Source organism: Marmota flaviventris, chromosome 4 (genome assembly GCF_047511675.1).
Source record: "Marmota flaviventris isolate mMarFla1 chromosome 4, mMarFla1.hap1, whole genome shotgun sequence".
NCBI classification, from domain to species: domain Eukaryota; kingdom Metazoa; phylum Chordata; class Mammalia; order Rodentia; family Sciuridae; genus Marmota; species Marmota flaviventris.
In genome coordinates this window covers 755,116-821,953 of record NC_092501.1, presented here as the reverse complement: position 1 = coordinate 821,953, position 66,838 = coordinate 755,116, and the positions used below count along the sequence as shown (strand labels likewise).

Here is a 66,838-nt window from a genome sequence, read left to right as displayed (position 1 = left end):
TTTTTGTTAGTTGGCCACACTGATGAGTTCCAGTGAAATCCGCTTTACTGACGTTTCCGCTTGCGTGCTTTGTGTTTGGATGCTGGGGATGGAGCCCAGGGCCTCACTCATGCCAAGCAAGAGCTCCCCTGCCAAGCCACACCCCCAGCCCCAGTCTTACTGACATCTGATGAGAAAAATCAAGGCCCGTTCTTTCAAAATACCATAAAGGTGTCGGGAAGCAGCGAAATCTGCACCCAGCACCACGACACACCCCTGGCTGGCACTTCGTCTCCTCCAGTGTCAGACCCACAGTCATCCACCTGTGTGCAAAGAAAGGTCACTCCTTGTGCTTTCCCACCTGTAGAGAAGTTACCAGAGAATGAGTCCTGGGTGCCCACCCCGCCCTAGGTCCCGAGCCAGATGGCCTTGCCCCACCAGGCAGCCGGGAACCCAGGCCAGCAGGGTGCAGGGCACACAGGAAAGCCCACCCTTGCTGCCCTTGCCCTGGCAGGCCTGCCCGCCTCTCCCCAGGAGGAAGGCAGCAAAGCCGGCTGGATCCGGCAGAAAGGAGGTCGGGGCTGGCAGGATGCAGGTGTCCGGTGCCAGCTGGTGAGGACTCGCCGCCCCATTTTCCCATGCCCTATACCTCTTTAGGCCAGATCCTCAAAGAAGTATATGCATAGGAAAAAGGAACTGCGAGAGCTTCCGGCTTCTGCCCAGGTGGCTCTTCACCCTGGGAGGGCCATCCTCCGGGAGGGTTCCTGCGAAGCCAGCAGCGAGGAGCTGCTGACCAAGGCCTGCCACCCTGTGCTGTGAGGAGTGCCCCGTCCGCCGACTGCGTCCTCAGAGGCAGCCCGAGCCTTACCTGGTCCAGACTCCCGGTGGCTGGATCCTTGGTGGCCAGGGAGAAGGGCGGAGGACTCCTCTGCTGTGCGGTGGCGCCCTGCTGCTGCACGGTCCCAGAGCCCCATTTATGCGCAGCGAAGACCTTGGCCAGCAGCTGTCCCATGTGGTCAGAGAGCTGCTCTGTGCCAAGGACCCCGTCCCACCCCCGCACCTGCAAGGCTGGGGCACAAAGACCTGCTCTGAGCAGGCGGGTGGGCGGGTGGGCTGCTAGGCCCCGGAGCTGGGGCTGCTGGCTCAGGATCTGGGATGAGGCCAGCCCTGGCAGGCTGCCCCTCAACACTTATCTCACGATGTTGCTTCTGCTTGCGTCAGGGGCCCAGAACATGCACACGGGGGAGAATCGCTCATCCAGGAAGGGGGGTATCTCCCCCTCGAGGGCTGCCCAGCTCGGGGACAGCAGCACCTCAGCCGGCTCTGCTGGACACTGGGCTGTGAGGACCTCAGACTCAACCAGCATGCCATGGCTGCCTTCACTCTTCCGGGCACTGAGCCCCAGACCTCTGCCCCTGGGAAGGCCACCCCATCTGGGCCTCTGGTGGCCTCTGTTCTCAGGGTCAGGTGAGGCACAGACCTCTGTCCCAAGTGTGAGGCACAAAGAGCCTTCCTGGGGCCACAGGCTGTCCTCCCAGAGCTCCTGGGGGTTGCAAGACAGCGCTCTGCAGCGCTGGGGGCAAGAACACAGGGCCAGCATGGGGAAGGCACCACAGAGACAGTGGACAAAAGACCCCAGGCTGCCCAGCAGGACCCTCACAGACAGGTGCTGCTCCCCAGACAAAGGGCCCTCAGGCAGGGCAAGCTCCCCTCTGCCAGGAGAACCCCAGAAAGTCCCTGCCCTTGGGGGGCGTGTGAGCCGTCCAGTGTCGTCTTCCCAGGACCTGGGGCAGGGAGAGGCAGCTGGGGAGCAAGGCCCAGGCTCCTCAGTGGGTTCCTGGGCCTGTCTGTGTGGGCCTCTGATCCCAGACCCTCTCAGCCTGACCTGTAGAGCCAGAGTGTGTGTGACACAGACAAAGAGGTACACGTAGACACACAGCACCCCTGCCCAGGCCGAGTAGCTCAGCTCCTGCAGGTGAGGAATTAGGTGCTTGGTCAGTGCTGGCCAGAGCTAGGGGACAGTTGGGTTCACATGACAAATGTCCACAGGCAGTCCATGCGCTCACCTCAAGCCCAACTGTGTCTGAGTCTGTGTGAGTGACCCGCTACTGTGTGTCTGGGTCAGCCTGGTCACTCACCCTCACCTCTGGCAGGAATTCATGGACAGGGAGGGTGCACTGCCCACAGGAGGACCTTGTGTGCATGTTGGGCGCACAGCAGGTCAGAGCCAGGCAGGAGGCCCACAGGACAGGCAGGGCAGGCCAGTGACAGCCTGGGCGTGTCCTGAGGCTTGGGTGGGAGGAGTCCCTGGACCAGGGCATGACAGCTGGCCCCTCAGTATACACCACTACCCCACCTGGTGCACAATGCAGGCCTGGACTTTCGGCCAGTAGGGCCCTGGGGGTGCAGGGGTGCCGTACAGGAGGGGAAGCCTTGCCCTGATGGGCTGAGCTCCCCGAGGCCTGGCCTGGGACCAAGGCGCCTTCTGGGGAGGAGGGGCTCACAGTCCCTTCTGGGGCTCAGGATCAGGGGGCAGGGGCCCCACTTTCCCAACACCCTGCACTACAGAGAGAGCCCCAAATGCCTCAAAGGAGGCCCGTCCTCCTGAGGGTCCATCCTGCATTGGACCTCCCCCGGGAAGACCACCTCTAGGCTGCCCTGTCCTCCCTGACCTTGGGCTCTTCAGCAAGGGCAGGGGTGAGAAGAGGAAAACCAGAGACAGAGAAGTAGAGATAGAGACAGAGACAAAGAGACACAGAGAGACAGAGACAAAGAGAGACACACAGAGAGACAAAGAGAGACACAGAGATAGACATAGAGACTCAGAGACAGACAGACACAGAGAGCCAGTCAGAGAGACAGAGACAGAGACAGAGAGGGCAACAGCTGAACAGGGCCCTGGACTGTTCTAAAACACCTCTCATCAAATCCTTCACTTTGAAACTGACACCTGCTGTTTCCAAAGTGTTAAGACCAGAGAGGTCTAAAGAGAAAGTGGTGGTTCCCAGGTTGAGTGTGAGGATGCTGTCCCTCTGGAGGGGAAGCGAGGCTGGTACTCCTGCCAGCCTGGCCTGGCCCCAGTTGGAGCCTTAGGAACAGACCCACTGTCTGTTTTCTCCCGAGGCCACAGGGAGCCACTGAAGGTGGCCACTGAAGGAACCAGCCTCCCTCTGGCTGCCCTGTGGTAACTGGTCAGTGGAAGGTGGTAACTGAGGGACCAGGAGGCTAAGTGGGGGGGGTTCCAGTCCCAGCCTGGCCTTCCTGGCCACGATCCCTGCAGAGTCCGGTGACCCTCGGGGTCTCAGCCCTCTTGAGTACTGCTTTGTGGATTCAGTGAGATGAAGAAGAGGGCTTAGGAGCTCTCAGACCCTGAGAGCTGAGGTCAGGATGGCCACCAGCAGGTTGACCTGGGCTTCCCTGACAGCTCACCACAGCCACCCCTCTCTGTGGCTCCCCTGTGGCTCCCCAGTGCTTTGAATGAGACATAGACCTGTGCGCAGGGGTGTTGGCACCCTAAGGCTGGCCCCTGACCTGCAGGCCAGAGGGCCATACAGCCCAGTTCCCATGTGTCCAGTGAACTCCCAGGCAAAGCATGGCAGGAGCAGGGGTGACAGGGCCTAAATGCAGGTGGGCAGTCCAGGTGTGGACCCCACCCCACCCTGACCCTAAGTGGTAAGGCCTCCACAGGTGTCCTTCCTACCATTTCGTCAGTCTGGGGCCTCCAGACTGACGGCCCACCCCAGGAAGACCCCAGGGTTTTGGCAAGCACAGCCAGGTGGCGAGTGCTGGTCCCCATTGCATCAGCTGGGCTCAGGAGGTCCCCAAGGGACAGGGCCATGTTGCCAAGTCCTGGGCTCCATGTTCCCTAAAGGCAGCCCCCACATCTCCAAACACTCTGGGCCAGCCTCCCTCTGCTTAGAGGACAGAGAGTATCCTTGTGGCCCTGGAAGGACGTGCCTGGCGCAGAGCTGGTGAGCGATAAGGGTGGCCTTCGGGCCAGCCTGGTCCCTCCTTCGTGCTTCCTCTGGAGCCGGTGGGGGTGGGTGCAGGCTGCAGCTGTCTTCAAGCAGGCCAGGCTGCAGCCCTCCAAAGGTACCCCCTGTTAACCTTTGGTGGGTTTCCCCTGCTGTACTCCCCAGAGAGGGAGATCCAGGCCCTGCACCAACACCCCTGTGTTTTCACTGCAGAGTGTGGGTGAGGCCCTTGCACCCCAGACTGCCCCGCACCCCTCCCTGGGTCCAGCACCCTGGGAGTCACAGCAGTTTACCTGAATTAAGACCCTCCGCCTTTTCCACCCCCAGGGGCAGCCCTTGTGGATTGGGTGGCCACTCCACACAGAAGCAGCTCACAACTGGGCTGGGCAGGCTGCTACTCCTGGCCGTAGTTTCTCCACCTCTGGGAGGAAGTGGCACAACCCCCTCAGAGTCTTATAAACTAAATCTGCATCACCCTGGGGCCTGGCAATACCTTCCCAGATGTGTGCCTAAAAGGAAGGAAGTCACTGGTCCCCAGAAAGACTGTCCTCAAGCTGGGTTGCCCCAAGAGTCCCTGGAAACTTGGGGGGTTTCGGGGAGGAACAGCCTGGGTCCAGAGTGGCCATCATGGGTGCCAGGTGGCTGTTGGGGCACTGTGTCTCACAGGGGCAGACCACAGACTGCATTTGGGAAGCCCCTGAGACTAGACACTGGAGACCGTTCACCCCACAGCCTGCAGACCCCATCTCAATAAAACAAAGTAGAAATAAAAATAAAGCTTGCACAGAGAGACTGCCGGCCTCGTGTGGCCTTTGCCAGCAGAACCCAGGACATAGTCAGACACGCACCTCAAATTGACGTGGGTCACTTCTCAGCACAGTGAAATACAATAGGGCAAACTGACACTAAAAATTATCATCCTGCATCTGAAATTCAAATTCCACAGGCATTTGGATTTTTACTTGCTAAATCTGATGGCCCTGCACCCACTGTACAGAGAGGACCTGGATTTGGTGCGAGGACCCAGGTGGGGAAGGGAATGGGGTGCCCGTGGGAAGGTCTCCATGGGCAGTGGTGCCCAGGGTCCTGTGGAGGGGGTGACCCAGTTGGCACTGGCCCCTGCCCTGGCACCAGGGCTGCGCTTCAAGGCTGGGCCTGAGACTCCCCCGGGAGAGATAATCTCAGCTTCTCGGTATTTCCTTCTCCTCTCCCACACCCACCCCACTGTATCCGGACACTCGCGGGCCATGGGAACACTCCTTCCAAGGCCGCGGGGTGCATGGCCTCCAAGACCTGCCCTGGAAGGACTATGGCTGCACTGTCCAGACTGCTGACCTGGCTGCCCGTTCCAGGGGAGCCCTGGGCGCATGTGGTAGGAGCCTGGCCCTGGGCTGTCTGGGGAGCACATGCACACTATGACATATGTCCACGTGAACACCACACACCCTCCTAACCTCTATTCCTTCGTTTCCGTGGATCCTTGGCCAGCTGGACAAGGTGCAGCGGGGGCCGCATCCTAGGTTGGCCACAGAGGTTCATCCTTCCCAGGGTTCCAGCTGAGGCCTGCCTCTGACAGGGCTGGCTGCCTGTGAGTCCTGGTCCAGGTGTCCCATCTACGGAGGGGCAGGCAAGCAGGATGAGCCGCAGGGCCCACTGCTGCTCCAGTTGGGGTTCTCCAGGAGACTCTCCCCACCCTCCTGGCCAGTGGAGAGGCTGCCCAGCCTGACTAGGCTGGGGATCTTGTGAGAGCCCCTTGAGGAGCTGAGGGTGTTATCACCCCAGGCCCCCCCAGGCCATGCAGCTTCCGGAGACCCCACCACTGAGCCCCAGCAGGGGTGGCAAAGGCTGAATAGACCCTGGTCCTGAGGTGGGGTCGGAGATGACCTCGCCCTGGCTGCTAGTGGACTTAGGAGTGCTGCCCCCAAAGGGCCAGGGCAGCAAGAACTTCAAGAAAGGGACACCTGACCTTCTCCAAGTTGGCTCCAGCAGCTCAAAGGGCCACAGAGAAGAGAGCAGGGGCCTCACACACCTTCTAGAAGTTCAGGGCTGTGCAGGGCTATGAGGTCTGTGCTGTGTCCTGTGTGTGGGCCCATCGGGGAACAGCATGTGCCTGTGTGTGCGTGGGGGCTCAGGCTTGGGTGTGGGCCTGAGGCATGACATGAGCACTTGGTAGTGGACCTCAGGCTGGGTCAGCGCAGGTAGTAAAGGGTGTGCCCCACCCCTCTCCCCTGCAGTATGTGTCCAAACATGTCAACCAGGAGACGGTGGAGGGGTAGCTGAGGGACACAAAGGCAGCTGCCCAGGGCACCTGGGGCAAGGAGTGAAGGGAATCAGAAAGTCTGGAGCAGAGCAGGGAGGGTCAGGCCCTCCTGACAAGCTGGCCAAGTTGGCCCTGGGCACAGGAGGCAGGCACAGCTGGACCAGCTGCTGACTGGCCTGCAGTCCATTCTCGGGTGACCCCTGGGAGCCCAGAGTTGTATGTGGGGTACAGGGGAAAACTTGCTCAGTGTGCAGCACCAGGGACCTCAGCGCACCCACCACTGGCCTCCCTCTCCTGCAGCCTCAGCGGGAGGGATGGAGTGGGAGCAGGGAGCAGGGTGGGGAAAAGACCAGAGGGTGGGGATCACCCTGCCAGGGTCTGGGATCTCCCTGCCACTGGGCTCTATCTTTGTGGGTGAGGTCATTGTTACACCAGGGGCTGAGACTGAGAGGTCATTGTTCATGCGACCTGGCCCCAGGGATGGCTCTTGAGGGAATTTTTATATTTTCTTTTTAAGCATGTATGTATGTCCCTTTCCAAGTTATGAAAATGGACTTCAGATACGTGAAACAGCAACAGCAGGACACTCGCAGACCTGTTTAGGAACCACTACTTCCCTTGCTTCCTAATTATAAGACAGTACCTTGTTACCACGGAGACTCGCAGTTGAGAACCAAGTAGGGGTTTGGCCACAAGGTCAGTGCTAGCTGTTGGCCTTGTGTAGGTTCAGGACTCAACGATGGGTTTTCTGAAGGTCACCCACCTCCCGCTTCATGGCAACACCAGTGTTCTCTGGGGCACCTAGCAGGTCCCACTGACTTGGGCTGGGGTCTGCAGGCAGCTGCTGTGACTTTAACCCACAGATGCCACCTCAGGCAGGCCTGGAGGCAGCTGAGACACAGGACAAGCCGGGAACAGCTCCATGGGCCGAGCATGCAGTCTTCCAGACGCATCTGAGCAGGGGTCCTCACCCAGGGTGTCTGAGAGTAGGGTCCCCCAAGGCCTCCTGAGGCACACTTGCAGTCACTTTCACTCTGAAGACCCCTTTCCACCACACACTGGACTTCTGTGATGTCCCTGTCCTCCTTCTCTTGTCACCTTTGGGCAGTTACTGGTATGCTGAGTCACTGCCCCAGGCTGGACCTGAGTGGACACTGCAGTGTTTCATGACAGCACCTGCTCAGCATAAGTCTCTGGTCACCAGAGACATCACCTCTACCACCTCCATGCAGCCTAGAGAGTCAGCAAATTTCCCCTGACATTCATTCTTAAATGACTAGAGAATCTTAACCCGTGCAGAAGGCTATGTGCAGTGGGTACAGAGAGCCTCCCAGCTGAGGAAGTTCATGGCATGGACCCCAGCACCTCCTGACCACACCCCGTGACAGCCCTGACCCTGGGTCCCCCCCCCACCTGCTTCTCTAAAGTGCAAGAATGGGCTCCAGCAGTGGCACCTAGTGTGTGTGTCCAGTGTCTTCAATCCAGCCACCTGCCTGCATTCCCCACTCCAGCACCTCAGCCCCAGCCTGGCCCCAGGGCCTTTGCAGCCACTGCTCCCTGGCCAGAGCTGCCAGCCCCTTCAGCATCTCCTCTTTACTTAGCAGTCATTCTGCGGTTCCTACGTCCTGGCAGAACACCCTGTTATCCTCCTCACTCTCTCCATGAGGGCGTGAGCCAGGCAGGGGTGCAGCATCCAAGGTTGCTGGCTAGAGCTGTCAGATGTGGTGTTTCCGGTTGGGCTCTGAAATGTCTTCCCATCTTCAGAAGCACTGGAGCCTGCGCGGGCCCTGGCCATCCAGGCACCGGCCTCAGTGGGGTATACTGGGAGCAGGCCCCAGGCTGTCAAGGGGCCAATTGGATGCCAATATTGTGTTCTCCCTACCTACATAGAGGAGTTCCGTGACCCAGGCGCCCTCCCCAGCAGTCCTGGCTAATTTCTGACTGATATGGCTCATGCAAGAGCCTTCTCAAGTCCTTTTTGGATCAGAAGAGGAAGACATAAAAGGAAGGAAAATGAAGAAATTCAGGCCCTCTCGTTAAAGTCCAGGGCTGCCATGTTGCTGACCAGTGTTGCCACGGAAGGAACAAGAAAACTGGATTGGCCCTAGGGCCATCCTGGCCAAGGGCTGAGGGCCAGGGGCAGTGAGCTGGCCACCTCTAGGGGGTGGAGCAGAGCCACTGGTGGGCTCCAACACTTCCCAATTTTGCAAATGAGGAAGTGGTGGGGAGCCCTCACCCAGGCCTCTGCAGACAGCATGGTAGCAGCTCAGTTCACACCTCGAGTACCCTGAAGTTCCCCTTGAAACCTATCATTCTTTTGCAGTACTGGGGGCTGAGCCCAGGGATGCACTACCCCTGAGCTATATACCCAGCCCCTTTTTTTTTCTGAGAAAGGGTCTCGCTAAGTTGCCCAGGCTGGCCTCGAGCGTGTCACTCTCCTGCTTCAACTTCCTGAGTCGCTGTGATTACAGGTTTGTGTCACTTTTGCTCAGCTGTGGAATACCTAGCACACTGGAAAGTCTGCCTGAGAGGCTGGGGCACCCTCCTCCTTTCTAGCTGATCCTGCTGGCCTGGCCCTGGGGCAGGAGCATCCAGCGCATTCCCGTTTCCACCTTTTCCCCGTGTGGGAAGTGACCTGCATGGTCTGGGCGGATGATGCTCCGCTGCTTGCTCCCTAGTGTCGCCGCATCTCTGCACTGTGGCCAGGACCAGTGCTTCTGTGAGCAAGCACAGTGCACCGCAGTGAAGCATGCACTTCAGTGCTGGTTGGAGGTCAGGTGCCAGCGACCCCCTGCATGCTGCCTCCCATCCTGCTGTCCCTGGAGAATCTTTAACCTTTAACCCCAACAGCAAACATTCCTGGGGACCCTGAAGCACTTGACCCAAGAGCCCTGGGTCAGGCCGTCTTGGTGTCAGAAGGCTTGGGTCCCAGGTGGGGGCAGACCCTACCTCCCAGGGTGCGGGGCACAGTGCATGGGTGGAAGGGGACCAGCAGGAACAAGAGGGGTTGTGCTGGGGCCGCCCTCCCCAGACAGGGTCCAGAAGCCTTTACTTGGTGAGCCTGTGCCAGGCATACCTCCCCCAGCCCCAGAGACCAGGTGTCCCTCAGCCAGGGCAGCAGCTTCGGGGCGGCTCATGGTGTGAGTGGCCTACTTTCCTGATGCTTAAGCCCCAGGCTGAGGTCCCACGGGAAGCCCCCTTGGCACACGGGCAGCAGAGCTGGGCCTCCCGAGAGCAACAGGGTAGGGCTGGGAAGGGGCATCATGGTTGCCCAAGACACAAAGGCCTGGAGCTGTGAGTACAGGGGGTCCCAGAGCCAGGTTCTCAGTTTGCTGGTCCAGGGCAAGACTCTCTGCCCAGCACACAACCAGAGTCTGGGGGGGGCGCTCCAGGCAGAGTGGCCCAGGATTCAGCACCTCATTAGAGTAGACACTGTGCAGATGCCACTGTGGGATGGCTGAGTGGCCCCGCCCAGGTGACTGTTGGGGGCGGGCACCCTCCAGGCTCCACCCCCCAGTAGCCGCCAGCATTAGGGTTAAACTCTGACAGTGGGATGCAGTCCCACCCTGGCTGCAGGGCCCTGCACAGAGGTTCTGCCTGGACCCTGTAGGGAACCTCCTGGGGGCCTGGATTGGGGTGGGCGAGCTTCAGTTGAACAGGGTGTTCCGGGTGAATGGAGCACAACTGCCAGCCTCCAGGCTTCCAAGACACACCTACTTGGCTCTTCTTGTCCTTGGCATGGCACCTGATCCAGTGGGAAGTGGGTCCCTCCCAGAGTGGCACTGTCACCCTGGGCCTTGTTTTCCATTTCCTGAGCTACATCCTGTGTTCAACCCAAGGCCCAGCCCCACAGGGCCCAGCAGGCAGATGTGGACCACGGAGACAGCCCAGGGCACCCTCGCACAACCTCACAGCATCAGAAAACACAGCCCCTTGGTCCACCTGGCCCTGCCCCTGCCATGGCCACCTGCGCCAGCAACATAGTTGTGTGCCTGTGTGTGTACGTGCACACAGCACCACACATGCAGAATCAAATCACACACCTCTGGTCACAGACAGCACCACACATGGTGTCAGTCACACACACGCACATCCATGGAGTGTCATGCACAGTGTCATGTATGTGAACCCACAGTGCTACCTGCAAACACACACACACGCACACACACATACAAAGCCTCTGCCTTCCTTCAGGCCAACACTCAGCCTCAACAAGAAGTCAACCAGCCTCATGTGTGAGCATTCGTGTTTGTGTGTGACGCCCATGTGTCTGGCCATGCACACGCATGTGTGCACTCAGGCCAAGGGCAACTGGAGCAGAGCAGCTGGCCCTGTACTGTCACTGCCCCAGGGGGCAGCGAGGGGCCCTAGAGGGGCCAGGGAAGGAGTGAGAAGGTGCTGGGGCCCCTGGAATTCCCAGGCTCAGCCTAGAGTAGCATCCAGGCCAGCTGGAGGGGGTCTGAAGCTGCAGGGCCTGTGCTGACTTGGATGCCTGGCCCCGGTCCACGTACTTCCTGCCCTGCCCCCAGGTGCAATGCAGCTATGCCACTGGGACCTGGGAGCTCCCGTCTCTTAGGGATTTAGGAAAAGACTTCCCTACTCCTGACGTCAGGAATCCGCGGGGCCACCCACAGCTGTCCCCCTCCTTATCCCCCTCCCTGGTCACCTGGGCTGGGGATGCTCTCCTAGGGGCAGTGCTCTGGGCACCAGGCTGCTGACGAGGATGATGGTGACAGAGCCAGTCATCAGGAAGCTGCCTTCCTGGCTGTAAAGTGACTCAGGGTCAGGTGGGCAGGGGCAGCAGGATGTGCCTCTGACTCAGGGAGGAAATGGGTTCTGAAACCCTAACCCGAGTCGGCACTTCTCCCAGGAGGACAGGGAACTGGCCCTGAGGGAGGGCAGCTGTGATGAGGCAGTGGGGCTCCAGTCAGCCCAGCCCTGCCTGCACTGTGAATGCTCCAGCGAGGGGGCAGACCCAGAGGCCAGCCAGTCGCAGCCCTGCGCCTCTAGCTGACCAGGGTCAGGTGCACCTCGGTCACACAGTGTCCCTGACCTGAGATACAAGCTACCCCAGAAGTGAGGAGGCAGCAGGTCAAGGATCAATGAAGCCTGCAGAGGCCAGTGGGCCCAGGTTCCACACCCCACCCTGGCTCCCAAAGCCTCCCTAGGCAGAGGAGGTGAGGTGGGCAGCTCACTTTCTCAGGGCCTCTCATGGGCCCTCATGCCCTCCCTCCACAGGACAGTCCAGCACAGATGGAGGTGACTTCCTGGGGCCCTGTCTGTGGAATCTCTCAGACTCTGGTGTGGCTCACTCCATGATTCCCACCCCCTGGGCAACAACCCCAAGGCCCAGACAGAGCACACAGCACAACCTCGTGTGTTCACAGATGCAGTGATGAAACGTGGGGCTGGAGAGAACCCCACTGGCTGTGTCCCAAACCCATCTGTGGGGCAGTATGGCCCCAGGTGACCCCCAGCAGGAACCCAACCCCCACTCTAGCTTCTAAACCTGTGCCTTATACAGACGTCCCTCCCGGAGCCTGCTGGACAGTGCAGGGACGCGCAGAAGAACCACTGGTGGGAGCAAGGCTCTGCATGCTCAAGGTCAGGGTCTGGCTGGCTCAGGATGGGGCTCCCGGGGGCACACGGCACTCCTCGGTCCCCAGTCGCGTCAGCTCTGCGATCCGCAGGTCCTTCAGCTGCACCAGGTGCTCCAGCTGTATCACCTTCATCTGCAAAATCTTCAAGAAGCCAGGCAGGTCTGAGGGACATCAGGTGCATCCAAACAGCCAGGCCACATGTGTGCTTTCTGCCTCTGGGGAGGAGTGCCACACAGCAGAGGCAGGAGCAAAGGACCTCTCGTGGGGACACCGGGAAGGAACGGACGTGGGCCCCATGGGAAATGAGTCTGAGGAACCTGGGGTGGGGGTTCTGGGAAGGGATGACTTTCCTCTTCCCATCCCTATGCTTACTCCTGGAGCTCCCCTGGCCCCCCAGCCTGCCCCTGGCTCCAGGTGGAAGGGCGTGGGCAGGGGTAGGGCCCAGGGCCTGGCAGGTGCTCGGGGCATCTTTGCTGAGTTAACAGTTAACCGAATGAACACACAGCAGTTAGATGGTTTATTTGGTGTTTACTTCTAAAAGCTGGAAACCCAAGAAAACCTTGAATTAATTGAATGAAGGTGCAGAAAGGCCCTCTGGAGACATCTGCCTCAGACATGGTGGCCACAGCAAGGCTCAGGCTGGGGTGCCTGTGGCCCTCCACACCTGCTTCAAGAATGACCATATCCCAAACCTTCCCCATCTAGCAGCATGGGCCTTGTCATGTGCCCCAGGTGAGAAATGGGGAAATCTGGATTAGAAAAGGCTGGTCTGCTCCAAACCATGTGTCCAGGTGAAGGTCAGGAGTGTGAAAAGGCTGCATGAGGTGGGGAGGTGGGCAAGGGTGGCCTCCTGTCACTCAAAACAAGACACGGACCTTCCTTGAGCCTGCAGGTGGTGTGGCTGCTCCACATGGCCCACACCCTGGCCACCCTGCCAGTGCCCCTGGCTCAGTGACAAGCTGCGAGGGGCAGAGTGACCAGGGCGACACTCCAGCTGCCACCCACCACCACATAAACTGCCCCACGATGACTCCTGGGGTCTCTCTGACTCCAAGGTTTGTATCTCACTTTGTAACATGCAAATGGCCCTCGATGTGTCAACCCTTAGATGGCAGGTTGAGCTGTTTCCTCTCTGGGTTCTCTAAAATGAAGTACTTATGATTCACGGGGTCAGCCCACAAGCCAGAGCCAGAGTGGGGACAGCAAGGGTTGCGAGCTGCCCTTCATTCCTCCCCACAGCTTCCTCTCTGCTGGCCCTCTGATGACAAGAGGGCGTTCAGCACATCCAAAGCCACACAATGATATCACTTTCCTGTTTTCTCAAGAAGACTACTCATCAAGATTTGGGTCTCAGGAACTGAGATGCTGTTGCGATTTCTGATGCCTTGCAACAGTGAGGCCCATCCAGCAGGCCTGCCCCACCCCTACACTGTCATGGGTCCTGGGCTGCCACCTGTGCTGCCAAGGTTGGGGAGAGGTAAGAGTAGCAGGAGCCCTTCTGAGCACAGGAACCCTGGAGGCCCCTGTGAGACAGCAGAGGGGCAGGTGTGTTCCTGAAGAGTCAGGTGAGCACCACAGAGCCAGCTAAGCACAATATAAACAGGTGAGCAACACATACCTATGTGCTCACAGAGCTCCAGGCTGAAGATGCTTGCCAGACCCTGGCCCCCTGGGAGATGGGGAGAAGGAAGAGGTCCCACCCAGGCTGGAATGGAGCAAGCAGGAGACTCTAATCAGCACCCCACCCCATTCACTTCCCAGAAAGGGAGCATCTTCTGCTCCCTGACCTGGGCCCAGCACTTCTGTTGGGGCCTGGCCTGTGGCCCCCGCACATGGGCTCATGACTGATAAGGTGGTAAGGCTGGCAGTAGATACCTGGTGGTGGGAAGGACTTATACTCTTTTCTCTGCTTCTGGGTATGACTGGAATATTCCATACACTGTTTTCTAAATAATCAAACTAAATGTGGACTCTTCCTGCCAAGGTTCTGTCTGCTCCACCCACTACGAAACCCTGCTCTGGGACAGAGCCAGCATGGCAAGAACTCAGCTGGGGATTGGACTGAAGCTGCTAACAGTGCAGGCAGCAGGTCCCTCTGATTGCCCATCCTGCAGCTCGGGATGTCTGGGAAGGAGTGCCCAGCTGGGCCATACCTGGACTGTCTCTTGCAGAATGTCCAGTGCCTGCTCCTTGTCCTCCAGCAACTGCTGAATCTTGGCCAGGTGCTCCCAGGCCCCTTCAGCTGGGTCCTGACTGAAAGGCAGATACCACACTTTAATCCAGTTGGTGAAGTAAGGGGAGAGGAAGGCCTGGAAGAGGGCTTGAGAGACAGGGCCTACCATTCACAAGCACAGCTGCCCTTCTTCTCCAAGGCCCTCTGCTTCTGAAGGGTCTTCACACTGGTGGGAGCTGAGGGGCTTAGCAGGCCTGTGTCACAGACAAACACCATCAGCTCAGGTCCCCTGCCTCTAAGGGTGTGCACCTGTCTGTGTGGGTGGGAGGGGTGTTCAGACCACGGGTTAGGCAGATTCAGATGCCATCATGCTGGGCTTGCACAGCCTTGGGTGACTTTGAAGTGTGTTCCATTTGGAGACACAATGAATGGTCTGTGGACTCCCCTTAGGGGACTGCTCTCCAGGTGCTGATGGAGCCAGGGCCCCATCTTAGGTGTCTGCAAGTAAAACTATTTTCAGGGGCCTGTTGGGCCCTCTTTTTTCAGGTGTGTGAGCCTGCAAGTGCCACAGGGCAGTCTGGGGATGTGGTAATGCCCCTCACAGGAGGACAAGAGGGCCTCTGATAGGTCAAACTTGCCTGCAACAGGGATTTGAGTCCTACCTGCCTGTGAATGGACAGCATCCATGCTGGAGAATCCTGGATCCTGCAGATTTTACAGGTCGGGAAGTGAAATGTAGAAGATGAATGTGCTGGCCTGTGTTCCCAGTCACCACTCTGGGGTGGGGGTTAGGGAGCAAACTGTAGGACAGGAAGGGGCAGGGAAACTGAGCTGGTATGGGTAGGGTTGTCCCAAGGGACAGGGTGTTTTCACCACCCTGAGGCAGGTGGGTCAGGCTGGGCAGGGAGTGAGGGACAGCAGCACTCAGGGAAGGGAGCTGATGGGGACAACAGCCTCATGTGAGGCTTGCCTCAGTTGGACCATAGGGCCACAGGGAGTGGGGGCTTTGTCACCATCTATTTGTGGGCTTTATCTCTTATAGAAGATTATCCAACTGTATGCAAATGGGAACAGATGCAGCCTGTTCCTGGGCTGTACCAATTTGCAGACATGAAGAGCTGTGCCAGGTGAGCCTGCCTGAGCAGGGTTGGCTTCCACTTTCTCCTTCAGTGCACACAGGATGGGCTCGATTGCCCCAGGTACATTGGCTACCACCTTACGGATGTCCTCCTCAGAGACACAGAAGCACAGCTTGCGAAAGACTTTCCTGCAAAGCAGCAAGGTGCACCCTCAGAGCAATGCCCCCCAGGGGCCAGGTATTGAGCCACAGTACAGTGCCTGATTTCCTGGGAGGGGAGAGGCTGAGTGAGGCCCCTTTTTGCCTGCACCTCCAGAGGCCCAGTGGTCACTCGGTTGATGGGTGGCCCATACCCCATCAGGGGGCCACAGAACACTTCATGCGCCAGGTTGTCAGGCCAGGCTTTTCAAGGACTGTGCACAAGTACCCATCTTCCTGACTGATGCTGCTCTCTGCTCTGAGAAGTCCTGCTGACCTACCTCCCAAACACCTGGAATCTGAGTTCCTCTCACATAAGAGGGCTAACCAATGGCAGGCACCCTTTCCCCTCTGGGTCAGGGCAATGCCCTCATCTTCCCTAGGATCCTTTCCACTCCAGCCCTTCGAAATGCATGCACCATCAGAATGTGCCCAGGCCTGAGCCCTGCAGTGCCTCTAACTTGCCTCAACTGGAGGCTTGGTCCTCATGTGGCTTCCAAGACCTCTGGGCCAACCCTTAGGACTCCCCACTCCCTCCTGCACATCCACAGGTCTCCCCCATCACTCTACACACTGTTACTCCTCAGAGCCTTCCCTGGTTCCCCGACCTGCAACATGTCTGCCCCACCCTGGCCGTTGGTCTTCACATCATTTACCACACCCAAAACTTTGATTACATTTTGTTATCCATCTGCTGACCATGAGACTCCCTGCTCCATGAAGGCAGGGACCTGTCCAATGCCAGTCTGCAGCTCTGGAGCACAGCCTGGTTCCCTTGGCTTAATGAGTGATTTGGGAAGCAGACCCACACCGACAGGCTGTCCTGGCAGGGAGAGCCCTGGAGCCCTAGGTTGAGGGTGAGGATCTGTGGACAGAACTGGCACTGAAAAGGGTCTGGCACCCACAGCTGGAAACTTGTTGCCAGCCTTCCCCTTCTCCCTCAGTGCACACAGGATGGGATTAATGGTTCTGGTGTGTTGGCTACCACCTTTCGGTCCAAAAGAGCTGGCTCCCCAGGCCAGCCTTGGAAAACCTCTGGAGCCCTTGCCTGTTGAGAAGGCTCCAGTTGCTTAGCTTCTGGTCAGTGTTGCAGGCAGGGATGTAGCTGTGCAGGTCCACCAGGCGCGGGTGAAAATGCTTCACGATCTCGGCCACCAGCACTGAGGGGATGGAGGAAGGGTAAGCCTGCATGTCCAACTCAGGCCTGGCTGCTACTGTTCCTAAGGCCTCCTGAGATGCATGCAGGAAAGGCACCAGCTTGTCCTGGAGACTTGGTTGGGGCTTCTGAACTTGGATCTGGGAGGGACCATGTGCTAAGAGAACTGGGGTTGCTCAGCCAGTGCTTACCCAGGGAGAGATGGAGGCCTGCGTTGTGCCCCCGCCCCACCCCACCCCACCTTCCCCAGGGAACATCGAGCTGGACGCAGAGGCGTCCCCACCCCTCGGGAACCTTCGTCTACCACCGCGCCCTGCCTCCGCGGCTCCGCCCGCACCGCCGTCGCTGAAGTCCCGGGTCAGGTGGCGCTTGGGGCGGCTGAGCGGGAGCTGGTCAAGCCAGGCACAGAGGCCACGGAGGGCGTCCGGCAGCGGACCTAGCGCCGCAGGAGACCGCCTGTTGGAGCCCGGCATGGCAGAAGGCTTGGGCTGTTGCCGGGAGACGGACCAGAAGGGGCGGGGCACAGACTGGCGTGGAGCTGTTGTCGGGAGACGAAGCGGAAGGGGCGGGTCTAAGGGTGGCTGGGGCGGGGCGGGGCGACGGAAGGGGCGGGTGCGGTCTGACGGGCCCTGGCTGCTCGGTGGGCCCGGGAGGAGTTCTTTGGACCACCGAGGGCTTGTGATTAAATCCCGGGCCAAAGGAAGGTTGACTGTGTACTGAGGACCTCCCGCCCCACAGAACTTGCGCGACAGTTTGCTGGGGAAACACAGCTCTTTATTGTTAGGAAGTCTAGCGCCGGGAACCGCCTAGCCGCCCTCGCTAGTGGCCGCCCGAGTGCACCCGCCCCAGCGCTTGCACACGCCGCTGTGCGGGCCCAGCCGGCGAGCACTGGCCCCTGGCAGCAAGGCCGAGCAGGCCAGAGTCCTGAGTGGAGCCGAGCGTCCAGCCAGGTCCGTGGAGGCCCAGGTAGTGAGCCCGGGATGCCAGCGCTTGGTTCCGAAGTGCCTCTCCAGACTTGTGCAGTGGCGGCACACTGGGCCGGCGCCCTTGTCACCTTCGGATGCGGGGCTTCAGCGGGACTTTGGGGCCTTTGACCCCCTTACAGGAGAAAGATAGGTTGCTGTTAAAAATCATGTGCTACGAAGGGCACAAGAGGATATTCCCTTTCACAGTTCATCCCCCACCCCTAACCACTTAGCAACATCCCTAGCCCTTTCTTTATTTTTTGAGACAGAGTCTCACTAAGTTGCTGAAGCTGGCTTTGAACTTGCAATCCTCCTGCTTCAGCCTCCCTAGCCCCTGGAACTACAGGTGTGCGCCACTGCACCAGGCTCTTTTCATCTTTCTTTCTTTTTTGTAGTTGTAGGTGGACACAATACCTTTATTTTATTTGTTTATTTTTATGTGGTGCTGAGAATCGAACGCAGTGCCTCACACATGCTAGGCAAGCACTCCTCCACTTAGCTACAACCCCAGCCCCACCTTTCATATTTCTTAAAATGTATATTCTTAGTTCACCCAACAGTAAGTCTGTGCTGTCCATACAATGACAACAGCTGTGGTAGCCACAGTATTAATGGCTAATACTTTATATGGAGGGTAGATTTGCTTATTCTAATAGGGATAAAAGGCAAAATTGACAGCCAGTTGAAGTGACAGTCACTGAAAAGTCCTCTGACTCTGACAGATTATTAAAACAAAGTTAATGAATTTTTCTTTTTTTCTCCCAGATAATCCCCAAAGTTTGTCAGACAATAATTTAAAGAAATCAATCCCCTCCCCATGCCACACATATACACTGCAGGGCAGTGCCAGTCAGGAGTGGGGCAGCTCTCTACATCTGGCACAGGTAGACTCCAAACTGTGTGCAGGGGAGGCTCACCTGAGTCATTCCAGGTGTGGTCTCTCCAGCACTGGGCTTGACAGGTGGCAATGGGGGTGCAGAGGTTGGCTTGACAGGCTGGGAGGGAGCAGAAACAGCTGATGAAGAGGCCACTTAAGTGGGCCAGGCCTTGGCCCATACTTAACTCCCCATGGCCCTCTGCTCTGCTCCTGCTGGGCTGCAGGCTTCTGTCTGCTAAGCTCTTTGTGGAAATGCCCTCTATGGCCACGCCACCTGACAGCTAAAGCCCCAGTGCAGAGGAGCTCCCTGTCCTGGCAAACTACCCAGGCCACTGCAGCATCACCTGCACCCTCTCATGATCCCTGAAAGGTTCTATAATTGCCAGAATGTGGGTCTTTGGAAGCTCAAAAACCAATAATTAACTACTAAAGCATGTATCCTTTCCCAGGGCAGGGGGACTGTGAAAAGGGTACCTTGGGGTGAGCACTGTAGGTCTCAGCAACATGAGAAGGCACTGCACTGTGGAGCATTTCCCTTCCTCAGACCAGGCACAGTGTGACTGGAGACCACCCGGGCCTTCCTTCTTGCCTGGCTTTTCCTTGTCCTTGGCTAGAAATATCTCTGCCCATTTCTGTCCCTGTTCTTCCCATTAAGACCCTTTCTAGGTCTTTTTTTTTCCCCAGTACTGGGAATTGAACCCAGGGTCACTCTGTCACTGAGCTACACTCCCAGACCTTTTTATTTTATTTTGAGACAGGCTGTCACTAAGTTGCCCAGGCTGGCCTCGGCCTTGAGATTCTCTTGCTTCAGCCTCCTGAGTGCTGGGATTATAGGCTTGTGCCTCAGAGCCTGGCTGCTGGGACTATTTTTGCAATATGTAAATCTAAAATTAGTTCAAAACAAAAAGTTAAAAAGGAAAGAGAAAATCACTAGTAAGCAAACACCATGGTAACAGTTGTTGGGGGTCAAGTTACTTATGGGTGATAACACTAGTGGGCCAGTTTGAAGAGAGAATCATGAATCCTCAATGGCCTCTCTTCTGTGTTCATTAACCACACAGCTCAGAGGGAGAAACTGCAGACACAGCCAAGCCATGTGTCACATCCCTGTGACAGGATATGAGGGACCAGGCCCAGGATAATGTTGGGCAACATCCTAGAAAGGACACTTCCCTCACTATTCCTGCCCCAAACCCATCATCTCTGACAACTCACGATGAGCAGACAAACCCAAATCAAGGGACAAAACTGAGCCAACATTTGCAAAGTGCAAGGTGAGGACCAAGAGCCACTTGGGCCCCAGGAGCACTGTGTGGGCCAAGCACTGCCTGCTCATGAAGGCAGGAGCAGCTCAGGTTGTGTCCATGCTAATCCGGAGGACTATGGAGGGAACACAAGGACTCTGCCATCTCTGCAATTTTCTATAAATCTAAAATTTGTTGGCAATTAAAATTAAATAATTCCCTAAGGCAGGGAAGGGTGTTTACCTTCAGGCCCCACACAAGCCACCTTTGGGGAGACTTCCTAGGACCCTGCCACTTTGTGGTTCTTCCCAGCCCTCAGCTGCCCACCATGATCCCCACCTTTGACCACCTAGAGGTAGACAGAGGCCTGCCTGGGAGGGCATCCAGCAACACTTGGTGGACAGCCAACCTGTACAGATGGGGCCATGCCAGACACCAGGAGAGAAAGCTGGGTCAGTCCTGCAGCTTGAGTTTGCCCAGCGGGAGGGGAACGGTCCATGGTCACAGAGTGACATCCAGGGCTGAAGCTGAGGTAGTGCTCAAGGGCCTACCTGTTCCCACAGGTTCTAGGAATGGGAGTGACATGGGGGTGGGAGAGGGACTTCAGGGGTACCCATTGGGGCAGGCAGCCCATGCTAGGGGAAGGCCTGTGACACTGCAGGGGCAAAGGGGAGTCCAGGAATTAACCTCAACTTACAAGGCTCCAGTGAGTCACACTGTGAGAGACCTTTTCAAAACCCCAAAGCCATATCCCAAGGGAAGTGTCATGAGGGCTGGCGAGGGCCCCACAGGCGGAGGCTTCTTACCTGCTTGGGCTTCAGCTTTGGGAGGGGCTTGGTGGGTGGAGCAGGTCTGATCTGATGGGGAGAGAGGAGTCAGGACCCCACATACCAGTCCTATCTCAAGTCTAGAGGACTGATCTGTGCCCCCCTGGCCCCCATGTCTTCACTGAATCATTTTAATGTCATCTTAGGCCAGGCTCACCTGCCTTCCCTGTGCCTCAGTGCCCCCATTCAGCCACCAGGCCCCCTGCTTCCTGGGACAGCTCAGATACTTTCAGAACACCTGGTCATCCCAATCAAGGCCACTCACCTGGTCTGGTGCCTTCTGTGGGTAGATAGGGACTGGGAAGGGTGGACTGGACATGACTGGAGGCTGCAGGGGACAGGAATGTGAGCCTGGTCCCAGAGGGCAAGGCTGAGTGCCCACCTAGTACCCATCAAGCCCCTCCAAGCAAAGCCTCTCCGTACGGGACAAATCTGCCCCAGCTCCTGAACCAGCAGCTCCTGAGCCTGGACACAAGGCCATCCCTATCCCTCAGCCATGTGGCCACATTCCAGAGCTGGAGGCAGCAGGGGTGTCATCTTCTCAGAATGAAGGCTGAGAACCCCCAGAGCCACAAGTTCAAGGTCAAACTCCAAATACAGATCTCCAAAAGGTCACCCTGAACTCCCAGACCCTAGGACCCTGCACCACAGGTGACCACAGCAGCCTCTCTTGGCCCTAGGCCAACACAGGGACATATGAGTTAATTAACATGATGTCCCCAGTGGGTCATACACTGGGACAGAGAGAGTCCTAGGGGTCCAGGTGCCTCTCAGGGGATGGTGCTTACTGCAGGGGGCAGCCTCTTTGGGGCCACAGTGGCTCTGACGGGCTGGCTGGGGTGCGTGGTAGACACCAGCTTTGGGGGCCCTGGAGCCCTGCCCTTGGTTGGCCCACTGCTGCCTGCCTCCTGGAACAGGGGGTTGGAGAGCCCCATGGTGGTCTTGGGTGCTACACTCCTGGAGAGGAAGAGAGGAAATAGCAGTCAGTGTCCCCACCAGGGCTCAGGTCTCCTGGCTGCGCCCCCCAGCCTAGTTTTTCTGGGGTCCCTCTGCTCTGGCAGACCCCATGCAGGCTGCAATGCACATAGTCATAGCCATAAGACACAAGGAGACCAAGTGCATGTCCCTGAAAGGGCAATCCCTGGGGCCCAGTCACACTGGAGAGGTGCTCAGAGGTCCCAGGCAAATCTATCCTGCTGCAGCTGGCTTGGAGTCAAGGTACAGGCCCAGGGCACAGCAGGATCCTAAAGGGGTGCTCATGGTCCTGGTTTGGGGGTGGGGGCCCCATCTCTGGACTTACCATACCCCACCTCTAGCCCAGACCACCCTTGTCTGAGCCACTGAAAGGAAGGGCCCCAGCAGGGTCCTGAGGTGGTGGGTGGGTCCCAGCCACCTCCTGGGCTCAAGCCCTGCTACAGCCACCCGGGAGCCCAGTCCACAGCACCCCCAACCTGTGTGAGAAGTGGCTTCTTCCTCAAACAGTAGTGGAGGCCCTTTCCCAATAGCTCTAGGCCCGGAAGTATATGTTCCACACACAGATCTGTCGCAACCAGCGAGTTCTCACCTCCTGGGCACACGGCTCCAGACCTTGCGGTGTACGATGACGCCTGCCAGGGTGGCCAGCATGGCCATCAGGAGCACTAGGGGCACCAGCACGCTGACCAGGAGACTCCCATGTTCTGGGGAACACAGGCCTCTTAGCAGTCTGGACAGCTTCAAGCCTGGGTGGGAGGGCCCTCAGCCTCCCCAGCCGGCCATGGCCATGCCCTGGGCTCCAGGGCTCCCAGCTCCCAGCAAAGGGTCAGTAGGCATGGCAGGTGGGGGGCAGGTTCTGAGTCCACAGTGCTATGGGTGCAGCCTAGCCAGGCCCTTGAAGTCAGGGTGCTGTGGACAGCTACATGCTCAGTGGCCACTGGGGAAGAAGACACTGTGGGGCTGACTGACCCTAGGTTCCCAGCCAGGCTGAAGAGGGGCTGGAGCACTGGGCAGAGGATGGCATATTTTACTCTGAGCTGGACACTACCTTCAATCATCTAGGAGGTGGGACATAGGCTCCCTTCTGGCTGCCATAGGACTGGCTGTTGATTGCAAACCATCCCCTAAATATCACCTCGCAAGGACCAGGTGCAGCCTTGAATTCAGACCTGGCCCTGAAGGCCCTACCTGCCTGCATGTCTGTCAGTAGCTCCGCACAGTGGGGCGGTGCCCAGCCCACGTGGCAGTGACACTCCCTCTTGTGGTTGCACACCTGCAGGGACAAAGGGCCTTAGGGAATGTAGCCCATAGTGCAGCAGGCTGTTCCTGCAGCATAAGGGCCCTGAGCCTTGCATGCACCCCTGCCCAGGTCACAACCCTGGGCTTGTAGGGGGAAATGACCACAGGCCTGATTCCAGGTCACCCCTTCCAGCCTCAGCCCCAAGAAGGGGCCTGCTGAGATCTCCCATTAATGGACACACTGGGCAAGGCTGAGACCCCATTCCTACATCCAATGCTGCCACCACCAGTGGCTCTGTCAGATGCAGGCAATGGCAGCAGCTTCTGGGGCACCAGGCAGGGGGCAGCTGTCCCTTGAGGCCACACGCACCCCATGGTTGTGGCACTGGGCGGAGCAGTTCTTGGATCTGTAGACCTGGAGGTCTTGGCAGCGCCCTTCCCAGCAAATCTGGAAGGCAGAGGGGGCCTCCTAAGCAGCTTGTCTGGACCCCTGCCCTGGCCCTATTCTCAAAACCAAAGGGCTAGGTCAGCTGACCACCCCTGGAGGCCTCTGGAGGCCCAGAACCTCTGGAGTCCTGGGTTCTCAGCAATGCTATGGGTTCCAGAATATGAACTGGGAACAGGTGTCTCCGCCTCCCTCACCCACCTCAGTCTCACCTGAAAGTGTACAGAGAACCCCCCACACACACTCTACCAACAGACCTCTGAGTGTGAAAACCCATCTGTAGAGGGGCCTGTGTGGGACTCGTGTCCGGGTGGCCCACATGCCTGCATGGGGCATTTGGGCTACTCAGCTCACCTTCCCCTTATCACACCTGGTGCCCTGGGGCACAGGCTCATAGGCAGAGGCCTCGCTGTCCATGTGCAGAGCTTGGCAATTGCCCGAGTAGGAACTGAGTGTACAGGAGCTGCGCTCTGGGGGCTGCCGGCCCCCTGCACAGTATAGGACCCCACATCTGTCGGCCCTGTAGAGAGAGGGCAGGGCATGGTCGGCCCTGCACTCCAGGAGATAGGCAAAACCCTCCTTCCCTCCCTACCCTCCTTCCTCCCTTCTACCATGATGCTGAGGTCAAGCTGGGATCCTGGAAGGCAGGGTGAACCCCTGGAGGGCCACCTGCCCTACAAAGCTAGACTCCTCTCTGGGGACATCCTGTATCCTGGGCCTCTGCAGTCCAGCTCACCTGCCCATGCTGGGGGTGATCCTGCCTCTGCAGCCTGGAGAGATGCTGAAGGAGAAGCAGGTGTCTGCAGCAACCTGTGCACCTAGGAGCTAGAGCAGATTAGCCTGACCAAGGACCACAGCCACCCCCGGAGGCTGGCCTGTATCCTGTGCTCACAGGCCTTACCTGGACCCCACAGTTCCTGGCACCGCTGGGCTAGTGTGGGGCAGTGCCCATTAAAGCAGTAGCCCCCAGGACAGGGTGTGCCGTTCTCCTGGAAGACATCCTCTGGGCACGCTGGACTCCGGCCATCGCAGAACTCCTCCAGGTCACACTGGTCCCTCTGGGGGCGGCATGGCTCACCAGCTGGCTTCACCTGGCCCGTAGAGAGGTTCAGTGTGAAACAGGCCCAGGAGTTGCTGCTATTGGTGTGGCTGCCCTCCTACCCGCTGCCCTGGGCTCACCCTGCACTCGTGGCAGCAGGTGCCATGGGCACACTTGGCCCCCTCAGCCAGCTGGCATGTTGTGGCATTGCAGCAGCGGTTCTGACAGTCCTGGGAGACAGGGGCATGAGCAGCTGCACCCTGGGCAAGAGCCAACTTCAGGGTGGATGGACCCCACCAACCACCAGGGGCAACCAGTGACCACTCTCCTTTGGACTCCCTTACAGATTGTTTGGGACACCCAAAAGCCTTGTGTGTTGTGGTGCACAGGGCACCTGGCTTGGGTGGTCATCTCAGCACAAGGACAGAGGCCACATCCCTGATGCTGAGGAGCAGAGGGTGGGGTTGGGGCAGGACATACCTGGGGAGTGCCACAGTCACACTGCTCCCCACGCTCCACAAACATGTTCCCACACACAGGGCCTCCCACCAGCCGGTCAGGGTCAGGGGCATTGGCCAGGCAGCCCGTCTGGGGTTTCTCCAGGAACATCTCTAGGTCAGTCCTGCTGCACCTGCTGAACGTCCTGGGGAACTTGGAGCTGCGAGCAGGGGGTATGGCTGTCAGGGGCCATTGTCACATTGCCCCTTCCCACCCACTGTGTCCCACAAGGCTTACCCAATGCTGGCCGCCATGATGCAGCCACCACCCTCCCGTGGCACGGGGCAGTAGCATCCCTGGACATTCTCGTCATGGTTCATGCCCAGGTTGTGGCCCAGTTCGTGGGCCATGGTGGATGCCACGCCAATAGGGTTCTGGCTGTGGTCCTGTGCAGAGGGCTGAACTCACTGGGGCAGCACCTTACCCATCCACCCAGAAGGTGAGGTGCTCCCTCACCTTCAGCACCTGGGGCTTGGTGCCGCTTCCTGCTAACCACCCCTTAAAACATAAAAACAGGTGTTGAACCCGTCCCCAGGGAGGGAGGTGGCCTCTCAGGTGTGCTCCATGTGTCCAGCTCAGCCTCTGGGCTGGCTGCCAACCCACAGGCCAGTTCCAGTAAACCTGGACAGGGGCTCCCTTTACCTGATTCACAGCCCCGGAGGCCCGAGAGCACAGGGCAGACACCTGAGCCAGTCCCACGGTGGTCCCGGTAAAGTCGACCCCCCTAGAAACACACGTGACATTGATGGCCTGAAAGTGGCTCCCCTAGCCCCTCCCCAGGCCTCATGGCTCTGCCTGGAGAGTTTGCCCTAGAGGCCTGGGCTAGCCAGGGCCCTGCCATGGTGGGTTAGGGTGCAGGCCCTCTCACGTGATGAGCTGCACATTGTCATGGGGGTGTCTCCCCATCAGGTCCTGTGCCCGCCAGGAAAGGAAGTTCTCCAGGGTGATGTTGGCATGGGGGCTGATGGGGACCTTGTCCCTGCTCCAGATCTCCAGGCCCACCAATACCACACGGAAATTGAGCTCCTGATAAAACTGCAGAAGACAGAAATCCTTGGGTCAGGCCTGGTTGGTGGAAGGTCAGTAAGGTAGGAGGCAGGGGGTGCCCCCCATCTGCTTCTGGGGGACAGGGCACAGATGCAGGCCAGGTCCCAAGCTCAACACACAGAGCCCTGAGTTAGATCTTCTCTTGGTTGTCTTTCCTGCCCCACCCACTGTGGCCACTCCCGCTTCCCCCAGCTACCTGGCTCCCCATGGACCTGTGTGGCTGAGGGGTCCTGAAAACCCTGCAGGAGCTGGAAACCCTCACAGGGCCCTACAAAGACCGCAGCCCACCTTGTCCACATGGTTCACCACCTCCAGCACACGCCTGCGCACGGCCTCTCTGCTCCCCAGCTGCTGGAACTGGGAACACAGGACCCTCAGGCTGGGCCAACACCATGTCCCAACCTGCCCAGCCCACTTGCCCCCATGCCCTCACCTCCTTGCTGTCTGTGACCACATACAGCTCCACATAGCGGGTATCTCGGGACAGGGGCCAGTTCTGGGGAGAATCATCAATGTTTCCAGCACAGTCTGCCCCAGAGACCACCACTGCCCAGTGTTGGGAGGACCATCAGGCAGCTCCAAGCAGAAAAGAGTCCGCTCCACAGCTATGGGTCTGAGCCAGACCCACCTTCCAGGGCTTGGGGATGGCTCTGGGGCTGCAGACAGAAACACCCAGGCCCAAGCAAAGGGACCAGGGCAGGACCAGCCAGGTGGGGCAAGATGTTGCTTACCCGGGGCTGAGGCCTGAAGGCTGCTGAGACCCGAGGCCCCAGAAGGTTGTCCAGGCTGGCATCGCTGACCCCACAAGTCCCAGCCTTCTGCTGCAGGTGCCTGGCCTGGTACACTGCATGCTGCCCCTCCTCACCACCTCCATCTAGAGGCTCGATCACATGGATGGCAGAGCCCACCCGGAAGAAGCCCCTGAGAAGGGGAGCCAAGTGAAACAGTGGGCATCTCCAGCCCATCCCCACCTGCCCATCTGGGAAGACCAGGGGCTCTGATCTGCACCCCAACCAGTAACACAAACTCCCCATGGGTGACACCTGGGCCCAGTAAGCAGGAGAGCAAGCTGGGTGGGCCTACCCCACAGGCTGGGCAGGGCTGGAAACTCCTCACAGAAGTCCAACAAGTGCCTTTGCACGTTTCAAACACGTGCAAGAAGGAAGCGTTTCTCTAAGTCTAATCCCAAGCCCCTTCTTTCTTGGCCTTAGTTTACCCGTCTGTAGAGTGGAACATCCTGCCAGGGTCTGAGTACACACCTGAGGCCATCACACGTACTGAGGCTAGCAGCAGAGCTCTGGTGACCCTCCACGTGACCCTGGTAGAGGCAGTGGTCCTGTAGAAGTGTGAGAGGTCACAGGTCTGGCTCCCATGGCCTGCTGGCCCCAGGAAGGCAGCCCCATGCCTACCTGCCCATGCCACTGCTCTGTCACCTCAGAGCCATTGGCAGCTGAATAAGTCTCTGTGTAGCCCACGCCCAGCAGGTCCCTGGAAAAGAACCGCAGGAGTTCCCTGAGCTCCAGCATGGGGGATGCAGGTGCTGAAGCCTGCACTGTTGCTGGCCAGGGCACCAACCTGAGGGCCAGCCCCCTGCTTACCTGTTTATCCGCAGGTGCAGGGTGAAGGTGTGTCCTCCGGCCCCAAGGACATAGCTCACACTCTCAGGGTACAGGCCCTGAATGGGGGTCAGGGTTGAGTAGCCTGCAGCCTTGGGCCTGCACTCCAGGCAGCCCAAGAGCCCCCAGGTGACTCTTGGGCCCTTCAGGCTCAGACAGACCAGAAGGTGGAGCCAAAAAAGACATAAGGCTCTTCATGCCTCCTGGCCTGTTTCTCCACCAGCCCCCAGATGGTAAGGACAATGCCACCTTTCCCTGGAGGAAGCAGCGGGACGGATGTCCTGCTGGGCAGCCCTTACTGCCAGGACAGCAGAGAAAGTGGGGGAGGGGTAGGGCGCATAGGCCCCTCCAGTGCCACCCCAGCCAGCCTCCCAGCACCCTGTGACCTTGCTCCCTACACACCCCGGCCCCACACTTAACATGCTGAGCCTGCCGCCCTCTGGACAATGCACATCTGCCTCTGGGCAGGTGGGAGCCCAGGGCAGCAGACAGGTCTATGGGTCCATGGCAGGTTCCTGGGGCACAGAGGCAAGATCAGGGTAGGACAGGCCCCTCACGAGAAACACATCCACACACACCCAAGCACAAACCTCACGGATACCCAGAGTCCATAGGTGGGTCCGCACACCCACTGGGCTTCAGGAATCCTCCTGGAAGGCCAGGAGCCCTTCTCAGTTCCCAGCCCTGGGAAATCCCGGCCCAGCCCAGAGCCCCGGAAGGTGTGTCAGACACACACAAAACCCTGTGGTGAGCCATCATCCCACTTCTCTTCTGGAGAGGAATTTGGCTGATCAGCCCCTGCCAAGTAAAACTGGGGTGTGGTGTGGACCAGCACAAGCGCCCCTGCCCTTTTCCTGGGGCCAGAGGACCCTCCCCCCAGTCTGGCAGGGCTCCTGGAGGTGAGGCAATAAGCCTGATGCCCACCTGCAGGCCCCAGGCTCTGCCACAGGGTGGGGCAGGAGGAAGGAAGAAGGTGAGCACAGGAGGGAGGGACCCAGGTCAAGCCGGAAGCAGAGGCCAGCCTCAGGGTCTGCCTGTGAGCCCTGGGGCTGTGCTTTGCAGTACCCAGATACCCACACAGCACCCCACAGGAAAAGCTGAGGGGCTGCCTGGTGGGGACATCAGACTCACCCTGTGGGAGGGCAGAGCTCGGCGGGTGCGGGGTCCAGGCAGACGTTTGGGCCACACCACCTCATACTGCTCCACGGGGGGCAAGGATGGGCTGAGTGCAATCGCTATGGGTAAGAGTGGTTAGCAGACATAAAGGCCTCCTGCCTAAGTAAGCCTGCACCTCCCTGAGGCTATCACCAAATGGCCCAGGGACCAGTGACTAGAAGGTCTTACCCCACAGCCCAGGTGAGGGCTTTGTGCCTAAAGACCTCAGGACCGAGGAGTGGGGGGGAGGCAGATTGAGTGGCACACCATGTGTGCCAGAGACCCTGGAAGCCCAGCCTGGGACAAGTCTCTTTGTCTCCTACATTCTCAGGATCCCATCTAACGGCACATAGCAGCCGACAGCAGCCACCCCCACCCCAGGCTGCTTGCTTCCTGATGTCCTGGAAGCTCCTTGATATCCAGCTGCAGACCCAGGACCCAGCCCTCTCTGGTAACAGAGACCACCTACCTCAGACTTCTGTCCCTGAACACCCCACAAACCTCCAGGAGAGGTAACAGAAGCAGCCCTCTAGGAGTCCCAGGCTGGAACCATACCTCATCAGGGAGCTCCCAGGGCAGCCACCCCGCAGCCCCACAGTGGAACCCAGGAACCTGGCTCCTCCGGCAGCTGGAGCCGCCCTGCAACCCTCACCCCTGTAACCCTCACCCCTGTGGTCTCAACGATCCTGACAGGGAAACGCCCCCGGCACCAGCTTCTCTTACAGTTCACTTCTCAAAGTTCCTCCCTCTGGCCTCTGCTGTACCCTGGCCTCTCTGAGTGACCACCCATGTAACCCATTCCCCCAGGAACCAGCCTGAGGACGGCCAAGTGACCCAGTTGGAGCCCTGGCCATCGATCAGGAGGCCACCCTGCCCCACGTCCTGAGAGGACTCCTGGGAACCATCCTCTTCCCACTCACCCTGGGGCCACAGTGCACAGAGCAGCCAGAGCCAGAGGCCGCCCATGGTGCTGTCCCGGGTCTCGTTGTGGTCTGGAGGGTCTTTGCAGAACTAAACTGAGAGCTCTGCGGGCTCCAGCCTAAGCACCCGCCTGGGGACCAGCCTGGCCAATCGCGTGGCAGAGGGGCGGGGCACATGCACCTGGGGAGGGCCTCCAGGGCAGCAGGGCTAGTCTGAGTCCACTTCCCGTGGCTTCCTGGTACCCCTTCATTTCTTGCTGGTCCCCCCATAACTGTCGACTAAGTTAACAAGGGCATGGGTGTGAATAGAACCTTGCCACTCCCTACAACTCCTAGTAACGCACGTGTACCTAGGGAGAAGGAGGCCCCGCCTCTCCCAGGCCTGCCTGAGCTGTGTGGGGTCCAGCTACAAGGAGGCAACTGAGGGGCAGTGAGTGACTTGTGTGTGTGAATCCTCTGACTTCCAGGGGAAAAGCAACCCCATGCAGGGTAAACAGGACCAGCCCTATGCCCTACTCCAGGCCCCTGAGACCTCACTGGGGAGGAGCCAGACAGCTGCGGGTCCCAGCACAGATCATGTAGGTGTGGAGGCTGCCTAGGCTGGGGTCCATTCCCAGCTATGGGGTCCTTTTGGACCAAGCTCCCCGTGCAGCCCTGGTTTCTGCCCTTCCTGCCCTGTAGGGCAGGAGTGGCCCCAGAATCAGAGCCTGATCCATGTGGGTCCTCCTTTGTAGCAACATCCCCCACTTTCGGCCAGGCTTTGGGGTGCAGGTGCAGGCCAACCTCACAGCCTTCCCAGACTGACTCCAGCCAGGGGCAACCCAAGGGTCCTCAGCAGAGCCCAGCAGCTCAGCCTCCCTTGTGATGCAGGTGAGGATCAGGGGCCAGACAGGGAGACATGGAGCTGGAGACAGAAAGGTGACAGATTTCAGGCTAAGTTTAAAGGGGCAGTGGCAAGAAGTTGGCACCTTGGATGTTTTCCTGGGGACAGAGCTGAAGGGTCTGAGCTGGGGCAGGAGGGAACCTGTCACCTCCTTGCCCCAGCATGATGGCAGAGTCAGAAGCTAGGCAGTGGTAGCACAGATGGAAGCCATCTGCTGTCTGCATCAGTCCCAGATGCCAGTGCTAGAGGAGTCCACAGGCCACTGTGAGCAGGGGAGGGACTGCTGGGTAAGGCTGGCTTCCGCCTGAGCTCACAAATGACTTATGCACGCCCATCCCAAAGCTGGGAATGGGGCTCAATGCTAGAATGCGTGCCTAGCAGGCATGAGGTACTGTGTTCCACATTTAAAAAAAAAAAAAAAAAAAAAAACCCACACCCAGTTTCACTTCTTCCCCATGTTCCTTGACGGCAAGTCACGTGACACCAAAAGTTCAAGGTGTCGAATCTCCAGTCACATTAGAGCAGAGACAAGACACCACTGCCAGGGCAGCCTCAGCTAACCAAGCAGCACTGCAGATGGCAACAGTAATGAACACTCAACAATCGGGGCCAACTAGGGCAGCCCAACAACACCCACAGAACCTCATCCCACAGGACAGACCCAATTCCAGTTCAACTCGATCTAGCAGGAGGATCTGGGAGCCCAGAGTCCACAGCCCTGAGCTTCCCCCTCCCCCTGCAAACCCTGGAGGAATAGCAGGAAGGGCCAGGACACAGGCCAACAAGTCCCTCTGCTCACGCCTGGCACTTCTCTGTGGCAAAGGGGTGGCATGTGGACGTTGTGTTCTTAGTTGTGCCTCCATATGCTGCAGATGGGAAGCAGCAGTTGATGGCTGAAGCCAAGCAGCCCTGGCTCTGCAGATGCCCCTCTGCAAGGCAGCCACCACAGCTGCCACCCTGGAACCTGTCTCAGGAAACCTCCTTTGTGAGGCTCCAAGCCTCCAGAAACAGGCCTCTGGTTACCACTCCTCCTGGGCCCTTCCTCACTGCCCACCAGGCAGATGTGTAGAACTGGATTTTTAAAATGATATACATGAAATTCAGCAGAAGGGGAGCTTGACCTGGGCATGACCAGAGCACGCTACCCTGGCCAAGCAGTGCCACAGCTGGGCTGCCCACTGCAGAACGTCAGTCATTTAGTGAGCAAGGCCAGCATCTGATGAACAGAGGGAACCCAGCCCTCAGGGGACAGGAGAAGGGTCTCAGCACCACTCCTCAGGAGGTGCACCTCAGGGAGGAGGCAGCTGCCTGGGCACCAGAGGCGTGGCTTCACAGCAAGGTCCACTGCTGCACCCTAGTGTCTGAAGCAAGCAGTGCTGAGGACCTGCAGCCCTAGTCCCCAGGCACCTCTCATCCCCTACACCATGGTTTTTTTTTTTGGATAGCAGGGATTGAACTCAAGGGCACTCAACCACTGAGCCACTTCCCCAGCCCTATTTTGTATTTTATTTAGAGACAGGGTCTTACTGAGTTGCTTAGCATCTTACCATTGCTGAGGCTGGCTTTGATCTTGCAATCCTCCTGCCTCAACCTCCCGAACTGCTGGGATTACATGCGTGCACCACCACGCCAGGCACCTATACCACATCTTATAATCAAATGCCTTGTTTTTACTTTGTCTTTATTTGAGACAAAAAACACCAAAAAAGGTGAAGCCTGATTTTTAAAAGATAAATCAGGTAAGTCCAGGAGACCTCACCCTGCTCTGGGCAGCTTGCACATCAAGACACCCAGCGCCTGGAGAACGAGGAGCCCTGAGCTAGACAGCAATACAGACAGCACTCTACAGCAATGACACACAGCACACACGTGTCTAAGTAGGACAACACGTGCTCCAGGAAGGAGGTGCTCAGACCCAAGCCCATCTTCACTATGGCACACCTGGCCCAGCCCTTCCTCTGAGCTGCAGCCAGGGGCTCACTGTGCGGCGACCGCCACCCTGGGTGTTTGTGCTGGGGGTCCCCGCAGGACGGGCACTTGAGGGGCTGCCTTCTGGCTCCTCTCTGCAGATAGGCGCTCTAGGCGCTCTGTGTAGAAGCCGTTGAAGTCCAGCCTGTGAGGAGGGAAAGAGAGCCAGGGTTCATGGAGAGGTGGGCAAAGCCCCACTGAGATGCATGGCTGTAGGGACCTGCAAGGACGCAGTGCTGGTGGCACCATTTCTCCACACAGGTAGGGGTCAAATTAGACACAACTCAAGGCCCTCTCCTGGCTGAAGACAAGGGGGCGTGTGCTCTACCTGCCTGTGCAAGCCCCCCAGCACAGGCCTCAGCTCTTTATGCAAAACTGAGAACGGATCTTGAAACGCACAGGAACCAAAAGGCAGACAGCAGTGCTGACGGGCATCTCGGCAGCCTTCTCCTGGAGGGTATGGCCACTGGAGCACATAGACTCCTCTCCTGGCCTCTGACACATCACCTGGCCACAGGAGCCTGAGGGGACCCCAGGGACGGGAACTTGGCAGCAAGTCTCAGTGCTGGGCCACCTCAGAAGCCCCCACTCAGGAACTGGGACATGGCTGAATGGCACAGTGCACCAGGTGGTCCCACTGTCCACGCGGGCACATTCCCAAGGGCATGTGGGACATCACCCTCTCCTGGCAAAAGCTGCGAACCCTTTCTCACGGCCTCCCACTTCCTCCAGCTCAAGGAGCCCTAGCTAGATCCTTTTCTTCCACCATCCTGCCAAGGGAGGGGGAGCGAGGGTCCAGGGGAAGGGGCATTGGCAGGTGGCAACAGACCTGGAAATGACACTGGCCATGCCATGCTCACAGTCGCTAGTGCTGTAGACACTCAGACGGGCCAGCAGGTCTAGTAGGTGGGCGGAGAAGTTCTTATCAAAGCTGTTGATGGTGGCCTCAAAGCCAGAGACCAGATGAGGGGCATCCACATGCTCAGCCAGGCACTAGAAACATAGCCCAGGGTAGTGAGTGCCTGAGGCCCAATGGGCAGTCAGCCTCTGCACTGAGCCCATGGGCATTTGCTTCTTTCTCCTTCCCTGCTCCTTTTTAAATTAAAAAAAAAAAAAAAAAAAAAAGAGTACTGGAACATTTTCACACAACGAAATACAGAAAATTAGGATGTCAAAAAATTCCTGAGGCCGTGGCACACAGTAAGACAACAAACACCCGGCGGGCTGGGGCTTTTGTAGGCCTCACACAATTAAGACCCAAAGGTGGCACAACCTACATTTTCACTCTAGACTTCCAAGCTCAGCCACTTTCTCCTGGTCACTTCTCAAGAAACAAGACAAACTGTCTCCCACCCTCCCTGGCCTCAGGCCCCACATGCTGCCCTCTGTCTCCTCTCTGCCAGCTGCAGTGTGAGTGCCCTGCTCCCACCTCTCGCCTCAAAGGACACCTGGCTTGTTGGCATCTCATGGCTCTTGGGTACCTGACAGGCCACCTACCGTTCCCACCAGTGTCAGGCCCTCATCACATCCATGCAGTTGTTCTACAGGTGACTGTGGCCACACCCTTGAGCCCAGAAGGCTGGATGGGAACTCCTATGGCCCTGTGGAACTCATCTGAGTCTTCTCATCACAGGGGTGACAACCACAAGAATGGGTAGGTGACTCCTTGAGTCTGGAAAAGCCCTCAGGCTACGCACTTTTCTGGCAGTCTCCTTCCGGGGGTGCTCCTCAGCCTGCTCAGACTCTGTGGGTGGCCCCAGCATGGTGCCCTGTTCCAGTGCCCGCCGGCCCAGCTCACTATCCAGTTTCATGCTCTGTGTAAATTTCTAGAGCAGAGTCAAGAGAAAATGCTTGTTAGCTCCAATGTTTCTGCAGGAGCTGAGGGCTGTGCCCATTCTGAAGGTACGGACACTCGGGTGCCTGTAGGAAGGAAGGGTGCAGGTAAGAGGGCATCAGCTAAGCCACAACCTCCTGGGGATCAGCAGCTGATTTTCTGAAAACAGAACCTGTACATGAGTTTCCCTACTCTGGAACTCAATATGGCTCCTAAGTATCTAAGGAATAGGCTCCACATGTATTCTCCTGTAACCTGCCACCATGTATGTCTCCCACCTCCCAGATCTTGACCCCTCCCCACGTGCTGTCTGCAGAGCACGCTCATGCTCCCCAGTCTTCAGCCCCCAGGCTGTCCCTTCTGCCCACTGACACTTGTTTTCTGTACTGTTTTGGGGTAAGTACTTACGACAAGTTCCTCAATAAAACTTAGGCACATCAAAAAATTCAAGGTTTAATAAAAAACACAAAGGGATTCAAAAAGGACCAGGGCAGGACCCCAAGGAAGCCCATGTTCAGGAAGCAGTGTACTGGTCGGGAAGACCCAGGGGCTCTGCCAGCACTGGAGATGGCACGGGCAGGGCTGCATGCCACAATGGCCCAAACCATCCACCCCGCCTCACCTGCATGCAGTTGGTGAACATGACGCACACAGACATGAGCTTGGAAAAGACCTTCAGCAGCTCAGGATTAGTCAGCATGCAGTCCTTCAGGCAGGTGTCCAAGAAGCTCGTGTGGTGGCCAAGGACATCGTCGATGTTGGAGGCCTGTGAAGGGCTGAGGCTCAGCACTGCCACAGTAGCACCCAGCCTGACCCTCAGAAACACTGCTAAATACAACACTGGCCTGTGATCTATAGGGAAGTACCTGTCCCACAGCCCCCTCCTATCTCCCTCGCGTCATTGTGTTGGAGACATGCTGCTGCCTGCTCTCCGCTTCCTCCCTCCAACAGGACATGCTCACAGCAGCCCCAGCATGTGGCTCCCAAGATGCTGCTGTGCAACACCCTGGGCTAGGAGAGCCTTTCCAGCACCAGGATCCAGGAGCTGAAACTCACGGACTTGAGGTTTTTCTCAAGGATGTGCCAGGTTGGCTCCATCACTTCAAACATCATGTAGTACTGGATGTTCTGAACAAAGTTGAGCATCCGCTGCCGCAGAGTGAAGGCTCCTGCGAACCTGAGGGAACAAGGGTTGGTTGCAGGGGAGCCAGCAGAGCTGGGTCTCTACTGTGTCCCACATGCTGCCCACCAGCAGAGTGGACTCTCATGGCCACAGCTCCTGCGTGCTGCTGACAGCTCAGACACCTCAGTGCTGCGAGTAGGGACACTGCTCCTACCTCTGGCTGCATCAGGCTATCAGGTAAGCGACACGTCTAGCAGACTTTGCAGGGATGTGCCAAGCAGCCCACCGTGGACACAGAGAACAGCCTCTGTGGTTATCTATGGCACCAGGGCTGGCAGGCGACCAACATGGGAACAACTACTAAACAGACTCCATATTTTGTGCCTTATTGAGGCAAATTCTTAAATATTACATCAACCGTTTCTCCACACAGGACTTGTTGCCACAGAACAGGGCACAGAAGGCCTGTGAGTGAAGCAATTCCCACACACTGCTGCTGTGTGCACTCAGGAGAGGTGACAAAGGCTCCCACCCTCAGGAGGGGCTTGGGTCCTGCAGAGAGACCCAGGTGGGCAGGTACCATGCCATCAAAGGACTGAGAAGAAGGCTGGGGCTGTGAAGGTCTAAAAGCAAAGCCACCTCTCCTGGAGGGAACAGGAAGGACTCTGATGGACGCACCACTTTGCAGAATGCAGGGCGCACTGCTTGGCCGTCTTGTTGCTGATCCAAACACTGCACAGCTGCCGCTCCACGTGCTTACAGTAGAACATGTGCCTAAAGAGCATCTGGTAGCGAGTCAGTGCCTTTCTGCAAGAAGGATGCCCAGGTAGGGGTCAGCAGGAGGCCTGTGCCCAGACAGGCATCACCAGAGGTGAGGAGGCCCATGAGGAGGCTCTTGCTTCCTGCAGCCTGAATGGACAGCCAGGTCCTCACCTGTTGATGATCAGTGACAGGGGCCACTTGACGATATAGTCAAAGGAGAAGGCCTCCAGGCCACTCAGTGTGAGCTCAGTGGGATCAGCATGGGTCATTGCCTTTTCCTGCTTGGTCTCGATGGCCAGAACCCGCAAGAGCTGAGTGATGAGGTCATGAGGCATCAGGTCAATCTGGGGGCAAAAGCAGTAAACAAAGCATCCAGTTTTCAGAAGAAAAGACCAGAGTCATTCCAGGCCTTCACTCAGTCCTGCCTATCAGGACCTGGAGAAGCAAATTAGGTTCCTAAATCTTGACCCTTGATATTAGAGGCCGGCTTGAAAGGCCACACAACTACCCATAAATCCTAATCCAAAACTCACTAGGGATGCAGCTCAGTGGTGTGAGGTGGCCCTGGTTCCAACCCCAGCACTGCAGAGAAAAACAAAAACTATACCTCCCAATAAGACAGGAAAAAAAGAAAAAAGCAGATGACTTTCTATATGCCTCCTGCTGCTGGCATAAAGGAGAAACCACAGGGAAGGCTGGATAAACAGTTCCTGAAGGTTGACACCTTTCTTCCACAACTTATGTGATAAGAGACAGGACCGTAATCACAGGCTGTGGGGCTCAGTGGTAGTGCACTTGCCTCACAGGCAGGCACAAGGCCCAGTGCTCAGTCCCCAGCACTGCAAAAACTCCATAAGATTTTAAGAATAGTAACTACAAACAAATAGTACTGTCCACAACATCGATTCATTCAAACGTTTCTTAAGTGCCAACTGCATGCAGAACAGTGTGACAAGAGTTCCCACAAATCATGAAAATGACACAAGAAAAAACAAAGGAAAAGAATAAGTGGGGGCAAAGAATAAAGGAAGAAGAAACACAACCTATGAAAAGATTAGTTGCCCACCAGATCTAACACACAAGTGCCCCTCCTGCCCATCAGCAGCGCAGATGGGGATACCGGATGGGCAGCCTCAACTCCTCAGACAAGGACTGAGACTCAGTCCCAAAGGGGTCAGCCTAGGTGCACAGGGCACAGGCGCACACCCAGTGAGTCACTACTTAGAATTTATCCCATGAAATCACTCCTAAGTTAAGAAGAGCCAAAACACATAAAGCAAGAAAGGGCAGAATTAGAGGGAAAATGAAGTTCAATCACAGTAGTGGAGACCCAGTACCCAGGTGGGAGGGTAAGACGGGAGAGGACCCATGTGAACAGCGGGCAGCCTGACACCTACAGAGCAGCAGCAGCACACTGCTCCAGAAGGCATGTGGACCTTCTCCAGGTATCTGTGAGGCCTGAGCAAGTCTTTTTTGTTTTTTTGTGGTGCTAGGAATTAAACACAAAGCTTCACATCTGCCAGGTAAGTGGAGTACCACTGAGCTACATACCAACATTCCCCAGATAAGTCACATTTTTTACAAAACTGGGATCAAAGTATATTCTCCAAGTACAATGGACCAAAACTAAATATAAGTAACGGGGAAAAAAGGAAAGTTTACAATATGTGGAAATTTAACATACCAAATCAATGGGTCAAAGAAGAAATCTCAAGAGACGTTAACAACTACCTTAAGAGGAATGGACACACAATACACAGAACTCACAGGAGGCAGTAAAAAAGTGCTCTCACAACATTCACAAAGGAGTGCCTCAAACCAGACCCTGACCCCATGGCCCGGGACACCAGGAAGGGAGAGGGCTACACCAGCGCCCTCACCCCAGGGCCCTGGATACCAGGAGGAGAGTGAAGTAAACCCCGAGCAGCAGAAAGAAAGGCAAGATGACAGCAAACAGCGGAGCACAGCAGAGGAGACTAACAAGCCTAGGTTCTCCTGAAACAGCCGTGAAACTGACAAACTTTTAGCTACACTGAGAAAGACGAGAGGACTCGTCACTAAACTCTGAAATGGGGCAGAGTCCCCTGCACTGCACACCAGCACACAACTTCCCAGCAGAGATGGGCAGGAGCAGCACGGTGGCTTGATGGGGTCTGGAGGGTCTGAAAGGAAACCCCATCCAACCTCAGAGCACACCCCCAAACTCTCCCAAGACCACGAGGAGGCGCACACGACCCTGGCAGGCCAACACTACCTGATGCTGAACTAAACCAGCACACTGCAGGAAACAACTGACAGGCATCCCTGGACATGCAGTGAGGGCTGGCAAACCAGAGAGCCACCCAGGCATGTGACAACCCTGGCCGACTTGGAAGATGCTGGGCGGGGCCCCACCCGGCAGGGCTCCACCCCGCTTCAGGCACCTCAGGAGCAGGCTGCTATGCTGGGAGCCCCACATACCCACCTTCAGGTCGTCCTTGAAGGGATCAGTGTTGGCAGTGCTCATGCGCAGGGCCAGCTCCAGCAGCGCCTCCAGGCGTGTGGGCGTGATGTCCTCTACCGGCTTTCTGAGCTCCTCCTCAGTGAGGTCCATGAAGTGCACAAAGAAGTCGCCCTGGTCCATCAGGAAGTAGCGCTTGATGGACCTGTGCCAGGGAGGAGGTGAGGAGGTGCTGAGCATGCAGCTCAGGGCCGCCACCCTGGAGCACAGCCATCTCACAGTGGGACCAGGCAAGACAGTTCTGTGGGCACAGTACCCTGGGACTCAAGAGACCTATACTAGACAGGGCCACCTCAGCCCACAGAGCAGGTGACACAGGTGCCAGGTCCCAGGCGGCCAGATCGCTCTTACAAGGATAAAGACAACTATTAGGAGGAACATGCTACCCTCAGTCCCAGGCCCTGAGCACCCTACTTGCTGCGCTAAGAGTGAGCAAAGCACAACCTCAGGTGGGCCACCAGCTCTTTCTCCTCCATCAGGAAGTCCAGCAGCACTTTGCTGGCATAGTTGAATGCCTTCTCAATCTGCTCCACATATGCTCGCTCTTTGAGCGTGTAGATGATCTCTTTGGCCACGGGGCAGGTGACGTCATGACCACACTCTCTGACCACATTGAGGTACTTTCCTGAAAAGAGTTAGGTAAAGTTGAGGAGTTGCCACACCGACCTCCGCCCAGAGCCTCATAAGCCAAACAAGCATGGGGCAGTGGGCTGGGCACAGTGCACACTTCTGTTCATATTCCACTCTAGCTGGAAAGACAACCAACACCGGTGGACAGGGCCAAAAGCCCGCCTGGCCTGCAGAGGCTTTTCACACGTGGGGTTTTCCAATCAAGAGAGTGGAAGTAACTTCACATGGGCCTGAGGAGAACCAGGGTGCTAAATCACCTACTGGGCCCTTTCTGTGCCAGTTCAGCTTTCAGAACCCACACACCACAGTCCTGGGGGCCACTAGCACCTAAATTGGATCCTAACCTCATTCGGACCGACTAAAATGAAGGTCGTGTGTATCCTCAATGGTTTTTCCCATAGTGGTGACATTTTAGAAGTTAAAAAACAAAGATGTAAAGGATTGAGACAGCTTCCTGATCAGGGCATGGAATAAATAAGGCCACTGCCTGAGTGTTCAGGACCCACCAGAGGCCAGCAGCCTGGTGCACGAGAAGACCCCCTGGGCAAAATCACCCCATGGGCACTGGAGCTAGAAGGCTGCAACCATCCCAGTGGGGATGTGCTGCAGCAGGAGGCCACAACCTCCCTGGGAAGGGCCCCTGGGCTGAGAGCTCCACACCATGGAGTCACCTGTGCTGAGGATCTTGCCGGCCACCTTCTGCAAGAAGGACGGGATCTGCTGCTGCACCACGGTGTATCGCTGGTCCCAATACTTGTCGTTGTAGTCTTCCTGAATCTTCTCCTTCCGTAGTTCATGCTCTTCCACCATGAACTCACTGGAAGCCACAGACAGATGATCAGGCCACCATGGAGTGCCACTTCCAGAGAGGTCTTACCAGGGCAAGGTGACTCGCCATAGTTACCTCTCAGCTGTGAGTTAAAATGAACCTCCAACCTCACTTTGGAGCAAGCAATGACCCTAGGTCAGAGGCAGGTGGTCCGATACCTATCTATCCTTCCCTTAGCACAGGCCACCCAGTGTCACCAAGGGGAACCAGACACCCTCCACGGAGCCTCTAGCATCACTTGCACACAGCGAGGTAGAAGCTGAGTTCCTTGATAGGCCCACCACACCAATAGCAAAGAAAAGGGGCTGGGATGCAGCTGCGTAAAAGAGGGTGTGCTCAACATGGAAGGCCCCAGTTTTGAGCATCAAAAACAAAACAAAAAAAACAACACAATTCTATGTCACAAATATACTTCAAAAAGTTTTGACAAGCACATTTCAACACCACAGAACCCCTAAGGAACTGGCCCATTTTTGTCCTATGAATTTGGAGGCATCATGCTGAGGAGACGTCCCCACATCAAGGTGACTGTGGACTGACTCCAGGTGACCCCAAGGGCTTCACTCAGCAGAAAAAAGCTGCAGAGCAACATCCCAGCAGCCAGATTGTGGCAGCAGATTGCACAGGAAGATGCAGGCAGGCATGGCTGCTTTGTGGAGCCCTACCTGTAAGGGTCATGGATGATGCCCCTGTAGATCCACTTCTCCAGGACCTCAAAGTAGGGCGCACTGGCCGCCTTGGTCAGGTACAGGCACAGCTCCTGCGCCTGGCTGTCCCCCGTATAGTTGAAGCTCCTGTCGTGCAGAAGGCTCAGTGTAGACCCGCCCATGCACTCGCCTCTATCCACCGAGGTGGCTGCAGAAGGAGAGAGGCTCACTGCCTAGGAAATGCCTCCTGGTCCACCCCAACCTTGCTGGATAGTGCTTCTCCCTGGGAATGCCCAGATGGTAAAGCTGTAGCTGTTAACTAAAGCTCATCAAGGAAAGCTTACAGGGCCTTCCGCATGCAGACCACTAACATGGCAAGCCACAGGCTTTGCCTCAGGACCCTACTCCAGAAAGTCAACCCTGAGTGTCCTGCCCAGCCTGGGCTCCCTCCACATGTGCTATCAGGAGCCTGCCACCTGCTGCCCTCCATCAGGCAGGAACATACCAAGGGAGGCCAAGATGTCCACAGTGCGCATGGCTGGCTGGATGTAGAACCAGAGCTTCTGCAGTGACAACAGGCCCTGCCTGTGCAGCTGCTCCAGCTGAGTGATCAGAATAAGGTACTCCTTTACCAGGGTTCTCATGGCAGCCGCCAGGGCATGGTTCACCTGCCCATATTCAAAGGAAGATTTTTCTTCAATGAACCTACAGGAAAAATGCATCAAGCATCTTTGAAAAGGCAAAACTCACATTTTCAGATCTTCTAAGTCTCTCCTCATCCAGGAAGCAAATGACACTCAAGCCCTCACCCCCAAAGGAACCTGTCCCAAGAGGGAGGAGGCCAGGTGGTGATTCTCAGACCCTTGAAACATGCCAGGAGCAAGGCAGAGCTGCAAGCCAGGGAGGAGGTGTTTCTGCAGCAAACAGGCCTGACCTCCTTCCCATGTCGCAAACTCTCAAGCCCAGCCCACCTGGTCACAGTGGAGTAGCTGGCGGCCACAGGGAGGATTCTGTTCACCAGCTCCCGGATGGACAGGTCCAGGTTGGGGTCCACAAGGAAAGTGCGGTTCTGTCTCCCAGCCAGGGGCTGGGCAGTGATGTACCTGCCATCAACACCCACCAGCACGTAGAGCAGGTCCTCTACCACAGCTGACTCCTGGGAGGCCAATGGCAGCGTGCCTGCAGGACACAGACATGCTGGGAGCCCAGCCTCCCCAAAGACCAGTCACTCTTGCCTGTCCCCTTCTTGGTAACCCCGCACACAATGATGGACACAATCAGCAAGCCACTACCCTAGCCTGGACAGGTTCCCCTGTAGCACCACGGGCAGTAGCAGGATCTATGCCTGGACACTGCAGGGCCCTCCTTAGGCCAAGCAAATGAAAACCTATGCTAGACCAAGCCCAGTGGCATACTCCTTAATCCCAGAAGCTTTGGAGGCTGAGGCAGGAGGATCACAATTTTAAAGACAGCCTCAGCAACTTGGCAAGGCCCTAAGCAACTTAGCAAGACCCTGTCTCAAAATAAAAAAAATAAAAAGGGCTGGGGATGTGGCTCAGTGGTAAAATGTTCCTGAGTTCAATCCCTGGTATGAAAAAGAAAAAGAAAATGAAATCCTATGCAGTATTAGCTACCTGTCACTTAGCAAGGGGAGCTCAGAGACCCTGGGCAGCCACGTAAGCAGCCTCTACAGTCACAACTGAGAAGCCCAGGCTGTGCACAGACAAGAAAGGCCTTTAAGACAATATCTTCTTGAATTCCAAGAAACTAGCTGTTTCGAACACAGGACAAGATGGTGCAGGCACAGTGAGGTTTCCCTATGACCATCCAAGGGACCTGTAAGGATAGTCAGAGGACACCTACTGAGGCTACCCACCAGCATCTCCTGCCATCCCGAGATGCCTGCCGGTGCCTGCAGCTGAGGCAGCTCAGGAAGATGTTGAATGACAAACTTTGGTTTGACAAAATTTCTGTTAGCCCTGCACACTGCTGTGCAAGGCAGTGTCCCGTGACCACAAGATAGATACAAAAATCAGGGTGCAAATGTGATCTGTGATCATCCCCAGCAATGCCAGACACAAGTTAGACCCACAATCTCAAGTCCCACTTCTCTCTGTTGCTCCAGTGACCCTCAGCAGAGGATGGTGGCCCAAGGCCTCGCCAACTCCTTGACATGGAGTGACAAGATTCAAGGCACTGGAAAGATCTGTACACAGGGCACCTGGGGGTGGTGACACATGATGTGGCAAGGCCAGTCGGTTCCAGAACAGCCACAAGTGGGGTGTCCTGAGAGTATGGGGGCCCAGGTCCCCAAGGCCTGCCCACAGCTGCACAGGCTTCCTTCAAGCCACTCACCAACATACCCAGGGTCAGTGTGTAGTGTCCCTGTCACATAATATCTCCCTCCTTTGTGCAGCCCTTTCCAGAATGGGGAAATACATTTTCTTATAAGATGCCCTATAGGTTCTAAAACCATCTCTCATGCTCCTTGCCAGCACGGACAGCAGACTTCAGGTCTCACGCCGCCTTCTCTGCCTCTCCAGGGCTGCCCAGGATTCCAGTTAGGTTCTTGTGGGGTCTGGAATCTTATTTTTTAATTGCTTCATAATTTTGCAAGAACTGTGCCACTCCAGAGTCTAGGCCACAGCAAGCACTTCCTGACTCTCCAGTGGACAGCTCCTGGTTCTGCCCATGAGTCTGCCTGCCCTGTGTTGAGGCCACTCAATAGGACTCCAGCTGAATTTCGGCTGTGCGTTATCAGCTTAAGTTACAACTGAAAAGATACACGCAGGCAGATAATTTTCTATACCTTGTCACTGACTTGCAACAGGATCACATTTGCCTGGGGACAGGAGAAAAGTGCTGGACTTCACCCACCATCCTGTGCAGGCAAGAGCAATTTCCCACTGACTCCGCATGGAGCCCGGTGTGACACTCCGCACTTTCTCTTGATCCAACTGCGAGCCAATGAGCAGGATGCTACAGCTATGCTACATCCTTGATTTGCAGCCTTGTTTCTCAGTCCGGAAAAAGGACTTACGAACTGCTGCATACAACCTGTGGTGTGCCAGTACACAAGTCCCAGATCCCCAACGGCCTGTCCTGAAACAACCACACCATGTACCAGACACACGACTTTCAAGACCTTGGAGAGAACAGTGCTAACTCAAGCACCATTGCAGAACCCAAGGTCATTACAAACCACTCTCCTGTAGTCTGTGCCACACACCAGGAGACACACTTGGGAGGACCCAGCTGCAGCCTGCCCCACAGCTCTAGTGAGAGGGCACAAGATGAGCCAGGTGAAGATCCCAGCAAGTCAGTGTCTGCTGTGGGCAGGGACAGAATGTGGAGCATGGCCAGCCTGCCCACAACAGCATGCTGAGTTACAGGCATGTCACCTGTGGTCTCCTTCCCTGCCCAGCATCACCGTGCAAGCAACTCATCGTGAAATCCCCGGGTGTCAGACGGTGAAGACATGACATACCTATGGGTAAAGCCACATCTGAGCTCAAGCTGGAGCCAGTTAGGAAATCCCCAACCAGAGTTGGTCTCTCATACACCCAAGCTGGGAAGACGGGGAGCTGCTGGCCTGAATTTTTTTTGTTTTGCTTGTCTCGAAGCATCTTTCTTGTAAGTTCCAGAGACTAACAAAAACATTTAAAAAAAAAACAGAAGATACACATCAGTGCAATGAGAACCAAGACATTTGTGGAAATGACCCATCTGTGGCAGAGAAAGAACAAACTTACACACAAAGCTTAATTATGTGGAAACGAGATATACTTCCACCTGCCACTCATGACGCAAAGGCTGGGGAGCAAGAGGTGGAAAGACCCAGTCCTCTCCCCAGGCCTTGGCCGAGGCTGAAGCACCAGCAATGGGAGCGTGGGGAGCCTGTGTTTCAGACCAGAACCCTCTGCATGGGAAGAACCCAAGTCACTTTTTCCTGGAAGTGATTAAGTTCAATAGGACTTGCTGGACAAAGAGGCACCAGCAAAGGGCATGCTGGGGAAGGCCCCAGGACAGATCTAGAGGCAGTATCAAGGTCAACCCTCCCAGAGGACTGGACACCAGAGGGTGGCCAGCTCATATTTGGCCAGCCAGCCTGCAGAAGGACCAACTTAATTTGTTCCAGCAACAGGTACTCATGGGGAGAGTAGTGTGAAGGCTGTATGGTCGAGAACGTAGGCTTCGCACTCGATCGGCAGACATGGCATGCCAACAGCTCAGCTCTGTCCTTAGCACATGTGCTAGGCTATATGACACATGGCAGAACGTGGCTCTAAAGAGTGGTCCGGAGCCACAGAGAAGGGTCTGCATCAGCTATCAAAAACACACCTGAGACTGAGACTCACAAGTACAGACCAGAGCAGGACAATCAAGCCAAGAGCAGCAAGCTCAGGAGAAGAAAATCCAGATGACCTACGAACACAACAGCATCAGAGACACCGCAGGCAGACACATGAAGACTGAGAGGTGCAGAGTCAGAACCACCATAGGCTTCAGGAGGGAAATCAGAGTGTGACCCATGTCCCATGAGTCTGTGGCAGGTGGCCCCCACTAGAATCTCACCACCACTCTTCACTCTTATGATCCAGAATTCCTGACTGAAGGGCATGATCAGTCTTAGCCTCTCTAAAGTTGGATTCATTCTTAATAGACAATAGAGACAAGCCTGCCCAGCTGGTACCCACTGCTGTTGCTACCGTGGCACCTAGCAGCCATGGTGGACTTGTACCTGCTGTAGTGTGGAGCCTGTGGTCACACTGCCCAGTTGCTTCCTCAGCTCTTCAAGCTCCTGCATGGACATCTTGGAGGCCGTTGCAGGGCCGCCGAAAGTGGTAGTGCTGGTGACCGCAGCAGTGGCTGCAAGCTCAGCTCTTTCTTTTGCATTCTGCTGCAAATACTGCAGAGTCTGAAAATATGCAAAACTGTGCATTCACACTGGGCCAGCATGTGCCCCCTTGCCTGGCAGAGCAAACCCCATCCTTCCTTCCTAACCTACACACGACTTGTGGAGGGCAGGGGACTCCCATGGCCCAATAGCCACAGTCTGCTCTCCAGAGGATCATGCTACATGGTATCACTTATCATACCTCCCAAATGTCAGAGGAAGGAATCTCACAGCCTTTTTAAAGAGCCAATACCTTCTTATCCCCCCAAGGACAAGTTCTTCTCTACGCATCATCTGTGGTTCCTGGGCAGCAGCAACCACCTCCTCTAACCTATCCTGGCACTACTGGTCTATGAGCCCCTGGCACACCCCTCCACACAGCAACCTAGCACACCACTCACTGGCTTTGTCACCTTGATGCACGGTACATGTACTAGGCAGGAGCCCAGCACGACACACCGTAAAAAGCAAAAGCCCACCACCGCAGGGTGCTGTGCCAGTTTCTCAGGTCTATGCCCCTTGTGAGTTACTGTTCATTCTGATTCACCAAGCACACTCCACATGCCCTCAAAGTGTTCCTGGCATGGGATAGGAAAAAGTCAATAAGAGAAGGGACAGGGTGCAAAGAAGAATACAAGAGGTGTAACCTGCATTGGCACAGGGGTTCCATGAGTGACTATGGTACATAAGACTCCTCCAGACACTCAAGGGTGCGCCTGACAGGCCCTGTCAGGTGGAGCAGAGGATGCACAGGTCATTTACCTCTTTGTCTTCTGTGAACTTTGACAACAAATACACCAGAGGGTCAAGGTTCCTTGTATTTTTAGACTTCAGCTCATCGTATTTCTTTAGAAAATCTTCAGGAGTACGAGAAAATTCTGCAATTTTGACCTTAAAAACACAAGCATGAGTGATCTGATGGCAATTAAGCACCTGGAAAAATTTTTAAGAAAATTAAGCACAAGACCAAAAAGAGTTAAATTATATGGGCTAAATAATCACACACCTAAAACTAAGAAAATTGACCTAAACCTTTGATCAAACCTATCCACAATTCCTCTACAGTTTCTCTCACTTTTTGCTTCTTAGACAAGAGCAAATAATAAGCACTTACCTTTTCCTGGTAGCTCACACTTTCATTTCACACCCTGAACTCTAGTCCCCATAGGATTTATTACCACGTATGGCTCTAGGACACATTTCACCCAGTGACTTGTGTGTGCTGACGATGACTACAGAAGTTTGCGTGTCTCCCTTCACCCTACCCTATTAGCTTGTCTAACTGTCCTGGCTATTATCCAAATAAGTGAAACTTCACAATGTGTTTTAGAAACAGATTCCAAATTTAAAACCATCTTTCACTGGAAATCTTTTTAAATCATGTGTAATGTGACCGAGGAAACACCTTGAAAAATTTCAATGTGTTTAACAGCAGTAGCTTTTTACCTGTAGGAATGTCCGAGCTTCTGTGAGCCCCTCCCTGGGAAACAGCAGGGTAGTACCTACGTCAGGGTTAAAGCCAGCTCACTTGGGCTTCCACTGACTCATCTACACAATGTGAAGTGACAGCAGCTGCTACCAGGAGCCAGGAGAACGGCAGAGTGGAGCATGTCCTTGGCCCATGGGAAGCACTCAACAAGTACTGTGGCTTCCCTCACAGGAGCTGCTGTAACTGCCAGAAACAAGTACCTACCCTGACGTGCATGGCCCTGCAGCAAGGACTAATGCTCACCTTGGCACTGTGGGCAGAGACGGTGGTTGTGACATATGGGGTCCGGTTCTTCTGCAGCAGATCGATGTAGACCTCAGCTCCATCTCCACTGTGGACACGCAACAAGCTGAGCAGCTCATTGACATCATGATGAATCCGAAATTCACTCATGGTTTCAGCTCTGAGGCATCAACATCACAAGACACACTCTCCTAAAGGAAAGAATAGAATTATTCATAAAATTAATCTCTATGAAAAAATTAAAAGATCAAATTTGACCAACTTCATGCTTTGACAAAACAGATCACCTGGCCCAGCCCAGGCCCCCTCCCACCTGTGCAGTCAGTTCTACTTGCCTCCTTTTCCTCAGGGAGCTGTGGCATGCTAGCTGGCCTCACTGCTTTCACCAGTGCTACACCCTTCTGACAACCCAAAGTGCTGCTCCTTCACAAGTTGGGCTTTTAGCACACTCTACCACTCAGGCAGTGCACCAGGCAGGTTGTGCGAATGGCCCTGTGGGCTCTCCTCTCCTGGGAGACTATGTGCACACTTAGCCCTAGGCCAGCAGGAAGTAGCCGTGCTGCTCCCCTTGGCTAATGCATACACAATAGTGTGAGGCACTGGGTTCAATCCTCTGCACCACATAAAAATAAATAAAACTTTTTAGTTGTCCATTTACAACTAAAAAGAATTAAAAAGTAACTATAAATTTCATATGAATAATTCAAAACACCTATGTGTGGGTTCTTAAATTAGGATCCACAAATAACAAAAGAACCCTTAAAGATAATCATAATCATTTGTCTGTGAATTTTGTGAGGAAATGGTCTTGCAACAAATTTTTAAAGGTTCTGTGACCCAAAAGGTTAAAAAGTACTGCACCAACAGCTCAGACAGAAACAGCTGTTGAGTTAGACTTCAAGAACAGGAGACCCAGCACACACTCCCACAGCTTGCTAATTTTGTAGGGGGCATCAACTGGAACTCTAACCTCAGGGTAATGGAAAGCTTGTTAAATGAACCTCCAGCACTGGCCAAGGTAACTGTCTCCAAGAATGAAGGTGAGAGGAGGAGGCCTGAAGTGGCGCCCAAGTCCCCAGCACCTTACTTTCCAATCAAGAGGCGCTCATGTAACCACAGTAATGGAACAGGACCTCTCTTCCTTGGCACTGCACACAGGTACACAGAAGCCATGCTCAAAGATGAAACGTTCCACAAAGCGGGGTGACCCACACCTGCAATCCCAGAGACTCAGGAGGTTGAGGCACGAGGACCGTAAGCTCAAGCCCTGTCTCAAAATCAAAGGGGTTGCGGATGGAGCAGGTGGTAAAGCGCTCGTGGGTTCAAGCCCCAGCGCCCAAAAAGGAAGAAACAGCGGCGCCGGGAGAGTGAAGGCTCCACGCCGCCGACTAGGTAAGGTTGTCCTCCGACTTTCGTCCCCCTGCGCGGCTGTGGGCTCGGGTGGCAGCACCGCCTGGGACCTCCTCGCCCCGTTACCTGTGGTGGACGGTGGAGGAGCCGGAGAGGCAGAGCCCGCAGGACACAGGCAGGGCCGCGGGGCAGATTCGGGAAGCCCCCGCAGTGCGGCCGGCGGAGGCGGGTCACAGTGGACCGCCAACTTCCCGGTCCACTGGCCCAGCTGCAGGGCCGTTCCGGGGCCCGGGAGAGGCGGCCGCATCCTGCCGGTGCCGGCGGGCGGAGAATGCGGCCTGAGGGGCAGGGGCAGAGGGAGGGGCAGGGGCAGAAGCTGCACGAACCAGCCAAGCGCCGACTCACCTCCGCCGCCGCCGTAGCCGCCGCGCGCGCGGGCCGCCACAGGAAGCGCGGCTACGTCACGTCCGGCTCCGCCTGCGGATGGTGGCCGACGGGCGGCGGCGCCGCCGAGAAGGGCGATGCTGCTGCCCGCCGCGCTGAGCGCCCGCCTGGCCGGCACGCCCGGGGCGGCCGAGCCGCTGCCAGTGGAGAGGGACCCCGCGGCCGGGGCGGCGCCCTTCCGCTTTGTGGCACGCCCGGTGCGCCTCCCGCGGGAGCACGAGCTCTTCGAGGTGCGGGGACACAGGGGCGCAGGGGCGGGGCCTGATGCTGGGGCGGGTCCCGGCCTTAACCTCCGCGCTTGTCTCCTGTAGGACGGGGACGTGCAGAGGCATCTCTACCTGCAGGATGTGCTCACCCAGGTGGCCGAGGAGCCGGAGAGGTCCAGGTGAGCGACTCCGCCCGCGCCCGTTCCCCCGCACCGCCTCGTGCAGCTGAGGGCTCAGATCCCTCCACAGAGACCCTCCGGTGCAAGCGTTGGCACGTCTGGTGACTGGCTTCTACTCCATCTGTGGCCTGTTTAGGGAAATTTCATTTTTTAAATAAGTAAGGCTTGGAGTATGGCGCGGTGGCGCACTCCTCTAATCCCAGCGTTCAAGGCCAGCCTGGGTCATGTAGCAAGACTCTGTCTCAGTATAAAAATGAAAAGGGCTAGGGTTGTATGTATCTCAGTGGTAGAGCACCCCTGAGTTCAGTTCCCAGTACCAAAAGAACCTCAGGAGCTTTATTGGGCCTCTTACTCTGGATGAAAAGTCACCATTGGGGTTTCTGCTTTAGCAAAGTGTGCCTCCTCCGTTGAGATTAGCCTCCTTTCCCAGGGTGCCTGAGTTCACCTGTCAGGTCCCTGGCTGCTGCCAGGTGTTCGCTGCCCTGGAGGACTACCAGCACCATTACAACATGCTACACGGGAATGCCTGCTCCCTCTGCAGCCGCGCCTTCCCCTCCGGACATCTGCTGGATGCCCACATTCTGGAGTGGCATGACTCCCTCTTCCAGATCCTGGCGGAGAGGCAGGACATGGTGGGTAATTAATCAGGCTGGGCACACATTGTGCTAGGGACTTGGATCAGGGAGGTGACACCCTATCTTTTGCAGTACCAGTGCTTGATTGAAGGTTGCCCAGAGAAGTTTAAAACCAGCCGAGACCGGAAGGATCACATGGTGAGGTTCCACCTGTACCCCGCGGATTTCCGGTTTGATAAGCCCAAGACAAGCAGAGGGTACGTGAGGAGTAGGGTTGTTGGCCGCCCCTGGTCTTAGGAGATGTGAGAGCAGCTTGAATGGGTGGAGGCTTTTTTTGTTTGTATATACCTGCAGGTAGCTGACATTCTGACCATGGGGATCAGTACTCAAAGGGGTTACACAAAAAGGGTAGCTTCCCCTCAAAGGGAAATGTAAGAGGAGTTCCTGGCCAGGAGTAGCAAAACAGGGATGTAGGAACGGCAGGCACTCCTTTCCCATTCTTGCACCTGGGCTGAATCCCACATGCCCTAGTTTTCAGAGTTAGGAAGCTGCCAGCAGGGGCCTATGGAGTTCATCCAAAGCCATGAGCATCCTCCCCCTTGGTAGGCTTATACCATGTGGCACCATAAAAACAGTATATTTGAAAGACAGAGTATGATCATATTTAAATATATAAAATACAGGGCATATTATGTGAACTGTGACCTTGCCATAAGCATTCACCCCTTTTTTTTTTTTTTTTTTTTTGATAGCCTGGAAATTGCACTGTAAAATTAGACTATGCCAACAGAGTACGAATATCTTTGCAAGAAAAAAAGAGTCCTTTGCTTGAAAGTTTATTTCTGGGGGAAGCCAGGGCTGTGGGAGTTATGCTGAGCCGTTGCTGACACTCTGTCTTCTGCAGCCCAGCCACACGGAGGTCTGATGCTGACCTGTCAACTGCAGCCCTCAGGGATGAAGGGGATGCAATGGAAGTCTGCTCCGAGCCTGCAGCAGCACCCCCAGCACCTGTAGGTGAGAAGCGGACCTACATCCACAGGTCAGTGTGGACATCTTCCTGAGACAGTAACACTGGGCAAGTGTTGGCCTCATGAGGTTGAAAACCAGAACATTCTGGTGTGTTATGTACCATGAAGTCCAGGAATGCAAACTACCCTTTTAACTTCACTCAGTCCATGGGGGACCTTCACTTGTAATTGTTTCAGTCACAATCTGGCAGACTTGTTTTCTAGTATGGAGTTAAAACTGACTTGGAATCTGGTTTTGGGGAAAATGTTAACCATGGGGAAAAAAATCGCTGAAGACTCTGAACTGGCTGGAAGATGGATGTGTGTTTCCCTCATCTGCCTTCTCACCTTTGCCTAGACTGGCCTGTGAGTGGCCCAGACGCTACGGGAGGTCAGGTTTCAGGGGATGGTAGATAACGGGACATGAGCACCACAGAAAGCTGGGCCACAGCTGAGATCTCAATGAGTGGCCAGTGCCTGGGAATGTCTTCCACAGGAAGCAGATCTGACTCCAGGAGCTGCCTCAGGGCCCAGGAGGGCAGACTCCACTTCCTGGATGTTGCACTGGATGTTGCACAGAGTGAGAGGGGGAACATTCTAGAATAAGAAGGAATAAAGAATCACACACAAGGCTGCTATTATGAGTTGGGTTGCTTGTTGGCAAAGAAAGTGCCATCACTTGATGTGAACTGTTTTCCATTCCAGAGTGCCTTCTACCATCTGTTTTGGCCAAGGTGCATCTCGAGGGTTTAAAAGCACCCAGAAAAGAAACAAACACCACTGACAGATCCAGATGGGAGAAAGAACCAGGCATCTGTGTGGACAGTGCAGGAATGGGGCTCCTGCAGGGGCTGATGGCCCTCGGGCCTCTCTCACACTTGTCATGTGGGCACCCTGGGGCTGGGCCTTTGCTTCCCTCCTTGTCTGGGTCCCTCAGTGAGTTACCAGAAGCGGCAGGGGACTTAAAGCTTCCAGAGATGACTGGGACAAACAGCAGGCTCAGGAGACAGCTCACCTCTTTCTGCAGGGACCACCCTAGGGACATTCTTTTTAAGCACATGAAATAAATATTTTTCACCAAATTCTTTACTCTTATTTCTGTGTTGTTGAACTTATCAACTAAGAGTATTGCACTTTGAGGATTCACTGTTCAGAGAGATTTATGAGGAGCCCCTGAGAGTTGGTTTGTAGGTCAGGTACAGCAGTCCCTGAGTCCTTACCTTCAAGGCCGTGAGAAGGACACCCAGATGGTCTTTGTGCCCCACCCACCCAGCAAGCTCCTCTGGGACACAGTGCTGGAGAAGGGGTGCAGCAGGAAGACACACAGGCCTGTCAAGCAGGAGAGAAGCAGCCAGGGATGCAAGACTTAAGGTGGGAAAGGCAGCTCAGGAGGTCAGAACAGGTGTGGGAAGCACAGACAGGCAGGCAGTAGCATGTCCTGGAGAAATATGATTATGCTGGGTAAAACCTGTGCTCCAGGGCCAGGCCTGGCAGAGGCCCATCCCCACTGCCAGGCATCTGGGTGCTTCTGTGCCAGAGGTGCTAGCACAACAAGCCCTTCCCTGCCTCACCTCACCACCTGCTGTTTTCCTGGACTTGGGGCCTGACCAGAAGCAGCTGGTGGTCACTTGTGACTCCTGGTACAGAGGTGCAGCCAGGCTCATAGCTCTCAGAGGGAATCTTGAGGATGACCTCAAATTCAGAAAACATTCCACTGGCACTTCAGGCACTAAAGCAGGTGCAAGTGCTCAAGGAAAACAGCTTGAGTACAGTCCTGGTATGCAGGGAGGAAACCCAGTGCACACTGTTGGGGTAGGAAGTGAGCATCCCCTGGGGGCAGATGTGGCCACTTGAGAAAACAGAATGGAAACCATCTCCCAACTCCCCGTGGGAGGCCTTGTCTCAGTGTGTCCACTATCCTGCTGTCCTCCTTGTATGCTAGTGCTGACCAGTGCTCTCCACAGTGATGGGATTGATCCTTTCCACAGCAGCACATTCTGCCAGACCTATGTTGTCTGCAGTTTGGGTCACTAGGAGTGTGTTGCAGCCTTTGAGGACTGTCCATGCTGGGATCCTCTCCAAGATTCCTCCCTCACTAGAAAGCTATCTGTTTTTCCTGTCTCTGTTTTTCTCTTGACAAATATGGAATGCAGAACTGATGGGAAGAAGACTCCAGCATTGCAGTGAGGTCCAGGTGGGCCGCTCAGTTTCTGGGGAGACCTCCTCTCCCTGCTGCAGAGTCCCGGTGGGTTCAGGTCCAGCTGTCAAACAGAAGCACTTTCCAGAAAGAGGTCACTTGCAGAGGTCAAACAGAAGCACTTTCCAGAAAGAGGTCACTTGCAGAGGTCAAACAGAAGCACTTTCCAGAAAGAGGTCACCTGCAGGCTTCAGGATGGAATGTGCATCAGTGCTTTTTGTGGTGGAAAACTGGATTGCCACGCTTGGGTTTCGGTGACATATCTGCGTTTTCTTGCTGGGGGATCAGGACCTGCTGGGGTGATGTTTCTTTCTAATTAGTGTGTGGAGCCTTGGTCTTGTCTTTGCTTTTACCTGGAAATCACCTTTCACATGGGAAACACCTTGGCCCATAATCAGGTGTGGCAGCCATCCTCAACCCTGTGGTGCACAGTCTGCTTAGGCTGTTGGCCTCACTTTTTATACCTTATTTTGGACAGAATGTGCTTTTTCCCTCTGTCATTTTGGGGAGTTTGGCACCTTCTAGCTAATTATTATTATGTATTATAATTTATAACATAATTATTTTTATGTTAAAAATGCCCTGACATTTTTAACATAAACTCTGTTGGGCTCCAAGATTAATTGACATCTCCTTTCCCCCAACAGTCAGGGACTGTGGACACTAAACCCAGCCCCAGCTCTGCTCACGCTGTGTCACAGACATTTCATTTCTAGATCCTTTTGCTAATCCCGTGGCATATCACTACCGTGGCTCAGGGCCAGCGTGCAGTGAATCTGCCATAGTGGCCGCTCCTGGCTAAGCAGTCCTTGCCTCTCCCAGCTTACAAGAGATCATTCTCTTCATTGCCTTAAGCAACCTTGGAGTCTCCTTTAGTGAATCTGTGCTTGTACAGTTTTCATTCTGTTTGCCTGAAAATGCTTCTCTATCCTTGTCTTGTTGCTGGGAACAGCAGACCTGGTGCCTCCCCTGAGCCTGCTAGGCAGCTGTCCCTGCCTTCAGAGCTGCTGACAAGGCAGACAGGTGTGGTGGGGACTCCCTGTCCCCTGAGGGTCCTCTCCAGCTACTCTCAGGACCTTCTTTGGTCTTTGGTATTCCACTGTTGTATCACCCAGGTTGGGAGAAGATCTCCTTCTACCCTGCCTGCCTGCTGTCCTCTGCCTTCGAGCCTAGAGTCTAACATCTTCAGATGCTGCCTATACCCAGGCTCCCTCCCTTTTCCTGAAAGCACTGAAGTGAATGTCAGATTCTGTCATCTGCTTCCAGACCTTCTGTGTTCTATGCTGCGTGCTGGTGCCTGGAGTCTCGTTGGACCTGCTTTCGTTTTCTCTCCTTTGTATCACATGTGCTGCTAAACTCCATGTCTAATTCCATAAATAGGACAGTCGACTAGAGAAGCTCGAGGCTGTCTTCCTATGTTGCTGGATTTCTATAGTTTTGCTTATCACAGTTCAACCCATTCTTTCAATTGTTGGATTAGTTTGTGGGGAATTTATGTCCAAGGCATCATTGGAAAACATGGAGCAATCTGTGGGCACCTAGCAGGCTGGGCTAGCAAAGTCCCACTGCCTCAGGACGCCAGAGGCTAAAGACATCTGAGAAGAGCTGCCGACACTAAAACCAGATCCAGTGCCAGTGAGGAATAAGCAAACAGAAGCGTTAGCAAGATGCTATGATGTGTTACCTACAATGTTCAACTCACAACAGCAAAAAATACAAACCATGCAGATAAACAGGACACATGACACATATCCCTGTGAGACAGGCAACTCCAACAGCCATCACAGAAGTGTTTGCAGAACTGAGGGAAGCATGATGACATATCACAAATAGGGTTTCAAAGAAGAGAGAAACAAGTCTTTCAAAGAACCAAGTGGAAATTCTGGAGTTGAAAGTACAATGCCCCAAATTATAAAAATTCACCAGAGCAGTTCAACAGTAGAGCTGAACTGGCAGAAGAAAGAGTAAGTAAACTTGATGACACCAACCAAGAAAAGAGAGAGAAAATGAAGAACCTAGGGAGAGCATGAGGAAGGCGGGGCACCTCTGGCACCCCACAGAACGTCGGGAGGAGAGGAGAGAGAGTAGCACAACAGTGTGTCCGAAGAACTACTGAGAATGGCCCACATTTTTTGAAAAGCACACCATCATTTAGGAAGTTCAATGAATTCCAAGTAGGATAATGAATGCAAAAAGAGCCATAGACAAGTCATACTTAAAGTGCTGAAAGTCAAAGATAAGGAATTCAACTTCAGGGTAGCAAAAGACTTGTTGCTGCAGGATTCAAAGTGGCTGCTTTCAGAAACAATGGGGCTCCCAGGGCAACTTGGTCAAAGGCCTAAGGAGCTGTCAGAACCTGCTGTTGACAATCAGAATGCAAAGGGGCATCATCCCACCTATGGAAGGATCAAAAGAGAGCTGTGAACAATCAGAACAGATGAAGGGACAAGTTCTAGACATAGGACCACTAGCAGCCAAGAAGAAGCAGAGGGTAGAGCAGAACCACAACATGAAAAAGCTAAATCAGAAGTAACAAAGATCCCGAGAGAGAAGACTCAGGGCCAAACCATCTATCACTAACGCTGGTCTTCACTGTCTAACTTGCTAGGTGATTTTTTCCCCTTGGTGGTCCAATCAGTGAGAGTATGGCATGTTATATGGACCATCAGAAATAGCTAGAACTTAGGCTGTGGTTGTGGCTCAGAGGTAGAGTGCTCGCCTAGCACGGGCGGACCTGGGTTCGATCCTCAGCACCACATAAAAATAAAGGCATTGTGTTGTGTCCATCCATACCTAAAAAATAAATATTAAAAAAAAAAAAAAAGAAATAGCCAAAACTTAGGCTGGAGTTGTGGCTCAGAGGTGGAGCGCTTGCCTAGCATATGTGAGGCACTAGGTTTGATTCTCAGCACCACATTAAAAAGATAAATAAATAAAGGTATTGTGTCCACCTACAACTATAAAATGAATGTTAAAAAAAGAAAGAAAGAAATAGTGAAACTTCCAATTTAGGCAACAGTTTTAAAAACTGAAAACAAAAGTACACACCTGAGTCCCTCTGGCTAGCATTACCTTCTGTACAGCCAGGAAAACAGCGCAGTCCTCTTACTCATAAACGCTTCCTGAGGGCGTGCACGGGACTGAGAGCTGGGGACACTGGGCCCACAAAGACAAGCAGGAGAGCAGATGGCCTGTCCCCAGCGCCGGGCTCTTGGGGTCAGCCCAAGTGGAAATGGTATTGCTCTCCACAGGCCTGCTGCTGCACCTCCACAGTTCACTGGAAGCATTTCCTAGGTAGAATAGCATGTCCTGGCAGGGGTAGCAAATGCCAGTCCTACTACCCAGCTTGAGAATGCATCACCTCTTCAAAACTCCCCGCAAGGAGGCCCTTAGCTCCAGATCGTCACTGTCATTCAAGATCTGCTGGTCAGATTTCACAAATTCCTTCCCCAGAACCAGTGCAAGGCGTCCTGACCAGGCCTATTCCCCCTAGTGGTCCCCAAGCACAGCATAGTGGCCTGCAGTCCATGCTCAGGGTGGGGCCAAGAGCAGCCCCCATAGACCCAGAGGGGTAAGGCTGGTGCTGCTGGCTGGCGGAGGCTCTAAGGGCTGACCCTACTAGGATGAGGCCCAGAGGGGTCAGCCCCATTCACACCCAGAAGCTGGCGGGCCTGCGAGCCAGCCCTGCTATACTCGTATCTTCTGGTGATGAAGTTCCTGTGTTGGGAGTCTCAGGGTTATTCAGCAGGCTCCATGAGTTCCCTTTCCCAGGAGAGCAGGTGGCCCTGTCTCCGGCGCCAGACCCGCAGTCTTTTCATGTCACTCAATTAGACATCTGGGATGGTGGGGCTCAGTGGGCGGGTCACTGGGGCATTTCACAGACCAGCCCTCTACACTTTGACCCTGCCAGAGGCCACCAACAGTCCAGGCCATTCTACCATGTGTCCACTCCTTATTCCTGAACCACACAGCTGCCCTGCACTCCCAAAGAAGTATGTCCTACCCTGGAAGATTGCTCCGGGCCACTTTGTCAGGTGATCATCTTGCCAGAACACAAATTCCTAAGGACAGGGCAATGTCCCCAACCCCAACAGGAGTTGCCCAGCACGGACAGCTGAAAGGGCACAGACTGGCGGGCAGGACTCTGGGGTTCACGGCATCTGTGGGCCAAGGCCCACAGCCTACCTGCTATCATGTCAGATAGTCACGTGACTATTCTGCCACCAGTTCCAGGCCACCTCCAGCCTTCACAGACCTCTGACTTGGAGACACACTAGCTGAGTTCAGGGGGTGGCCAGCAGGTGTGTACAGCTCCAGGTTAGCCTAGGGTTTGCAGGACCTCTAATCCTGGGAGAAGGCTTCTAGCCCACATCCCCTCTCCAGGAGAAAGTCTCAGTCTTGGTAAGTTCACCTTAGTCTTTTCACAAGCAAAAGGGCTGGACAGCAACAAGGGCATATGCATGTCCTGCCCTCCAGCCCCAGAGATGAACTCACCCTGGAGAGGTCTGGGCACCAAGAGGACTTGGGCAGATATTTGGGGTCAGAAATGGTTTCAGAGAGATGAGTGCTATGGCACATGCCAGCTTGGGAGGCAAAGGCAGGAGGATCGTGAGTTCAAAGCCAGCCTCAGCAAAAGCGAGGAGCTAAGCAACACAGTGAGACCCTGTCAAAGTACAAAATAGGGCTGGGGATGTAGCTCAGTGGTTGAGTGCCCCTGAGTACAATCCCTGGTACCCCTGCCTCTCCCGAAAAAAATAATTGGTTACAGAGGGATAAATAAGCTAGCTCATCACTCTCAGTTCAGCAGATCTGCATCAGCTCTGGGCTGCCTGGCACTCTCCAGGGCCCTGTAGGGTGGTTTATATGCCCTTGGCCAGTGCACAGATGCCTACAAGGTGGCTAAGTTGCTGTGCGGACCCCAGCTCCACTGGAATGGGCCCTGGATGCTTGTTTTCCTCGTGAGTAGCTTTCAGGATTACTTAGAAATCACTAAAACTGAACCATAAAACTTGGTCCTGGCTGGCCCTATGCCACTCAGAGACCTAAGATTTGGAAACAGAATAGAAGGGCCTTGAGAAGCAGCAGCCTGATGCAGCCCATGGGGGACATTGGCTGCTGAAGACCTATCCCAACCCTGGTTCCTTTGCTCTGTATATTTAGAGACCACGGGAGGGTCTGCCACTTGAGAATTTGGGCTTCAGTTTAAATAGTTCAGGCCCCAGGGCGGGTGGACAAGCACAGGCACCTGAGAAAGGCAGGCACCTTCCCTTTCTCCGGCCTGGTCTCCAAGAACTGGGATCATTCCTCATTAAACCCACGGTGAGTTCCCATTTTCTCAGAGACACAGGAAGAGTGTCTAATGGACACCATAGGGAATTTCATGCAATATTATCTTTATAACTTCCAGGTGTTTGAATTGAAGTAGAAACACCCATGAAGTCTGTAGGACTGTGGTGTTTCTCCTATGCTGCAGTCCTGATGAGCAGAGTTGATCCTTCCCCTCCTGCAATCTGATCCACCTGATCAGCCCAGTGCCATCAGCAGAGGCCTGTGGGGAGAGGGGATTCCTCATGGTCTAGGCCCACTGCACCCTTGGCCATCCAGTCCTGTCTTCAGCTGCAAGTCAGGACACGGTTGGGGGTTGGGGGGGGGGGACTTCCCACTACTCCTGCTGTGACTCCAGGGAATCTGTGGGCAAGCTCTCAGCAAGCTCAGCTTAACCCTCCAGTCTGTGGCTGCAGTTTACAAAGAAACCAGCTGTGGGTTTTCCAGAGTCTCTGTGCTGTGTGGCAGGGCTGGTGGACCTACTGGGGTAGCTCTTCAGAGCGGGTCAGATTGTTCATCTTCTTCATGTAAAGAGAGCTGTGCCCACCTCATCAAGGAGCTCAGTGCCTTGCAAACAAAGGGTGACCAGCGGGGACCTGGGGACCTGGCCTCGACACGCTAGAACAAGGCCTTTTGGATCCACCCGCGCCCCCATCCACCATCGCAGGGAGTTCTTCCTCTTCCCTGCAAGCGGTGGGGGGATGGGGCACAGCTCGGCTGAGGTTGTGGAGCAGCCTAGCAGCAGCATCCTGCCCAAGCCCATGTCCCCAAGCCCAGCAGGCCCACTCGCCCCGCCGCCCCCCCCCCCCCATTGCTGTCCCTGGCGCCACTAATGTGCCCATGCTCCCACCGCAGCGTGTGATCAGCTTCAAGCTCCCTGAATCAATTACAAATTGCCTGAAATAAGTGCAAAAGTTTCCATCCATAATGACGTGAGAATCTAATTAGAGTGTCAGTATTTGTTTCCAGTAGTCCTGGCATCAAACTATTTTAATTTCTTTGAGAAGTAGTTCCTTGGTGTGTCCCAGAATAATCTTGCAAGTGGACAAGGCTACCTGGAGGAAACTGGACTTCAGAGCCAGAGGTGGGTCCGCGGAGCAAGCCTCAGAGTACTTTGGCAGCTGCTTTATTCCAAGTAGTAAGATCTATTTTGGTCCATTTTGAGGGTACAGAATAAAGTCCATTACCTTTCAGCAAACAGTTTAGTACTAACATGATTCTTAGAAACTTGAAATCTTTGTAAGATACCCACAAATAGGCTTCAGGCATTAAATATAACATCGCATTAGCAACAAAAACGAAAAACTAAACAACAGCAACACAAAGGCAACACGGAAATGCCGAGGGTACCGGGAACAGGGACTCGGCGCAGGCCAGTCTTCCGTGGACCTCCTGAAGGTCGAGGCCATCCCTCCCGCCCTGCGGCTCCGGGTCGGATTCTCACACCCACGCCTAAGTCAGGTAGTACACGCTGTAGGCCGTGGCTGGCCCTGCGAGGCGCCGGGACACCTGGGGAAGGGCTCCTGCCGGGCCACCGAATGCGCTGGAGCCGTGCAGCGGGGCGCCCAGAGGGAAGGGCAGGGCGAACGAGGGCAGCGACGGCTTGGCCGCCACCTTCAGCTTCTCCAGCTCGGCCTCCTGCAGCCGCTTGGCCTTAGCCCTACGGTTCTGAAACCAGATCTTCACCTGCGTGTCGGTGAGGCTCAGGCTGCTGGAGAACTCGGCGCGCTCAGCGATGGACAAGTACTGTTTCTGGTGGAACTTGCACTCCAGCGCCAGCAGCTGCGAGGTAGTGAAGGGCGTCCGCGGCTTGCGGTTGTTCTTGTGTTTTCGGAGGATGCAGGGTGCCGGGCTGGGGGCTCCTGAAAGGAAAGAGAAGTATAAAAAGGGCCCACAAACGCTGGCGCTAGGTCATTGTCCTGACACTGCCAGACCCCTGCAAAGGCCGGTTGTTGGCGCAAGTTCCCATTCATGACTGGGCCCTTGGAGACCCCAAAGGCAGCTGGGGCAAGCGAAGGAAGGGCGGGGAAGCGGCGGGGCAAAGGTGGCTCCCAGTGGATTCGGGCTTTGCTCTTCAACCCACAGCCCCTCACCCCAGGGAAGATTAGGACTCTATCCACTTGGAAAAAGCGGGAGGCTCGGACTGGAGACCGTGGCCGGAAATGAGTGGGGTGAGCGTAGAGTCCAGGACTCCAAGCCAACTTTAGCTATCTCAGGAAGGCATGGGGCCGACAGGGAGTGCTTCAGTCGGAGAGTCCTGGAGAGGAAAAGCCTTGGGTTGTGGACAGGACCGAAGCCTGCCTGGAGTGGGATGCAGGAGTAGCTGCTGGGCCTGGACGCGCTGCAGGGCTCCGGTGGGCAATTTTCTTTCTTTGCGCTTAGGCTGGGCGCGTTTGTGGCTATTACTTTGTAAGTTATGAGCGACAGCGCCCTTTCCGCCCTGGTTTTCATCCAGGCTGGTCGGGCGCTACTCAGGACCGGGGACCGCGAGGCTGGGCACTTACGTAGGGGGCACGCAAGGGCAGCAGGCGGGACCCAGGCCCGGGTCTCTACGGCGCCTAGCGGCTTCTCCTCCCCTGGCTCTGTGGGCTCGGAGTCTGGCCCGCGCTCTGCCTCCAGCAGTGACTCGACGCTGAAGGGCAGGGGACCTGAGCCCGCGCCGCCCCCACCGCGTGCCCTGAGCGCAGCGGTGTTCATCCCGAGCGACGTGGGTGCCATGCGTGGGACGGTGGGTGCGGGGACTGTCGCACAGTGCGCGCGGGACGCAGAAGCAGCTTGCCGCACCACTGCCCGGGGCTCCGCGGCGCCCCCGCCCTCTGTACCCTATAAAAAGGTGGTGCCGCTTTCATGAGCCGCTGTCCAATCGTCGCGGCGGCTGATATGCGGGCCTCGGCGCGGGTTGGCTTTGCTAAAGAGGAGGCGGGAAAAACAGGGAGGGGCAGGGCCGCTGCTTGGGACCTCTGAGCCCCGGCCCAGAACCGCTTGGCTACACTGGTGCGGAACTCGTCGCGCTGGATGAACTCTGTCCGAGATTTGCCCGCGCTTCTCCTGCCCAGAAGGCTGCGGGGACTCTCCCGCAACGCTTTGAGCTGTACCCAGTCCCCCTGAGCTGAGGAACCAACAACGGGCGCGGCGGCATGGTGGAGCTGCGGCCTGGGCATGGGCCGGTGTCCTTGCGCGGATTCCGGGCGATATAGACTGCGCCTCTGGCAGTCCTTGAGTGGCTCCAGGGATGCTCTTCCCAAACGTCCCAGCCCTCGGGAGCAGAACTTTCGTCGTGTGCCTGCTTCAACCATGGCTCTCTGTGTGCATCCTGGGGGTCGCATGGGAGGAACACTGCTCTCGGACTGGTGACTCTCTGCTTCTGTTTCTTTGGAGCCGAGCCATGGAGTCCAGGCTCTGAGCGGCTCCTCCGGCTCCTGGATCCGCCAAGCATACTCTCTCGGGGAGTTGCTGCCCCTAGGCTTGCCTGTGCGTCCTAGGGACGGCGTGGTGCATTGCAGGGCTATGGGGCACAGACCCACCAGGACGTGAAAGGGTAGACCTCGCACTGGCCTCAGATGCCGGCTTGCAAGGCTTTGGCGCCCGGGGCTGCTAGGAGCCAGAGTTCACCGCTGGGTGCTGGGTTTTCGGCTCGCTGTCCGCCTGTCCCGCTCTACATTGCAGATAGTTTTGGCTGACCTGCGATAAGGCCCCAGAGAGGGTGTCTGGTGGGTGGGAACAGCCAGGGTCACTCCTTGAGGCTTCGGAGGAGGAACCTAGTGGGGACTGCATCCCAGCTCTGCAAGAAAGGAGGCTTGGCCTGATACAGACTGCACCTGTGGATTCCTTTTCCAAAACTAGACTGAGCTTCCGGTTTAAAGAGCTCCTGTGCTACTTGGAAGCCGGGCTGTTTTAGAATATTTCATAAGTTGGTTTGGGATGCTGACCTATGTCTGATTAGTATCCTAGAATGTAGAAACAACTAAATTAATCTATTTATTTATGAAAAACCAAAGTTGCCTTAAGACCATTCTGGGGCAGTTTAATTGTCCAGCTCACCCAGAGAAAGAAGTTAGGTTTTTCTTCATGTAGGTGTAGAAAGTACCAGAAACCCCCCCAGAGGGCTCCCAGCTGCCTATGTTGCCTGGCAGAGGACAGAGCAGCCCTTCCTGCTCCAGACTCTCCACTGTGATGGAGATGGTCTGAATTGACTGGCGATGACTGCATCATTGAAGCACTTTCTCTGAAGGCCTCTCTGTGGTTTTTTACTAGGCAGCTCACAGGAGTGTTCAACCCCGAATTCTAATAAGGATGAGTGCCAGCTGGTCTGGGCCTGCCCCTGCCAGGGGATGCCACAAAGGTGGCCTCTTGGTGGAGAAAGCAGGAGCTTGGCTGGTGTGGCCGCCTGGGGTCCACGCTGGGCACAAGTGGGCTCAACAGGATTCTTTCCTGCCAATTTGTGGAATGGTGCTTCTTGGGTTCCTCACCTTGCCCCCACTTCCCAGTGGGTGTCCATGCTGGCATCTCTTCTGGTAGCCCTGCCCTGTGCAGCAAGACTGGCTCCTGCCTGGCTCTGTGGGCTCCAGGTAGGACACAGAGGAGGGAGGGGACAGTGCATGAAGGCCTAGGTCCCAACATAGTACACACAGCCCCCTTCAGCCTGGCTGGCAGAGGGCCTGGGTGGGGGGCAGTACTGGAATTAAATGGGACCCCTTTTTCAACATGGCAGCTTTGGATACAGAAATCCAAGTCCCCTGTATGAAGGATCCTGGACACTGCTCTGGCCACTGGAAGGGACAACAATGCCCATGGACACCGGGCATCCCTGAAGTTCACCAGCAGGGCTGTGTGTGGACAGATAGGAAATAGCACAGCCCTCGCAGCAAAGGGACCCCTTCCAGGTGTGCTCTAGAATGGAGGCAGACCCTGAGGCTGCCCTCATCCTCTCTGGCTGATGCCTTCCCAGTCTGATGGCACCATTTCCTCCCTGTGTTTGGGAGTACTGATTGCTTAGAGAAAGGTGAATGCAGACCGGAGTCGGAAGGGTTTTCTGGAATAGGGATAGAATTTATGAGGCTGGATTTCATTGTAGGGTTTACTGTCACATTTGGAACTTGGCAGGACTAAAGAGACTGTTTCTTCTCTCAGCTTCGACTGAGACTGCACAGTTTAGGCCTTGCTAAGTTGAGCCAGAAGATCCCATGTGGTAGAGGCCACCCCCACTGTTACAGAAGGTGACGTGGCCCCTCTCAGATAACTGGGTTGGGTTCAGCCAGCCTGCAGACTCTTCCTGCTGTCTGGCTGCCAGTGTGTGGACCTTGTACAGGCAGCTACCTCCCGTGTCTCATACCAGAGCAGAGTCATCCACTCCAGCGTTTTCCAAAGTCTCCCTTCCCAGACACTGGTCTTCAGGGAACCACAGAGAAAAGCCAAGTTGGAAAACCTCACATCTCTGCCTTATCCTTGTCCTGGTCAGTCATGTGTCAGTTGTGGCCCTAGATGTGGCCCTGTCCTGGGAGGGCAGCTCTCCTCCCCAATAACATTTCTGTTGGAACTTTGGCTTTTTCCTTCACAACTTGTTGGAAAATTGCTCCAAATACAAAGTGGTATTTTACCCCGGATTCCAGCCAGAAGAAGACCAGTTTAGGTGAGCTCTGGCAGCTAACAAAGGTGACGCAGAGCAAGTGGGAAAATGAGGCACAGGGGTAAGGTCATGAGGCAGGCTTGGGAGGGCTGTGCAGAGCTAGGAGCCTGGTTCTGCACCTCCTAATGATCCACCTTCCTCTCCTGCTCACCATGTCTTGTCCTTCAACACACCCTCCTGGTTACTTTTCACACTCAGGTTAATAACTTTGGCAAACTGCTTGAAGGAGGAGAGTAAAGGGGAAAACCATCCTTATTGATTGCCCCTTTCCCAGAATAACAGGAACACATTCCTTTGTGCAGTATAGATGGCCCTCAGCCCCTCAAGATGCCCCCGTCTAATCTCCAGGACCTGGGAATGTTCTGTGGCAGAAGAGCTGAGATGTCAATCAGCTGACCTTGAGATGAGGCATGCTGTGGTTTGGGGATGGTTCGGGTGTCCCCAATGGTCCACTGTGGTTGGTAAGGTGGTGCTGTTGGGAGGTGGAGCCTGATAGGAGGTTCTTGGGTTGGTGTGCTCTTAGAAGGCAATTCTCTGTTGAGAGAATCGTATATGAGCACACAGTGAGGTGACTTGGCTTACTAGGTCACCTAATGCATATTATAAAAAGGGCAGGCCTGACCTCATCTCCCTGCTCCCAGTTTGAGGTGTGATCACTTGCTTCCAAGGCTTTGGTCATTGCCACCCTCCATGATATGGCACAGCCCAGGGTGGCCCTCACCAATCTGAACTACCCCATTTGGACTTTGAACCTCCCAAACCTTGCTGGCATGCTGCAGATGGCACCCCTGTGCTGTTTCAACTGTCTGCAGTCACTTGCTGCAGGTGCAGTGGGAAGCCAGTTTCCTAGGAGAGGACACCTGCTCAGAGAGCTGGGGTTACTGCAGGTCTCACAGGATGGGCCTGTCTGATTCTAAAGTCCTTCCTCTTTTCTTTCTACTTGGCCTGGGGGCTGGGAGGTGGGCCTGGGGCTATTGCCGGGCACAGCCCTGCTCTCAAGTTCTCCCTGAGCTTATGGGGTCCCAGGCAGAAGGAGGCAGGGCCACGTAGCACATGGGACCTTTGCTTAGGGAACAGCTCTCCCAGCCTCTGTCTGCCCATCATCATCTCCACTGACCATCAGGCAGGATGCAGTGCTCGTCTCTGCTCTGCTAAACCCAGCCCAGAGTACTGACTGGCCAGCACAGTGATCAGAGGCAGTGGTGGATGGTTAGGACCGGACATCTGGGCTTTTGCTTGATGGGCTTGGTAGTGTCCACTCTAAGGCTGGCATAAATGTCCCAAGCCCAAGACTCAAGACACAGGGGTTGGTGGGGAATTGATCCCCTGAGAAAGGACAAGGCTGCCTTTCAGAAACGGAAGGTAGGCCTCTTGGAAGGGGGGTGGACTGAGAAGTAAGAGCCATGCCAGTACTAAGGACAAGTTCTGCACCCCAAACTGCCCTGTACAGCAGCCACTGCAGACCAACCAGCACAGCACAGCCTACTGCCCCCCACCCCCAGAATCCTAGAGACCAACTCACTCTCTGGAGGGTAAGGGTCTGGGCTTTCCTCCATTTTCTGGCATCCTGAGCCCCACCTGCCCTGGGTTGAAAGAGGGCTGTGTGCAACCCCACTTCTCATCCAGCCACTCCTTTATCTCTGGGGCCATCTGGCTCTGCCTGCCTTGGAGCTGGAAGTTAGCTGCCACCTGCTTGAGCTCAGTCCCCAAAACTAAGAAGTACCCAGTGGGCAGGATTTCCTGTTAGGCAGGAGAGGGCCCAGGCTGGGCATGCTGGACAGCAGAAGTAAGCTACGTCACCTCACCTCACTGTGTGGTCACAGAGGAGGCCTGGGAGCCTGGAACCACTAGGAGAAGCAGTGACGTCTGCAGATCTTTATGGGACATTGCTTGGGGATTACTGGGTCGTATTTGTTTGTTTTGAGGATTAACAACTTTTCTTTGGAGATGCTTTGGGAGAAAAATGCAGAGGTGGATGGAGACAACACCCGGGAGGGACTGAGGGATGATAAGAATGAGTGGAGGGGGTGCTGGGGATGTGGCTCAAGCAGTAAACGCCCGGCATGCGTGGGGCGCTGGGTTCGATCCTCAGCACCACATAAAATAAAGATGTTGTGTCCACCAAAAACTGAAAAATAAATATTTAAAAAACTCTCTCTCTCTCTCTCTCTCTCTCTCTCTCTCTCCTCTCTTAAAAAAAAAAAAAGAATGAGTGGAGGGCTGGGACTGGGGCTCAGGGATAGAGCACTTGCCTAGTACTGGGTTCAATCCTCAGCACTACATAAAAATAAATAAGGAGAAAAGAGGTATTGTGTTCACTTACAACTAAAAATTTAAAAAAATAAAAATTAAAAAAGAATGACTGGAAATGCAGGGAACCAAGCTGTCCATTCCAGGCCGGTCCTTCTGGGTCACTAAGGACCTGAGGGGAAGGAGTCAGTTCCACCTCCACAGGCTCAGGGTAACTGCCTAGACGACCAGACCGCAGAGGCCCTGCAGAGGGCCCACGGAGAGCTGAGCGCGCAGCCTGTGCAGCCCAGGGTCACCAGATCCGCAGGGAATGGAGCCCGTGCTGGGAAGCAGCCGGCAAGGCAAACTTCACTTCTGCAGAAGGGTGTGCTGTGGAGGAGCCCAGCAAGTGCAATTGGGCAGGCCAGTCTGCCTGTCTCTACCCCTGCCGCAGCACTGCCCCTTGCTCTGATAGGAGGAGCTCGGGGTTACCATCTACGTGGTTGGCTAATTTTAAAATTGGGGTGGGAAAAGGGATGGGCTTTAGTTAAAACAGCTGCGATTGAATCTTAAATCCCAATTAAGTCTAAATACTATATTGTGAAAATGGACCATAGACTTTCTCTTTCT

At 55.5% G+C, this 66,838-nt stretch overlaps 5 protein-coding genes across 16 annotated transcripts; 1 reads left to right on the top strand and 4 right to left on the bottom strand.

Moving 5' to 3' along the window:
- Positions 1 to 11,589: 11,589 nt before the first annotated feature.
- On the bottom strand, positions 11,590 to 17,008 carry LOC114083825 (sperm flagellar protein 1-like). Of its 3 annotated transcripts, XM_027925096.2 has the most exons (8): positions 16,723 to 17,008; positions 16,311 to 16,422; positions 15,085 to 15,253; positions 14,649 to 14,691; positions 14,153 to 14,240; positions 13,967 to 14,066; positions 13,432 to 13,518; positions 11,872 to 11,954 (listed from the first exon to the last, which is right to left on the bottom strand). In XM_027925096.2, the coding sequence occupies exons 1-7, from the start codon at positions 16,889 to 16,891 to the stop codon at positions 13,432 to 13,434; spliced, it is 768 nt and encodes a 255-aa protein (XP_027780897.2). In that variant the 5' UTR covers positions 16,892 to 17,008; the 3' UTR covers positions 11,872 to 11,954. The 3 variants fall into 3 exon arrangements, with proteins under 3 accessions (XP_027780895.2, XP_027780896.2, XP_027780897.2); XM_027925094.2 differs by lacking the exon at positions 13,432 to 13,518 and having other exon boundaries at positions 11,590 to 11,954; XM_027925095.2 differs by lacking the exon at positions 13,432 to 13,518 and having other exon boundaries at positions 11,590 to 11,954; positions 16,756 to 17,008.
- A 77-nt stretch (positions 17,009 to 17,085) lies between these two features.
- Positions 17,086 to 29,376, bottom strand: Adam8 (ADAM metallopeptidase domain 8). Of its 8 annotated transcripts, none has more exons than XM_027924927.2 (24): positions 29,266 to 29,375; positions 28,322 to 28,425; positions 27,173 to 27,249; positions 26,984 to 27,062; positions 26,834 to 26,910; positions 26,306 to 26,495; positions 26,008 to 26,070; positions 25,863 to 25,931; positions 25,396 to 25,562; positions 25,170 to 25,251; positions 24,765 to 24,913; positions 24,510 to 24,687; positions 24,170 to 24,259; positions 23,892 to 24,081; positions 23,727 to 23,808; positions 23,345 to 23,510; positions 22,916 to 22,993; positions 22,495 to 22,579; positions 21,896 to 22,010; positions 21,120 to 21,288; positions 20,597 to 20,659; positions 20,311 to 20,361; positions 18,301 to 18,378; positions 17,371 to 17,516 (listed from the first exon to the last, which is right to left on the bottom strand). In XM_027924927.2, the coding sequence occupies exons 1-24, from the start codon at positions 29,309 to 29,311 to the stop codon at positions 17,469 to 17,471; spliced, it is 2,496 nt and encodes an 831-aa protein (XP_027780728.2). In that variant the 5' UTR covers positions 29,312 to 29,375; the 3' UTR covers positions 17,371 to 17,468. The 8 variants fall into 8 exon arrangements, with proteins under 8 accessions (XP_027780726.2, XP_027780727.2, XP_027780728.2 ...); XM_027924929.2 differs by lacking the exon at positions 17,371 to 17,516 and adding an exon at positions 19,844 to 19,913 and having other exon boundaries at positions 18,300 to 18,378; positions 29,266 to 29,376; XM_027924928.2 differs by lacking the exon at positions 20,311 to 20,361.
- Positions 29,377 to 31,812: 2,436 nt separating this feature from the next.
- Positions 31,813 to 48,882, bottom strand: Tubgcp2 (tubulin gamma complex component 2). Of its 3 annotated transcripts, none has more exons than XM_027925073.2 (18): positions 48,826 to 48,882; positions 47,071 to 47,261; positions 46,101 to 46,229; positions 45,183 to 45,359; positions 43,929 to 44,088; positions 41,413 to 41,620; positions 40,947 to 41,146; positions 40,460 to 40,649; positions 39,637 to 39,782; positions 38,780 to 38,960; positions 38,300 to 38,480; positions 36,007 to 36,179; positions 35,752 to 35,880; positions 35,007 to 35,127; positions 34,573 to 34,716; positions 33,814 to 33,942; positions 32,946 to 33,109; positions 31,813 to 32,261 (listed from the first exon to the last, which is right to left on the bottom strand). In XM_027925073.2, exons 2-18 carry the CDS (start codon positions 47,218 to 47,220, stop codon positions 32,126 to 32,128), a joined length of 2,718 nt encoding a protein of 905 aa, XP_027780874.1. In that variant the 5' UTR covers positions 47,221 to 47,261; positions 48,826 to 48,882; the 3' UTR covers positions 31,813 to 32,125. The 3 variants fall into 3 exon arrangements, with proteins under 3 accessions (XP_027780874.1, XP_027780875.1, XP_027780878.1); XM_027925074.2 differs by lacking the exon at positions 48,826 to 48,882 and adding an exon at positions 48,547 to 48,764; XM_027925077.2 differs by lacking the exon at positions 31,813 to 32,261 and having other exon boundaries at positions 33,016 to 33,208.
- A 20-nt stretch (positions 48,883 to 48,902) lies between these two features.
- On the top strand, positions 48,903 to 51,913 carry Znf511 (zinc finger protein 511). Its single transcript, XM_027924914.2, has 6 exons — positions 48,903 to 49,094; positions 49,176 to 49,249; positions 49,680 to 49,881; positions 49,957 to 50,081; positions 50,729 to 50,863; positions 51,537 to 51,913. Exons 1-6 carry the CDS (start codon positions 48,942 to 48,944, stop codon positions 51,613 to 51,615), a joined length of 768 nt encoding a protein of 255 aa, XP_027780715.1. The 5' UTR covers positions 48,903 to 48,941; the 3' UTR covers positions 51,616 to 51,913.
- A 7,525-nt stretch (positions 51,914 to 59,438) lies between these two features.
- LOC114083811 (homeobox protein MSX-3-like) lies at positions 59,439 to 61,086 on the bottom strand. Its single transcript, XM_027925067.2, has 2 exons — positions 60,858 to 61,086; positions 59,439 to 60,215 (listed from the first exon to the last, which is right to left on the bottom strand). The coding sequence occupies exons 1-2, from the start codon at positions 61,069 to 61,071 to the stop codon at positions 59,806 to 59,808; spliced, it is 624 nt and encodes a 207-aa protein (XP_027780868.2). The 5' UTR covers positions 61,072 to 61,086; the 3' UTR covers positions 59,439 to 59,805.
- Positions 61,087 to 66,838: the final 5,752 nt, after the last annotated feature.

Coding starts and splice junctions, on each gene's coding strand:
- Znf511 (XM_027924914.2), top strand. CDS start 48,942: ATGCTGCTGCCCGCCGCGCTGAGCGCCCGCCTGGCCGGCACGCCCGGG. Junction 49,095..49,175: donor GGGAGCACGAGCTCTTCGAG/GTGCGGGGACAC, acceptor TGTCTCCTGTAG/GACGGGGACGTGCAGAGGCA. Junction 49,882..49,956: donor TGGCGGAGAGGCAGGACATG/GTGGGTAATTAA, acceptor TATCTTTTGCAG/TACCAGTGCTTGATTGAAGG.
- Tubgcp2 (XM_027925073.2), bottom strand. CDS start 47,220: ATGAGTGAATTTCGGATTCATCATGATGTCAATGAGCTGCTCAGCTTG. Junction 41,621..43,928: donor AGATGTGGCTTTACCCATAG/GTATGTCATGTC, acceptor TGTGTCCTGCAG/GCACGCTGCCATTGGCCTCC. Junction 39,783..40,459: donor ATCATCCATGACCCTTACAG/GTAGGGCTCCAC, acceptor TGTGGCTTCCAG/TGAGTTCATGGTGGAAGAGC.
- LOC114083825 (XM_027925094.2), bottom strand. CDS start 16,891: ATGCCGGGCTCCAACAGGCGGTCTCCTGCGGCGCTAGGTCCGCTGCCG. Junction 14,241..14,648: donor TGCTGTCCATTCACAGGCAG/GTAGGACTCAAA, acceptor TCTGTGACACAG/GCCTGCTAAGCCCCTCAGCT. Junction 14,067..14,152: donor GGCAGCTGTGCTTGTGAATG/GTAGGCCCTGTC, acceptor TCTGCCTTTCAG/TCAGGACCCAGCTGAAGGGG.
- Adam8 (XM_027924925.2), bottom strand. CDS start 29,311: ATGGGCGGCCTCTGGCTCTGGCTGCTCTGTGCACTGTGGCCCCAGG. Junction 22,994..23,344: donor CCAGGTGTGATAAGGGGAAG/GTGAGCTGAGTA, acceptor TCTGCCTTCCAG/ATTTGCTGGGAAGGGCGCTG. Junction 20,362..20,596: donor CACAGAAGGCACCAGACCAG/GTGAGTGGCCTT, acceptor TCTCCCCATCAG/ATCAGACCTGCTCCACCCAC.
- LOC114083811 (XM_027925067.2), bottom strand. CDS start 61,071: ATGGCACCCACGTCGCTCGGGATGAACACCGCTGCGCTCAGGGCACGC. Junction 60,216..60,857: donor TGCCCTTGCGTGCCCCCTAC/GTAAGTGCCCAG, acceptor CTTTCCTTTCAG/GAGCCCCCAGCCCGGCACCC.